Source organism: Rhinolophus ferrumequinum, chromosome 9 (assembly GCF_004115265.2).
Source record: "Rhinolophus ferrumequinum isolate MPI-CBG mRhiFer1 chromosome 9, mRhiFer1_v1.p, whole genome shotgun sequence".
NCBI lineage: Eukaryota > Metazoa > Chordata > Mammalia > Chiroptera > Rhinolophidae > Rhinolophus > Rhinolophus ferrumequinum.
This window is the reverse complement of record NC_046292.1, coordinates 24,698,157-24,770,245: the sequence shown is the minus strand read 5'-3', so window position 1 is coordinate 24,770,245 and position 72,089 is coordinate 24,698,157. Positions and strand designations below refer to the sequence as shown.

Below are 72,089 nucleotides of genomic sequence, written 5' to 3'. Positions count from 1 at the left end.
GTCAGTATCATCATAGTGAGACAAATGGACATCCCCTTCCTGATGTGAAGCCCTGAGGGTACACCACTCTGCCAAAGAGGCAGAAGACAAGAAAGGCAGAACAGGGAGGGAAACAATCAGACAAACATGAATTCAGAGTCAGGCTAGGAAATAGTGGCTGGGGCTCTTTAGAAATACCAGTGTCATTAAAGAAGAAGCTACTCTTCCAGATTAAAGGGGCTGAAGAGACAATACAACCAAATGCAATGCACAATTCTGGATCAGACACTGGATTGGAAAAAAATTTCTGTGAAGAAATTGAGACATTTGGCAAAATGTGAATATGAATTGTATTATAGACGTTTTATTGTATCTATCTTAAACTTCCTGAATATGATCATCATATTACGGTGAGGGGACAGAGTCCCAGAGAGCAGTTTCCAGGCTCTCAGCCTCACGTGGAAAGATGCTGGCTGGGGTAGTAGATGGCCATCAGCTGTGACTGGTTGGCCAATTAGCCACTGATATAATTGTAACTGTGTTGGTTGGTTGGTTGGTTGGTTGGTTGGTAGGCAGAAAAGTGGACGGCGGATTGCAGATCGTGTGGCTACTACTTCTTGTGTGTGTCTCGCCCAGCCACCAGCGAGACTGGGGTGCAGTACCCTTGTTGGGGTACTGGCGGATGTTTGCTCCCTGTGTCTCCAACCCAGGTGCCAGCAAGAATATAGTGGTATGACTCCCCTATCTATGGCTCCATGGGTGTTCCTTTTTGGCCTCACCATGTCCTGCATTCTTATGGGGGGAGCGGGACCAGAGACCCTGCATGACATCCTGCGTGACATATGGTTATATAGAAATCTCCTTGTATTGGGGAAATATATGTGGAAATGTTTAGGGGTAAAAGATCATCATATTTGCGACTTAGCCTCGGATGGTTCAGAGAACAAATATGGCAAAATATTAGCAATTGGTGAATTAAGTGAGAAATTTAGGGATGTTCATTGAATTACTTTTCCATAGGTTTAAAATTTTTCAAAATAGAAAGTTGAAAAAAGAAAAAAAATATTATGGCTTTTTAAAAGCATGATAATGCTATCTATTATAACTATGATTTTGAAAGTCCTTATCTTTTAGAGACACTTGCTATATACTGTGTTTTCCCCAAAATAACACTGGGTTTTATATTAATCTTTGCTCTAAAAGACACATTAGGGCTTATGTTCAGGGGATGTCATCCTGAAAAATCATGCCATGGCTTATTTTCTGGTTAGGTCTTATTTTTGGGGAAACGCGGTATATAAAACATTTTCAGGTGAAATAAAATGACCTGTATTATTTGCTTAAATATAATACAGGAGAAGGGAAATAGTTTGGGGTTTAGGTTGGCCGTCCGTTGATAACTGAAGTTGTGTGATGAGAATATTCTCTTATATTTAAATTTTCTATAATAAAAAAAAAAGTATTGTTGTTTTTAAGAAAAGCAATTACAAGAAATGTGATGAGTGTCAGGAGAGAAGTATGGGTCTAGCAGGGGAACACAATCCAGTGGAGGGGTTTGGAGCAGGCTTTCTGGAAGAGAGTCTTTAACCAAAGACAGAGTGAGTGGGGCCAAAGCGGGTTGAGTAGGGGTGAGGTGGGAAAGCGCTCTCCAGGCCAATGGGCCAACAGGTACAAGAGTGAGATAGCCTGGTGGGGTTTGTAGGACCTTAAAGTAAAGTGGAGAGGAGAGGCCAGGTGCAGAATGGAGAGGGATGGAGCTAGAGAGGACCTTGCATGCCAGGTATGGGTTTGGGGATTTTATCCTGAGGGCAATAGAGAGTTTTAAGCAGGGAAAAGCCATCTGACGGGATCAGATTTGCATCTGAGAAAGCCACTCTGGTGCTTTGTGGGCTAATTGGAAGATGCAAGGCTAGGGACAGTTAGAAGCTTCAGTCCTGTGAGGTGGATCTGAATCGCTTCTCTTCCCCAAGGCTTCCTGACCGTGCTGCCTCCCTTCCCAACTAAGGAAGGAGCTTGGGTACCTGATTTCTAACATGAGACCAATCCACCCCCAAAGCTCCAATGGCTGTCATTCCATCTCCAATTCCCTTTGCCTCTATCATCACAGGGAAGCAATATGGCTGGCGATTAAGAGTTTTGGACTCTGACGCCAGGCTGCCTGGATTTAGTTTCGTCCTCTGCCCCTTAATAGCTGATGACCTTGGACCAATTTCTTTACTTTAACATCCTCATCTATAAAATAGGGATGACAATAATATTATTTATTTCACAGGGAAGTTGTGAGGATTAAATGCATTGATATGTATCAGGTACTTAGAACAGTGTGTGGCCCATAATAAAGACTATCGACCAGCAGAAAATAACTCTGCAGAAAATCCACCAAAAGAACAGTTTATTCGGAAAAAGAAAAAGAAACAAAACCCCCAAGGAGTGTGTATATGCACACTCGCTGGTGGGTGTCCCAACCAGCCACCCACGTGGAAAAAAGAGGGCCAAGACCAACAGGGCTTCCCCCTTTATTTGTATCCTTCCCCAAGAAGTTCAACAGGAAGTCAAGACTAGAGAGTTAACAAGGGGTCCAGCTCCACCCATAGTCCTCCCAGCTCTATGGTTAAGCATTTTAAGATGCCAGTTCACTTTTATCAGGACTTAGTAAGTCTACTCTGTACCAAGTACTGTCCTGGAAGGATTCCAATAAATGGAAAGGGAAGAGAAGACAGGTTCTTCATCCTCAAAGATCTCAGCTGTACTGGACAGATGGAACACATGTCAAAAAAAAAGAGCAACATCAAAGCACTGTATTATTACATTATTTACAATATTAAATGCATCTGGAAACAACCAAACGTCCATTAATAGGAGAATGGCTAAGGAAATTGTTACATGCAGTAATGTTTACAAAGAGGTTGAGAAAATTCCCATTTTATCATATTAGGGGGAAAAGCCAGAAGCAAAACTTCAAATGTCACATCACTTCAATAATATTTTTGAAAGAATAGAGGGCAAAAAATTCAAAGGAAACACCCTGAAATATTTATAGTGGTTACCTCTAGATGGTGCTATGTGGGTGTGGTTTAACTTTTTAAAATCTGTTTCCAAAATATCTAATAATATGCATGAATTACTTTTATAGTGGGAACATTTCAATTTTACTTTGTTTTAAAAAAGTGTCTTTTGGTTGCAAATGAATAATGGTAAGCATCATTAGCCATCAAGAAAATGCAAACCAAACCACAAAGTTACCACTTCATACCCACAAGGATGGCTATAACCAAAACAACAGATGATAAGTATTGGTGAGGATGTAGAGAGATTGGAACACTCACCACCTGCTGGTGGGAATATAAAATGATGCAGTTGGGAAAACAATCTAGCAATTCTTCAAAAGGTTAAACGTACAGTTAACACAATTCCACAACCCAGCAATTTCACTCCTAGTACATATATACCCAAGAACATTGAAAACATATATTCACACAAAAACTTGTGCATGGTGAGTGTTCATAGTAGCCAAAAGTGGAAACAACCCAAATGTCCATCAAATGATGAATGGATAAACAAAATGTCGTATGGTATATCCATATACTGAAATATTGCTTAGCAATAATAAACAAATGAAGTACTGATGCATTTTTATTTATTATATTACATTACATATTATATTGTGAAAATAATAAGGATACTAACTACAACTTTGAAAAAGTAGGGTTGTGTGGGATTATAAATGGCTGGTGGTGACTCCATAATTATTGGGTAAGAGGGCCTTGGGATAGCAATCTGATGGAATGGAGTGGATCTTAAAGTTGCATTTCCATTGCACTTTACATACTAAGAAAATCAAAGAATGAGGGGGAGATTATGGTGGAGGGAGAGGGGCTAAAGAGACCAGGGATGCCTTTTCTCTAATACAAGAACTCTTAGCATGCTGGTGTATTTTGTTCTAGAATGTTTTCCCCGATCATACTTTTTACATAGTTGCAATCGTAATGCATAAGCATGACAAATCCTAATATTTTGATTTAACATTGCAATAATCACTTTCCACACTGTTACATAGACTTTTTGACCATTATTTTAAATGATTTTATAATGTTACATAGAACAACCTACACTTTACTTAACTCATTCTCTACTGTAAGGTATTTAAGTTGCTTCCATTTTTTAAAACTATAATTAATAATGCTATAATTAACATCTTTGTTCATATTTTTCCACATATTTCAAATTATTTGTTTGGGGTAGATTCTCAGAGCTGCAATTCCTGCATCAAAGGATCTTTATGGTTCTTGAGAAATATTGTAAAGTCATTTTCCAAAGACATCCTTGCAAATTTAATAAATACCAAATCAATTATTAGATATAATTGAATACATAACAATTAACAAAATACACTATATCTTGTTATATATAATATTACAATTAACTCTACATATTATTGAAACCGTTATTTTAATTTCCTTCCTTCCTTTTTTCTTTCCTTCTTTCTTTTCCTCTTGATTTCCAGTGAGGTTAAATATTTCTCTCTCTTTTTAAACAATATCCAAATCCACCTTTCATTTAGCACTATTCTGTGCTATTTCCACTGAACCTGTTGGAAGGTCGTTGAAGTACAGTGCCATAACAAGGTCGTGAGGGCCTGAACCAGGTCAGTGGTGGTGGAAAGGAAGAGATGGGGATGAATTCAAGAGACTTTAGGCAAAATTGAATGCCCTCTATGGGACGAGGTATTAGTTGGATGTAGGGTAAAGTAGAGGGAAGATAACTGACTTGACTTGACAAGCCTATGAATTTGGTCATAACACTAGAGAAGCCAGAAAAGTTCAGTCTGGGGCATATTGAGTTTGAGGTACCCAAGGACATCCACGTGATACCTGGTGTCGTGGATGCCGTGGTATATCACCCAGCTCCCTATTTCAGGGCCAAAACACTCATTCCCCATTTCTGGAAGACTTCGTGGCTGAGTGTTCTCAGCTGAGTCCCTCTCTGTGTTTACCCTCAGGGAAGGATAGCCCCTGGCCCACTGTGATACTGCCTTTGTAGAAAGCTAACATCCAGTGACTGACCCCCGTGGGGATATAAAGGCTGGGCACCCTTGCTCAAGGCAGGACACATCTGAAGGCCATCCAGATTCCAGAGCTCATTATGGGATTGCTTGTGGCTTTGGTTTTGACTGCCCCATTCCTTCATCTGCCCAACTCGACTTCCTTCCCTCCACCACTGATGTTGATTGACCTCAAGAGCACAGCCCAGTAAACTTTCTGCCTACAGATCTCCATCTCAGAGTGTTTTCCAGGGAATCAACTGCAGACAGTTGGAAACACATATCTGGGCTTGGGAGGAGAGTTTGTTCGAGAAATAGGAATTTGGGGACCATTTGTCATAACAAGGATGGGGGAAGTGGGATAGTGGGTGAGATGATGGGAGGTGAGGGGTCAGAGCACAGGGACTGTATCTTAGGGAATGGAGACCTACATTGAGGGGGTGGGAAGAGGAAGAATAGACAGAGAACGGAGCAGAGGCATGACAATGCAGGATTGAGAACATTGTTTCAGGAGGGACAGCCAGTCAGTGACTCTCGGAGGTTGACAGAGTCTAGACCACTTCTGCTTATTTAAGGGTTAAAGGTACATTTAAAAAATGTCTAATACCCAAACAGTGTGCTTTAGATGTGGTATAATTTAAACGCTTTCATTAATAAATTAATTATTTTAATAATGACACAAAAGTACAAAAAAATCTATGTCTGATCTCATTGGAAATCAAATTAAAAGTACAAAGTTTAGGCTCTTCATGCATAGGAAGCCTGGGCCAAAAGTCTTTCCTGGTCACTGACTGTCCCCCCTCCCCCTGCACCAGGTCCTGCAGTCAGCAGAGGCTGACCTGGTCAGAATTTGGAAAACAAAAACAGAAAATAGCAAGTGTTGGCAAGGATGTGTAGAAATTGGAACGCCTTGTGCATTGCTGGCAGGAATGTAAAATGGTACAGCTGCTGTGGAAAACAATATGGCAATTCCTCAAAAAAATTAAACATAGAGTGACCATACGATCCAGAAATTTCACCTCTGGGTAAATGCCCAAAAGGATTGAAAGCAGGGACTCAAACATGTTCATAGCAGCATTATTCATAGTAACCAAAAGATGGAAGCAGTCCAAGTGTTCGTCAGTTATGGCTATGTAAGCAGAATGTGGTATACACATATAATGGCATATTATTCAGCCTTAAAAAGGAGGGAAATTCTGACACATGCTGCAACATGGAGGAAACTTGAGGACATTATGCAAAGTGAAATAAGCCAATCAGAAAAGGACGACTACTGTATGATTCCACCTATATAAGGTACATAGAATAGTCAAATTCAGAGAGACAGAAAGCAGAATGGTGGTTGCCAGGGGTTGGGAGGAGGGAGGAATAAGGAGTTATTGTTTAACGGGTACAGAGTTTCAGTTTTGCAAGATAAAAAGAGAGAGTTCTAGAGATGGTGATGGCTGCACAACAGTGTGAATTTACTTAATGCCACAGAACTGGACACTTAAAAATGGTTAAGATGGTAAATTTTGTTATGTATATTTTACCACATGCAGAAAAATTGATTGCCACAAGCTCCACCCTTGTGAGAGTGCATCCATCACGGACTTGCCTGGACCAACTAGACCTAAGTGATGTCATACAGTCCACACTCATCATAAGCAAATAGCACTCAAGTTACACCAGCCATCAGAGCTTAGGAACTAAACTAACTCTGTAGGTGATATGGCATTTTATAGGTTATAATTAAAAAATGAATTATTTGTGGTGGGTGACTGAAAAAATAACTAGCTTATACCCACTGGAAAAACCAAAAATTGTCTACAAGTAAGGAGCGTGGACAGTTTGAATCAGGTGTTGCAGAATAATTCAAGTTCTGTTTTTGGAAGGATTCACATCTTCAACTTGGGTAATCTGTGCCTTTTGGAAGAAAGAGAACTTGAACTCATGTCAGTGGGCTTGACAGCCAGTGGTGACTGGAAGGAAGTCCAAAGATGGTTATATTATCATCATGGTCTGTGTGAATGGCACCCTAGAAATATACTGTCTACAACCTGCACAATCACACGGAACAACCTGAGTGGCAGGCAGTGGGTTAGAGGAACATGTAAACACTTTCCAGAATCTTCAGAAATACATGGGAGAGGTGGTGGACTGTGGTCACCCAAGATGGGGGTTGGGATTATTGTTATTTGAAAAAAGCCTCCAAGGCACATTAGAGAGTCTCCAGTTTACGTGTGGGCAGATGTGTGTTTACTGGACACAGAGGTCACCCTCCCCTCGGGCAGGTGAGAGCAGAGCGAAGGGCTTTCTACCTAGTGCCAAGGGCTTGGTGTGATGCCCTTGATGATTAGAATGGTGTTAGTACAACTCCCATAGATGTAGGTCCTCTTCCAGAACAGATGTGAATTGTTGTGGGCTGTGAGGGCTGAAATCGGATCCTGAGGTGCTGACTTGAGAGACAGACCAGCCCTTCCTGGCCCAGTGGTTTAGCTCGGCACCATTCCCATTGTCCTCATTCTAGGGTCAGAGAAGGAGGACCCAGCGCAGAAGTTAAGGGCTCTGAGCTTAGGGAGTGTCATGGGTTCCTGTGACTCTAGTGTGTTGGGTGGGGGGAGGAGGCACTGAGGAGCCTTCCCAGAATGCACTTAGGCATCTTTGAGGGGCTGAGCTGGGGTTCCAGAGGCTTGGAGTTCTGGCCAAGTGTCTGCTCCAGTGCTGGGCAACCAGTCAGCCTCCCAGCCTTGTTCTTGGTTCTCTAACCCTTCCCCACCCCACCCCTAGTTCACCAGAGATGTGGCTGCTGGTTTTCTCCAGGCAGGTGCATAGACTGGCAAAGCCCAGGGGAGAAAGCAGTCCCATTCCTTCCCCAGGACCGTCTTTGCCTCTCTTTACAACCTCTTTCCCAGGAGGTCTTTTGAGGAAATGGAGTGAGAGCCAGAGCAGAGTTAAGCCTCTGGCTCTTTATTAAAGATGTGTGTGTGTGTGTGTGTGTGTGTGTGTGTGTGTGTGTGTGTGTGTGTGTGAGAGAGAGAGAGAGAGAGAGAGAGAGAGAGAAAGAGAGAGAGAGAAGTGTGCTGAAAAATGAATGTGTCCCTTTTCCAATTTCCCCACAGCTTTCACCTCCCAGACCTGCTCATCTGTGCAGGTGGACCCCGGGCTTGTCATTAAGTCTCTGGCTCTGACACCTCTGCAGCTTCCCTGCCTGGGGCACCTCTGCTTCTCCCTCTTCCTCCCCCTCTCCCTCCCACTCTCGGCTTCAGCTTCCCACTGCCATCCCGCGTCCCTGAAGTTGCTGCCTCCCTTTCCAGTGCCCCACCGCAATGCCAGCCCCTCAGCTGCTCTCCAACAGCACTGACTCCTAGATAATTGGAGGAAGAGACAGAGGAAGGAAAGAGGAGGAATGCAGAGAATATAACAGAGTCTAGAAAGATCAAGTTTAGGGAAGAGTCAGTCAGTCTAGTTATTTTATGCTCATCTATTCACTTAACCATATGCCCACCGGCCTGTCTTTCTCCCCTACTCTCTCTCTTTCTGTGTTTTCCTTCGATCTCTCTCTCTCTCTCTCTCTCTCCCCCTGATCAAGTCCCAGTCAAATAGAACTACAAAGCAATTTACATGTAACAAATAATTTCCAAGCTCTCCTTTTAGAAATGTTTACTTTTACCTAACACTCCCACTTTGCTTCCACTCTCTGCCCAAGGATGATTTGTACCTATCCTCCTCTCTCTCTCACTCTTTTTTTTTTTTTTTTTAAATTTTAAATTTAAAGAGGCGGGGGCCAGGTCACAAGCCGGGGCGCCCCGCAGCCTCCAGCTTCCCTGGGTGAGCGTCCCTCTCTCTCATTCTTTCCACTTACTCCACGCAGGTGCACCTGTGCCTCTCCATCTTCTCATTGGCATCCAAATTCCCTCCCCCTTGACCTCCTGCAATACCTGCCTAACATCCATTCCAGGCTGGCCCACTGAGGTTTGTGGGAGGGATTCCCATGGCCTTTCTTCCCTCAAGGTGTACTCATTGATGCCCCTCTCTATCTCCACAGCATCCCCTGAGCATCCTCTATGCTCAGACCCCCCCTGCTCTCCTTGCCCAGGCCCCTACCTGTTCTCATCCCTCAACCAGGGCCAAGCTACTGACTGCCTAACCATGGATGTGAACCCCCTCAATTTGTCCCCTCTGCCCCAACTCAAATGACTTCTGTGTTCTCCTTATCCTTCTTTCCCTCTGGATTCTGATTTCTCCTTCTGAGAAAGCCCAATAACAACCTTTTTTAAAATTGAGATATAATTAACATATAACATATTAGTTTCAGGTGTACAGAATAATGATTTGATATTTGCATACACTGTTAAATGATCACCACAATATGTCTAGTTACCATCCATCACCATACATAGTTTCAATTTTTTTTCTTGTGATTAGAAGTTTTAAGATTTACTCTCTTAGCAACTTTCAAATAAGCAATACAGTATTATTGGCTATAGTCACCATGCTGTACATTACATCCCCTTGACTTATTTATTTTATAACTGGAATTTTGTACCTTTTGGTCCCCTTCACCCATTTTGCCTATGCCCCATCCTCCCTCCCCTCTGTTTTGAACAGTTTGTTCTCTGTATCTATGAGCTTGTTTTTTGTTTTGTTTGTTTTGTTTAGATTTCACATATAAGAGAGATCATGTAGTATTTGTCTTTCTCTGTCTGACTTCTTTCATTTAGCATAATGCCCTCAAGGTCCATGCCTGTTGTCACAAATGGCAAGATTACATTCTTTTTCATGGCTGAGTAATATTCCAGTGTGTGTGTGTGTGTGTGTGTGTGTGTGTGTGTGTGTGTGTGTGTCGGGAGGTGTGATATCTTCTTTATTTGTTCATCCATCGAAGGACACTTAGGCTGTTTCCACATTTTGACTATTGTAAAGAATGCTGCAGAGAACGGGGGATGCACTAACCCATAACGGTTTGGGTTAGTGTTTTCTCTGGATAAATACTCAGAAGTGGAATTGTTGGATCATGCGGTAGTTCTATTTCTATTTTGGGGGATACCTCCATACTGCTTTCCATAGTGGCTGTACCAATTTGCACTCCCATCAACAGTGCATAAGGGTTCCCTTTTCCCTATATCCTAGCCAACATTTGTTATTTCTTGTCTTTTTGATAATAGCCATCCTAACAGGTGTGAAGTGATATCTCATTGTGGACAACGTTGGGTTTAATCTGAGCTTTCTCTAGCCTTCGTGGGACACCTTTCTTTCCTGTCTCTTCTGCCTGCACTGTTTCCTTCCTTCAGCCCACAAACATCTTCCCCTCCACACCTTGTGTCACTACAAGCTCAGTCTTCTCTCCGCAAAGTCCCACTTCGGGTGAAGGATCTCCTATCTCCTTCTCTCCATCACCTCCCTTTCACTTTTTAATTCACTACAATTAGCCTTCCCCCACTACTCCATGAAACAACTATCACCAGTGTAACAAATGACCTCCATGACTTCAAACTTAATGGTATCCATTAGAGAATGGATACCATTTATTTAACTTGTCCACAATGCAGTTTTATATAATACACTTTCTTGCATCATTTTTCTCTATTGTCTTCGGGAAAATCATTGTCTCCATGTTCTTATCATGACTTTGCTATAATTTCTTCCTAGCATTTCTACTTAAAATATCAGACTGAGTTGCTATTCTGATCCAAACACATAGAAATGTGGGTTAGAAGGTTTTAGGGTTTTTCCTTCCAATTAAAAAAAATGTGTAGCTGAGCTTGAAATCAACAAAGGCAAACTTTCAAATGCCAAAACAACACTGAATTCCTCCAGTGGTGAGTGGGAACCAAAGCCATGTAGCCCATGAAAGTGTTGAAATCTAAGTCAAAAGTACAGTTTATGACTACATGTTTATCAACAGTTATTTTAATGTAAATGGATTAAATGTTCCAAACAAAAGACATAGGGTGGCTGAATGGAAAAGAAAACAAGGCCCCTACATGTGTTGCCTACAAGAGACTCACTTCAGATCAAAAGACACACACAAGACTGAAGATAAAGGGATAGAAAAAGATATTTCATGAAAATGAAAACAAACAAAAAAAGCTGGGGTAGCAACACTTATACTAGACTAAATAGACTTTAAAACAAAGGCTATATCAAGTGACAAAGAAGGATCCAGTAATTCTACTTCTGGGTATTTATCTGTAAAAACCCAAAACACTAATTAAAAAAGACATATGGATCTATATGTTCATTGCAGCATTATTTGCAATAGCCCAGACATGGAAGCAACCTAAATGTCCATCAATAGATGAATAGATAAAGAAGAAGGGGCATATACATATATACAATGGAATATTACTCAGCCATAAAAAATAAAATCTTGCCATCTGCAACAACATGGATGGACTTAGAAGGTATTATACTAACTGAAATAAGTCAGACAGAGAAAGACAAATACCATATGATTTCACTTATATGTGGAATCTAACGAACAAAAAAAAATGAACAAACAAAACATAAACAGACCCATAGATACAGAGAACATTTTTTTATTCATTATATTATTTTTTACTTGTATCAGTATGTTTTAAATATTTTATAATTAAAAACCAACTTTCTTATTCTGATGTTTACATTAATCTACTTAAACTGTGAAAAAATATTCTCACAAGTGAATGTAGTTTTTCACTGTTGGATATATGCAGTTATCTTTCTTCCTTTCAAAAATATTTCATTGGCTTTGTGGTATTTATTTAATCAAATTGCCATCAAAGTACATTGTAGAAGTATTTTACTCAAATTAGCTTTTCCCTTTTCTGAAAAATGGAAAAAGACAAAGATTGTGTTTATATTCTTATTCTGAGATTCTGAGTTGTTTTGGCTTTTTAGTTATTTTATATGATAGAAGATTCAAGTTAAAATATTTTCATGAGCTCTTACACTATTTAGATGCCTTAAGATACTCAGCTATTTTTTTTAACATTTTTTTATTAGTTTCAGGTGCACAAAACAATGTAAGTTAGACATTTATCATTTATATCCCTCACACAATGACAATCCCCCTCCCCCCCAAAGAACATTTTGATGGTTTCCAGATGGGAGAGAGGTTGGGGGATGGGTAAAAAAGGAGAAGGGATTAAGGAGTACAAATTGGTAGTTAAAAAATAGTCATGAGAATGTAAAGTATAGAATAGGGAATATAGCCAATACTATTGTAATAATTACGTATGGTGTCAGGTGGTTACTAAGTTTGCAAACTTGTTGCAATGATGTTGCTAACCTTTTTTGATATCAGAGGGGTTATTCATTATGAATTTGTACAAACTGGACACACAGTTAACCAAGTTTACTATTTAGAAGTGCTGAAAAGGCTGCGTGAGTGAAAAAGTTAGATGACCTGAACTTTTTGCCAACAATTCATGGCTCTTGCATCATGACAATGTACCAGCTCACGTGGCACTGCCTGTGAGGGAGTTTTTAGCCAGTAAACAAATAATTGTATTAGAACACCCTCTCTACTCACCTGAAGATAACGGAAATATTGAAAGGAAGACATTTTGATGACATTCAGGACATCAAGGGTAATATGATGACAAAACTCTGATGGCCGTCCCAGAAAAAGAGTTCCAAAATTGCTTTGAAGGGTGGACTAGGCGCTGGCGTCGGGGCATAGCTTCCCAAGGGGAGTACTTCGAAGGTGACCATAGTGATATTCAGCAATGAGGTATGTGGTACTTTTTCTAGGATGAGTTCGCTAACTTAATTGTCAGACCTCATAAGTTTTATAAATGTCTAACCATTACGTTGTACATCTGAAACTATAATAATATTGTATGTCAACTGTAATTGAAAAATAAAAATATTGAAAAATAAAAAATTATTTTAAAAAGAAAAAAACAATGAATAATGTTTCCAAATATTTAAAGAAATGGTCTGTCTCCTTTATAGGCTTCTCCTTCTCTAATCATCCTAAATATTGATGTTCCTTTGAATGCTGTCCTCTTTTATTTTTCTGACTCTACTTGTGAAATCATATCCATACGAATGCTTTCAACTATCATCTAGAAATTGATGCTTCAAAATTCTCTATCTTCATTCTTGCCTTTGGGCCCATAAATGCAACTGTCTGATGGACATCCCCCTTTGAATGTCCCATAGATTCCTCAAAGCATCATGCTCAAACTAAATTCACCACCTTCCTTAAGCCCAGTCCTCCTGCAGATTCCCTCTCACAGTAGATGGCACCAGTAACCACTCAGGGGCCCAAGCTACAGACCTGGACATCATGCTCAACTCGGTGTCCCTGAATCCAATCAGGTACTGACTTCTAAACTTTCTTAAATCCACCTGTCCTTTCCCAAGTCATTGCCTTGATTCAGGCCACCCTCATCCCTAGCCTTGCCTGTAAAGGCAAGTAAGCTTTTACTTGTAAGCATTGACTTAAATGAGGCCAAACAATCGGCACGATGTCTGGAAGAAATTAACTAAATAAATGATAGGCATTTAGTTTTTTAAAAATTAGATGATCATAAACACTTTGTGAAGTAGGTTCTACTCTTATTCCTATTTTGGAGTTGAAAAACTGATGCTTACAGAAACTAATGTCACTTACCCAAAGTCACATAGCTTTCTGATTGAAGACCTCAAGCTCTTAACCACTGTACTACACTGCTTCACTTACCACATGATGTTTTTACTCTATGTGCTGCCGAAGCGAGCACGACCACATGATGTTTTAATCATAGACAGATGTGTTCTATGTCCTTCAACATATCAGAAGCTGGTCAAGGTCAGGGACTAGATTGAATTTGTTTCTGTGTTATTAATAAATATTTGCTGAATTGAATCTGATTGAGAGCTTTGATGAAGGAGTTGACATTGGATGGATGCCCACAATGATTAATGGTAGAGTTAGTCAAGAGATTAGCAGGAGGGGGGTTGATTGTGGGCAAGAGGTACCTTTGGGGGCACATGGAAAGAGGGGCTTGAGGAGTGGAGCACCTGAAGGACATTGCCTGGGAGTTGGAGCCTCTGGCCCTATAGCTATTCCTCCTTGATGGTCTTTCTGGCTTTATTTGGGGAGGAAGGGTAGGAATGAAGGGGGCGTATGCTGGTACTGAAGGGGTCACATTGCAAGCATCCAAACTCTTCGTTGATCCTCTGGATGGAAAAGAAAGAAATATCGGGCTCATCTCCCAGGAAAAAAATGTGCCTGATTCAAAACCAGCTATAGAATGTCAGTTTCTTAGTTTTGGCAAATGTACCATGGCACTATGAAATGTTAACAATGGGGAAATTGAGTGAGGGGTATACAGGAACTCTCTGTACTATCTTTGGAAATTTTCTATAAATCTACAATTATTCCAAAATAAAAACTTTATTAAAAACAGAAAAAGAAGGTACAGCTGAACCTATGGCTGGACTCCCAGAAGAGCGCAGCCTCTGAACAGAGAAAGGAAAACTATTGGCCTTATACAAGCTAGTTTGCTGCTCCAAACTTCAGTTTGTTCATCTGTGCAATGGTGAAATGTCCTTTTGCAGTGAGCATGCTAGGGATACGGTGATAACAAAATGAGCAAAGGAACAGGAAAGAGGGCAGGATCTCTACAGAGCAGTGAGGTTCAGGACTAGCGTACAGGTTCAGCAGGGAAGCAAACCCAAGCCCTGGGCAGAGGCAATGGTGAGGCTGGGTTCAGTTCATTCCAATATACCGGATACTGAGGCCAGCTAATTCAAGACCTCTGTCCTGGCAATAAGGCAGGGGTCTGCTTGATGGGGCAAGGGCAGGCAGAGACTACCATTTCCTCAGAGATGATGTCCCCAAACCCTGGACACTGGATGCCTTAACTCTGGCTCCTCCTATCCTCCTGGATCTCCTGGGAGAGGTGGACAGTTCAGAGGAGGTAGAGGGGGCCAGAGCCCAGTAAAGGTAATAGCCCAGGTTCTGGCGCCAGAGGACGGGTCCTCCCAACCCCCATCCATGGAGGCAGCCAGGCAGGTAGCAGCTCATGGCCAGAGGGACAAAGTGGCAACTTTGGACTAGGGGCAATGAGTGAAGCTGGGTTGTGGCGGGTAGAAGCTAGGCATTCCTGCACGCCTGGGCCCTCCTTTGCATTAATTACCAGCTGACACGGTTTGTGCACTGTTCTCCCTTTGTGCTATTTTAATTAACAGATCTCCTCTGAGCAAACCAGCTGCTGTGTAAGTTGTCAAACTGTCAGCACACATAGGATGGGCGCCATGGGGACATTAAGTGTGGGAATCATCAAGGGGCTCCCCATCTCCTTGGCATATTTGAACCTTTCTCTAAACTCTCTGCAGTAGTAATAATGGGCAGAAGAATATCAAGATCAAGAACTTGGCTTTGGGACAAGGGCCAAGTTAAAACAAGGGAATCCCACCTCCCCACGGGAAGGAGTGGTCAGCAAGGACAGCAGGGATGCCCCTGGGGACACCTGTGACACCTCTCCTAAATCTTGAGTATTTCACACCCTCATTTGAATAAAATCCCAAGCCTCTTTGTTCTTTGGTACAGTTGCTCTTCTTCTGGGCCAACCCACTCTCTCGCCATCTTGAGAGTGTGTTATAATATTCCCTTTCTTTTGATAAATCCACTGCTTGTTTGGCTTTGTTTGCGTTGCTTATTCTGTATGTCCTGGAATTCCTTCTTGCAATGATACAAGAACACTTTTCCTCCAATAACATCCCCATAAAAGACCTGGTTCCTTAGAGGCAGACGTTGGGAGCCCCAGAACACAGCCCACCATCACCCTTGACAAGGGAACTCAGCAGAAGCTTAATTCCACACTGGGTAGCTGCAGAGGTGTTGTGGCATAGGAGTACTACATGAGCAACTGGAGACCTGATTATTTAGCAGCATGCCATCTTCATCCATGACCGTTTAGGGGTGTCTGAAAATCTCCCAGGATTTGCTTTAGGATTGGAATGATTTTTTTTTTTTTTTTTTAAAAGGAACTTGGCCTTGGGTTCAGATAGACTTAGGTTTGAACTTTGACTCTGTCACTCATTTGCTGTGAGAATTTGGGAAAATCACTTAACCTTTCTGAATCTTGTTTTCCTCATCTGAAAAGTAGAAACAGTAATGCTTATCTTTAAATCTGTTTTCCTGGTCAGTATAGGGTTCCTACAGGCCCTTTATAAGTTCATTATGGCCAGAGAAGAACCTTTAACTAAAACATGTATGGGAGAAATTCCTAGAGTTCTCATTATTGAATTTCCATTTTCTCTGTACTCTCAGCCTATGTTCAGTGAATCCCTGTTTCCCCAGTACCTTTGCCTCCTGACAAATCACTGGGACCCTCCAGTCCTCTTCCCCCAGGTTCATCCCTTCCTTAGCAGGTCCAGGGATGGACTGAGCATTCTCCTTGAGGTTCTTAAAGTTTACATGCAACTAGCTTCACTGAATAGCTGGACAAATAAATAAATGGATGGGAGGGGCTTTAAGGAGGAGCCGATGGCTGAGTTGAGCTCTGAAGGATCAATTATTTAGGTAAAAGGAGGGATTGAGGGTAGGAGAGGGTGTTCTAGGCAGAGATAACACTATGTTCAAATGCCCTAAGGCAAGAGATAGCATGGTATATTTGAGGAGCTGAGAAGGGTTTAGTTGAACTGAAAAGGCATGTAGAAGGCAAAGGAGGTAGGGTGAGAGATGAGCCTACAGAGGAACGTGGGGTCTGAACATGGAGGGCATCGTTAAGTCCTTTTTCAGAGTTTGAATTTTATCCTATAGGCAATGAGAGGTCAATGAGGGATGCAGCAAAAGGATGCAGTCAGATTTGTGGTGTAAAAGGATTACTTAGATGAGGTACAGAGAATAAATTAGAAAAGGCAGGAGTGGATCCAGGGCACCCAGTTAGCAGGGTGTTGTTTGAATTCAAGTTAAAGCTGAGAGTCTCAGTTGGGATGAAGAGAACTAGACTTCTTTACCTTTAGAAGATCTTTAGGAGATAAAAGCTACAGAATTAATATTCACTGGACACGGGAAGTTGAAGAATAGGGCAGAAGCAGAAGAAGCCAATAAGGGGTGGCCAGAGAGATAAGACAAGAGAGAGTCAAAACTTGCCAAGACAGGAGACAGCCTGACAATTTGCTGGAAGGTGAAATCATTTGCTAACTGACATGTCCTCCCTGGCTCCTGGATGTTGAGTCAACTCAGTCGTCTTTGGACTGGAAGACTCTCAGCTTAATTTTGTGCGGGCACGTGAGCCTCAGTGTGTGTGTGTGTGTGTGTGTGGGTGTGTGTGTGTGTGTGTGTGTGTGTGTGTTAGCCTGACATATTTCTGTAGGTCTACAGGGGAGTGTGTGAGCATATCTTAGTGGAGTCATGGACCCATGTGAACATATATACCCCAGCCAAACAGTGTGTGCTTTTGTGTGAATCTGTGTTTGTAAGATTGATACATGAGAGCCTCTACGTGTGTTCATGGGCTTATGTGTGTGGGAGACTGTCAATAATAATAAAAATAATACATAATATTTGTATCATTCATATTTTACAGAGCATTTAGATATGCTTATCATTTGATCCCCACTACCTACTGAAGAATATGGGATGGAATATTCAATAAAAATTCCACGTACATTAAAGATGTCTACTATGTGGCAGGTAGTGTGTTGGAAAGGGTATATGTGGGTGCAGGGGGTAGGAGTGAGAGTATATGTGGTTAGTCTCAGTGTTGACACACCCACATCTGCCCATGTCAAAGGGCAGAGTCCCTTCTTATCAGCACAGGCAGAGTCTGAATTGATCTGGCTCTTTGATGGCACACAGAGGGAGGACAGGGATGTTCAAAAGGAGTGGACATCTCTGACCCTTGGTCAACCCTTCACGCTTCTGTGCCTTCAGCCTGTATCTTCACCTTTCTCCTGATCTACTGCTCCTTCTTTAGCCTATAAACTTGCTTAGGTCTTCTTCATTTCAAAATGGGCATTTCTCTCCTCAAGTTATCATTTAAATCCCCGTCTTCCTTTCACTACCAAAATTCTTGGAAGAATAATTGTGATCAATGGATTTTCTTCCTTCTTTTCTATTATTTCCTCAACACACTGAAGTTTGGCTTCCAGCCCATCACTCTTGACAGAACTACCAATAAGTACAAAGGCCAATCCCAATAGCCTTTCTCACCATCTGTCTGAAACATTTGACCCTGGGCACCCTTGCCTTTCTCCTGAGACCCTCTTCTCCTTAGCATCTGTGACAACACTCTATGCTCCTCGTCTTCCTACTTTGTGATACCTCAGTGCTCCTCTTCTAGCCTTTAAATGCTAGCGTGGACCAACCAACCCTCTTCTCTTTTTACCAGCATATCTCATCTATGCCCAAGTCATGTTCTTCCAATGTCTCACTTGCAATCCAGACACTTTTATCCTGTTCCTATTAGACACCCCCACCCCACCCTTTCTCATGTTTACATTATCGTGTATATTTACATTAAGTACATTCATATTGTCATGTAACCATCACCATAACCCAGCTCTAGAACTCTTTATCTTGCAAAAAAACCCCTCTGTACCCCATTAAACACTAATTCCCCATTCCCTTCTGCCTCCAGCCCCTAACAACCACCATTCTACATTCTTTTCCTGTGGATTTGACTACTCTAGGTACCTCATATAAGTGGAATCATACAGTATTTGTCCTTTTGTGACTGGCACTTAGCATAATGCCCTCAAGTTTCATTCATGTTATAACATGTGTCAAAATCTCCTTTTTATGCCATAAAAATCTTCCTTTTTATGGCTGACTAATAATATTCTATTGTGTGGATATAGCACATGCAGTTTATATTTTACATTCTTACTTTATCTGTGCAATTCTGTATTGTAGAGATTGTTGTCCTCATTTTCCAAATGAGGAAACTGAAACTTCAAAGGGAATTGGCTTGCCCTAAAGGCAGAACCAGGGCTGGAACCCACGTCTCATCCTGTTTCTCTTCTTAGTCCTTATTTCATTATAAGGCCCCCAGACACAAGCCTCATACTCACCTGTGACTGAAATACTCAGACAGCTCAGGGTTGGAGGTCTGTCCCTTGTCCTCTCAACATGCAAGTCGCCACAAGCTAGACTTTGACATAGGAGACAAGACTGAGACTGGAACTCAGACCCCACATAGACCTCCAGGGAGAGAATAGGGAGAGCCTGCAGCGACAGGTGAGGAGGGGGCTTGTTAGGCAGAGTCATTGGCTCTGGCAGAAGTAAGACCAGGCTCTGATCTTAAGGATGGGATCCTTCAATAGAGGAGGGATTTCTGGCATGGAATAGCAAGGAAAGAGGGTTTTATAGGACTGGGACAGGAGGTTCCCTAGACATTTGCCAGACAGTCTAGCAAGATGCTCAGATACATTCCTATGAAGCAAACTGTTCCAGATGGAGCTTCAAAGCTGGGTGGGAGTGGGAGGAGGGAAACATACAGAGTAGAGTCCCATCACTGAGGTTGGCACAGTTAGGTGCAGGCGTGTGCAAGGGTGGACTCAGGTATGAACTACATGTTAGAAAATGCCATGCCATGTGCAGGATCATGCTCAAATGTAGAGAAGGCCGTCTCATGCACTGGGCAAGGACTGTCTGAGTCCAAACCCACCCTGATCCCGGGCCCTGTGGAAGGAAGGCATCAAGAGGACAGATCACATCACGTCAGAATCTGGCTTGGTCTGGCCTGTAGCATCTTTCAGCTTGTGTTGCCCTGGTGCAGGCTGTCACAGAAGCCCCTTGGATGTTGCCTGGTGCCTCATTAATGGCCTTGCCAAGCTCGTTAAGTTGATCTTTCTCCTCTCCTTAGCTTCCAAGCTCTGAGCTGTCACCTCAGTCCCTTCCAGTCTGGGGCTGGGTTAACCTTTGGTGGCTTCAGCACAGAGGGTGCTGCAGAAGTGGCTATCAGTCCCATGACACAGATTCAGAAAAACTGACCAGAGCTCCCTCTGGGGGTAGATTAGTTTGCTAAGCCTACTCTAACAAAGTACCACCAGCTAAGCGGCTTCAACAACAAAATATTCTCTCACAGTTCGGGAGGTTAGAAGTGTGAGTTCAAGGTGTCAGCAGGGTGGATTCCTTCTGAGAGTTGGCAGGGAGAATTTGGTCCACACCTCTCCCCTAGCTTCTGGTGCTTTGCTGGTACTTTTTGGTGTGCCTTGGTGCCTTGGCTTATGGAAACATCTCCCCCATCTCTGCCTTTATTTTCACATGGCATCCTCCCAGTATGTCTGTGTCCAAATTTCCCGTTTTTACAAGGACACCAGTCATATCCAATTAGGAACTACCTTAATGACCTCATTCTGACTTGATTACTTTTGTAAAGATCCTATCTCGAGATAGGTCATGTTCTGAGGTACTAGTGGTTAGGACTCCAACATCGTCTTTTCTGGGGGGACAAAATTCAGCCCATAATGGGACAATTCTTTGCTTTTCACAACCTCCCCCTCTGAACACCATGTGTCTTTAGGAAACACCTAAGCCTTTGCATTCAGAATTATAACTTCCTAATAAGACATGGTGATAGACATATCTATAGCCAGGGAGAGGAGACAGGAGAGGAGGAAAGGGAGAGAAAAGAGGAGGTAGTGGAGAAAGGGAGGGATTGAAGGAGGAAAGTCACATCCAAACTCATTTTCAGGACAATGCTGCTGAGAAAGGAAACCATGGCAAACTCTCTCTAAGGACTTGGGTTAAATGTCTCAGCTGGGCCCAAACCAAAGTCTTGGCCAGGAAATATGATTTATATTAAAGAACCTTTCCTATCACAGACCAAATGTTGAGTGAAAGTAGCCACATGTAAAAGAGGACATGCCATGTAACTCCACTTGTATAAAAGTAAAGACTAGACAAACAAATCTGTGGTGATGGAAGTCACAAATGGTCGCCTTTGGGAGGTGTTGATGAGGAGAGGGTATAAGAGAGTCTCTAGGGCATGTTGTTCTGGGTGGGTGACACCACCAAGCTTTATACTTAAGATGATCTTACTTTACTATAACTAAATTATGCCATAGATAAATAAGTAGACTAATCCATTCGTTACTTTTCTTCTCACCACTGATCACCCCAGGCCACTCAGGCTGTTCCCACACTCTTCGTGCTCACTAATGCTCACAAATGGGAAATAATATAAATGTTTAGCATGATGTCCAGCACACAATAGGTACTCACAAAATGCAAATCCACGTCATGCTCCTGTGCACATCATGTTCTGGGAGTACATAAGGGGCAGTGTCCAGAGATGATCCTTGCCTCCCACCCATGCAGCATGGCACTGAACCGTAGGAGTAGAAGGTCTTGGAGGAGATCTAGTGAAAAATCATGTCCCCTATCCCCAGGAACAGAACACAGCCCAGCAGAAACCCCAAATCATAATTAAAAGATGCCCTGCAACTCTCTTGGCAGCATAAATTTTGAAGATGAAAGTAAATGATTAAAATAATTAAACACTTCAAGCTGACAAGCTGGAGTAGAATCTTGCCAGCGGACGTTTGTCAGTAATTAGCTAATTAATCCTGGCGCAGATTATAAGCCATAACAAACCAGTCAGGCTGAACAGAACCGGCTGCTCAGAATTAGACTTTTAAAAAAGAGGAGTAGGGTTAGCGGGGAGGATTGGGTGAATGAGGGAAGGAGGGAAAATAAGAAAAAGACAGCATTTGGGGCCACCTGTCCTTACCCTAGCAGACAGTGTAGGCCCAGCCTGTAGGGGGCTTCCTAGAGAGTTCTGGGCCTGTGTCTAGGCCGGAGACCCAGCATCTTTTCGGACTTTAAGCAGAATGGAGTCTAGGGAAGAGAAGAGGGAGTGCTCTGGCCCCCAAACCAGAAGGGACAGTGGGAAGGAGTCTAGGTAGGAGGTGAGGTCCACATTAAGTGGATATAGCATTATTCCATTCATTATTCCATTCAGCAAGGAACTCCAACGGTGACAAGGGTTCCATTTCTGTGGAAAGGAATGACAAGATCCAAGCAGGAGATCAGGGCCCAGCCAAGTAGTCTGAGATCAGGACAGGCTGCAGACTGTAAACATAATGTGAGCCACAAATGTAATTAAGTGAAATACAAAGAAACAGATGGAATTAATTTTAATAATATACAGAGGTGCCAAAAAAATGTATACACATTTTAAGAAAGGAAAACACTGTATTAACATTGTAATACTCAATATACACCGATATCAAAAGATGAATACAAGTGACGTGTATACATTTTTTGGTCACCGCTGATATTTTATTTAACCCAATATATCCAAAAGGCTATTGTTTCAGCATATATTAATAGTAAAACATTTTTTTCATGAGATATTTTACATTCTTTTTTGTTACTAAGTTTTTAAATTCTGTTATGTAGTTTATACTTATAGCCCATCTCACTTCGGACTAGTCATATTTCAAGTGCTCAATAGCCACACACAGCAATGCTCCCATGTTGGACAACATAGCTATAGACATAACAGGAAAAGGGGGATGGGGGAGGGATCCTAAGCCTGGGACGATCTGTAGCAGGATGGAGGCAGACCAGAGTGACATGACCACCTCATTGTCTATCTTTCTCTCCTTGGCCATTCTCCCACGTAGCTTCTGCTGGCTACTTCCAGCCAAGTCAGCCTCAGCTTCAAGGGTCTCCAAGACGAAGGGTCTGGGAAGGACAGAGGAGAATCCAGAGGGACGGGATTTCTGCCCTGGTGCATACACAGGGGCAGGGCAATATCACCGCTGCACAGAGTTGTGCCCTGCAGTCCTGGAGTGTGAGTGTAACCTGTGTGTTTCAGAGGTGCCCCAGGACCTGAGCACTGACCTTCAAAGAACGTCCTGAAGCTGCAGCCATTGGTTAAAGCTCAGTTTTCCTTCATAATAATCACATTGGTCAGAGACAAGAAATGGCACATTTCTCTAGTAGAATGTTCTGTAAAGACTGTCAGATGGAATCTGTCTGTTGGAAAATAATCAGGATGCTTTCCCTTTTTCCATTTTTTTTATTATGGTAAAATATACATAACATAAAATTTACCATCTTAACCATTTTTTAATGTACAGTGCAGTGGTATTAAGGATATTCATATTGTTGTACAATAATCACTGCCATCCATCTCCAGAACTTTTTCATCTTGCAAAACTGAAACTCGGTACCCATTAGTCAGTAACTCCCCATTCCCCACCCCCAACCCCCAGTGCCCAGCAACCGTCATTTTACTTTCTGTCTCTATGGATTTGACTAATCTAGGTACTTCAAATAAATAGAATCATGGAGTATTTGTCTTTTTGTGACTAGCTTACTTCATTTATGTGTATACCAAGCCCTGCTTATCCATTCATCACTGATGGACACTTGGGTTGCTTTCACATTTTAACTATTGTGAATAATCAGTATCTTTCTACGGCAGAGATCTACTGCTTCCAGCCAGAGGACAGTCTATTTTCCACCGCTATCTTGGCTTAAGCTCTGTTTTCCACCACCATCTTGACTTAAGATATGAATTGAATCTCTCAGAACCCACATCAGAGCTCCAGTAAGAGTGAAGGAGTAAAAGGACACAGCCTCTGGACCAGTGGCACAGACTTGTCGGTGCAGCCATGCCACTGCCCCCATCACTCAGAGGAGGGGCTAGAGAAGGCATAGGAGGCAGGAGGGAGAAGATGGGCTTCAAGGGCCACAGTCACAGCTCAAAATGCAGAGCAACAGAAACCACTTTGACTCCTAAACTTACCACCAAAGAAACAAAACACCCTTTCCCCTGTCCCAGAACCTCATCCTTGATTAGCTAAGCCCATGTCTCCTGCCTGTAGGAAGAAGGAGGAAGGTTCTCCTCTTGTACACTGAAAGAGCCACATTTGATTATACATCTCAGCCAGTAGTTCTGTGCCCACAATAGAGTAAAGCAGCACTGTTTAGGGCCAAGGGAGATACACAGAGAATCCTGTGGTGGCTCAGGGCTCAGGAACATCCCACTTAGCTGAGTTGAGCAGGGAAAGCCCCATGGAGGAGGTAAGCTTGAGTTGTACCTTGAGATGGGAGGAATCAGAGAGCAGAGAGGAGGAAGGAGGGCACTTCAGTAGGGGAATTTAACATAGACCTTCTCATTCACATGGCTCTGTAGAGCTTACAAAGTATGTTCACATGTGTAATCTCATTTCATCCTCACTGGGCTGTAGGATCCCAGAGGTACTGTCTCATTTGAGAGGCAATATAGCATAGTAATTAAGAGTGCAGTCTTTGGATTTCTGGTTAAATGCAGCAGATGGAGTGCGTGCATTTATATCTTCTCCCTCAACAAACCTCACTAAAATAAAAGTAAAGGAATAAAAAAGGCAATGGTGGACCACAGATGTCAACACATTTTTAGAAGATGTCAAGTGAATGGAGGAGTTGGCAGAGCTGGGATAGCTGCATACCAAGTGTTACAGCAAAGGATGCCAAAGAGGAGCCAGCCAATTGGAGACCCAGGACCAGGGGAAGAACGGATATTGGAGACAACAGTTACCACAGAAGGTGGGAGAGAGGCTTGGGGCTAAGAACAAGGGAAAGTCTGCATAAGAAGTAGGTCCCTTCCCTATCACATGCAGACAGCTGACTACATCTTTCATACCCTGGCAGGGAACGGAGGTTTTATTCTGTTGAAAAAAGTGAACCAGAAAGGCTCCAGCCAGGAATACTGGGCACAGCGAAAATCAGGGTAGAATGTCATAATGAAAGAAAGGACATTAAGGGATAATCCGAGAAGTGATATTCTAGGGTCCATGGGACTTGTTTTCTAGAATGCTTGTGGTCAGGTGAAGGAAAGATCTTTAGATATTGAGAGATTAAACTAGAGATTAGAAGAGAGATTCACAGATAATGGAACAAAATTTCTCAGAGCTAAAAGACATATGTTTCCAGAGTGAAAAAGCCCACTAAAGATGTGATGAATATAATAAATGAAAATAAGCCAATACCAAGTCTCATTAGCATAAACATTTAGATGGTCAAGGATACAGATAAAATCTTTTTCCAAACAGAAAGGACAGGATACATGAAAAGGATAATCTAGAATCAGGAATGGCAATGGACTCTCATTGTATGGACCAATGTTTTCAAAATACTAAAAAATTTCTATACCAGTTAAGCTATAAATCAACTGTGAGGGTAGAATAATGAATTTTCTGAAAGTCAACATTTCAAAAATTTTGCTTCTCATATATTCTTTCAGAAAGCTACTAAAGGATGTATTCCATCAAAATCAAGAATTAAACCAAGAGAGAAAGATGTGGGTCCAGGAAAAGGGGATCCATCCTAGAACAATTACAAAAGGAAGCCATTGAACAACTACTGTTCAGAAGGCCCAGAGAGTAAGTACACAGTGAGCCAGGAGAAGGAAAGCTGCAGGAGGGACACCTTATGTGAAAAATAAGTGAATTACTAGATTACCTGATGTGTTTCATCCTGTGGAAATTAGCATTTAGAAGGCTTTTACATTCTGTTAAAGAGTTTGGGAAGAATTCACGATAAGGATATGCAAAACAAACAAAAGGAGAGGAAGAAAAAAAGGCCATTAAAACAAGGGAAGACAAAAAAAATCTGTACGAGAAAGTTAATGCAATATTAGTTGCAGCAGTGAATCATGTGTACAAAATCAATAAGGCAAACCCTAAATATTGACTTAACTAAAAATTGTGATATAATTTTATTAGAAGGCTGCAAGGGATGTGAGTTGTGGGGATTGAGTGCTATAAGAATATTAACTTATCATCTTTCATGATAAATTAAGAACTGGCATACAGGCATGCTGTTCAAAGGTAAATATCAGTAGACACAGCTAAAGTGATTTTAAGTGGTTGCTTTGAGAAGTGAGACTTGGGGGGCGGGGTATTGACTGCTGTTTTTTTGTGTGTGATAAGACTTGAATTAGTTAACTTTTTAAAACCATGTACATGTATTGATTTGTTTATTTTAAAAAAAGAAACATAAGTGGAACATTATTCAGCCTTTAAAAAGAAGAAAACTCTGGCAATGCTACAACATGGATGAAACTCATTACGCTAAATGAAATAAGCCAGTTACAAAATAGACAAACACTGTATGATTCCACTTATATGAAGTACCTAGAGCAGTCAAGTTCAGAGAGACAGAAAATAGAATGGTGGCTGCCAGGGGCTGCAGGCTTGGGGGAATGGGGAGTTATTGTTTAATGGGTATGGAGTTTTAGTTTTGCAAGATGAGGAGAGTTCTAGAGATGGATGGTAGTGAAAAATTTGTAAGTACTTAATGTCACTGAATGACAAACTTAAAAATGATTAAGATGGTAAATTGTATGTTATGTTTATTTTTACCACAATATAAAAAATATAAATAATTCCTCAGCTATAAAAAAAAATGAAATCTTAGAATTTGCGACAGCCTGGATAGACCTAGACGGTTTTATGCTGAGTGAAATGGGTCAGACAGAGAGAGACAGATAACATATGATCTCACTTCTATGGCATAAAGAACAAAATCAACAGAAAAGTTTAGAAATTAGTTAATATGGTAAATTTTGTCATGTGTATTTTACCACAATTAGTTCTTTTTCCATTAGAAGAAAAGAATGCAGCCTATGATTCAGATTTTTCAGGAGATTAAATGTAGGATTAGAATGTAGGGATTAAATGTAAACTCCAAGAGGGCAGAGAGTTTTGCTGTCTGCTCACTGCTATATTCCTGGAGTATAGTAGTCGCTCAATAAACAAATGTAGTGAGCACTCAGTAAATGCTATCTATTACTATTCTTTGTATTTGTCTTTCGGGTATGTCCCTTTATGCTGGAGCACCAGCATTGCTTCCCATCATGCTAATGCACACGTGTGTACCCATGCACACAAGTATGCAGGTAAGCAGGTAAGCCTTAGGGAATATTCCTTCAAGTACTTGCTGAACAGGTTAAGAATGACTCTTCAAGGCAGGCTTTATTACCCCCATTTTTCAGATGAAGAAAGTGAGGCCATCTGGTCCATAAATAGGATAATCAGCATTTCCAATCTTGGCCTTCAGATTCCAAATCTGTCCCTCAGCAGTGGACAGCTGAAGAGTTGTAGAAGCATAGAGTTGAGAATGACCTATATTTAATGGGCATGACAAATGGACTTGCTTGGTTGAGAGAGAATAAGGTTCGTGCAGGGGAGGAGTGGGGGATGACTCAGAGATGTGCATGCTTGTCAGACAGTGAGGGAGGGCCTCGAATGTCAAGCAAAAGACCTGGAAATTATTCAAAAGCAATGTAGAGCCATTGAAAGTCTTCATGTGAAAGAGGCTTTTTAGGAAGCTTCATTTGGCAGCAGAATGCAGTGTGTGCTAGAGTGGGAGGCTAGAGTATAAAGGCCTCTTAGGAGGCTGCCACAATAAAATGATCATGTTCTAAACTTGGCACAATGGAGGCAGTGGCAGGAATAATGAAAAATCAGTGAAATTTATAAACCTCTAGTCAGACTAATCAGGGAAAATGGAGAGAAGGTACACATTACCGACATCAATATCAGGAACCAGAGAGAATATCACTGTAGATCCTACAAAAATTAAAAGGATAATAAGGGGATACCAAGAATAACTTTACACGAATAAATTTGACAACTTGGATAAAAATACAATTTCCTTGAATTACTCAAGAAGAAATAGATAACTTGAATAACCCTATATTTGGTAAAGAAATCATATCTTGTTGTAAGGTAAAGAATGAGCCTATAACTTCCCAGTGCTCTCTACCTCAAGTCTCCACATTCAGAGCCACTGAAGGGTCTATCTCACTCATCTGGCTCATCCAAAGACTAGCTTAGGCTAGTTTGAGGTAAGTTTTCATTTCTAGGAGTCAGAGAAATCTTGAGTAACCCCAGGGTCTTAAAGACGGTGAACTCCAGGGATAACAAAGACTGTGGTGTCTGTCCATGGTGCTGACTCTGCGCCTCTTTCACTGCTTCAGCGTGGAGTCAGAGCCACTAAATGCATTCTTACCCCCAGGAAGCCTGTACCCCGTGGATTCTGTCCATGGTCCTGACCGCAATTCTCATTTGCCACTACAGCCCTAGGGGTCACTATCAGAGCTTATAACTCTTAGTGACACTCCCCATGTTTGGAGACTCAGGAGGAAGCTCCCATCTGTCTGTAACATTAGAGACCTTTGATGGTTTTGCAGTGCCCAACTCAGGCAAGGCTGAGGCCAACCTCTGTGACAGAAGGCCTAAACAACATGGGGTGTAAGACCATCCATCAGTAGACAAGTAGACAAGTCCAGGCCCCTGTGGAGAAGTTTGACAAGGTCAAGGCAGGGAATCAAGATCACTATCAACTGGGCAGAGCTCTGGACTTGGAGGGACAGGAAAGAAAATCAGTGGAGGAAGCCTGCCATGTCGACTAAATACAACTACAAGTAATGGAAGAGATAGAGCCTGTAAAGCACAAAAATGTCCAGGGCATCCCTAGATACCAGGTGGCAAGATTAAGATAGAACCCTTCACTCCAGATGGACTTTGGGGGTCTGATGAATCTGAGCCCATCTGGTTCCCTTGCTGGGAATTGACAGTTCAGTCCCCAAAGGCAACCCATTACTATGGGCTGAGCTTCCTTAGAGATAGAGCTTCTCCAGGTCAGGGAACATGCTGAGGCTCTTGATGTCATTTGCACATGACACTCAAATGATGGAAACACAGATAGAAGAGGGGTCAATGAGAGAGGCTTCCCAGAGTGGGTGTCTCTTGAGGAGAGTGGAGAATTAATTTCCAACTAACAGTTTTAGTTCTAACTGTGTGCCAGGGACTGTAAAAATACTTTCACTTTCACTCACACACACTTCCTTATTTAATCCAAACAATCCAGTGGGGAAGCTATTTTTAATCCTATACTGTATTAATCAGGATTCTCCAAAGAACAGAACCAATAAGATACACACACACACACACACACACACACACACACACACACACACGAGATTTATTGTAGTAATTGTTTGACATGGTTATGGAGGCTGAGAAGTACACTATGCCCCTGCAGGCTAGAGAATCAGGAAAGCTGGTGGTATAATTCAGCCTGAGTCTGAAGACCTGAGAACAAGGAGCTCTGATGTCCTAGGGCAGGAGAAAATGAATGTCCCAGTTCAAGAAGAGAGAGAGAGAGAGAGAGAGAGAGAGAGAGAGAGAGAGAGAGAGAGAGAGAGTTCATCTTTCTTCTGTATTTTGTTCTATTTGGGTCCATCAACAGATTGAATGATGCCCACCCACATTGTGAAGGTAGATCTTCTTTACTACTGATTCGAATGACATCCTCACAGACACACTCAGATATGTTTTACCAGCTATCTGGGTATCACTTAGCTCAGTCAAGTCGACACATAAAATTAACCATCACACATACACATAAGGGAACTGGAGCCCAGAGGGGCAAATAATTTGCCCAAGATCACATGGTCAATATGGGGCAAAGCCCTTGCTTTGTCCATTGCATCATGTAAGCTCCAAGCTGAACCCTGCACCTGCCCACTCACTCTGGACACTCCAATGAGATAGTGTCTTTTGGAAAGGCCATCTGTCCTTCTACCAGCTGCACCTAGCACGGCCCAGTGAGGTGGGTACCAGCTATGCCCTCCTCTTTTGGTCAAGAGCAGCTAGAGGAGCTTTGAGCACCCATTAGGCCTAGGAGTTGGAGGAGGTTTGGAGACTTCAGCCGGCAGGGAGGGGAAAGAAACCTCTGTGGAGGGAGGGAGCTGGTGGGGATGGAGGTGGGAGAGGACTGGCTCCCTGCTGCTCTCAGAACGATTCTCACCTGCCAATCAATGGCCAAGGCTGATGGCTAGAGACTCACGCAAGTGCTAATCAGCTCCATTGACACATGCAGGCTAGGGCTACAATCCATTTTCACATGGAATGGCAGATCGATTCCTCATTCTCTGCAGTCCCCAACCAGCCTCATCAGGCCATCCATTTTTGAGGGGCTGAGAAGCTGGTTAATTCTCTGCACCTCCAGACACCTGCAAGCTTTGGCCTTCTCTATATTCTCCCCAGATACAATGTGGCTCCCCAAACCATGCCAGGCAAAGCAGTACAGTGGAACTCTGGTCCTAGGAGTCCAACAGGCTTAGGTTCCAGTCTCAGATCACCATTTAACTTTGTGAACTTGGACAAGTCACTTCAACTCTTCTAACCTCAACTTTCTCATCTGTGTAATGGGGATAAAAATCTCAGCCTGCAAGGTCTCTGTGAGGAGCCCAGTTATATCTAGTGAATGCAAAGTTGGGAAATGCTGCAAAATATAGCTAATATAAAGCACAGAGTGCTGCTCCTAGAAGAATAGGCTCTTTCCCCAAACCTGGTCCTCCCCTTTCACCTTAAGCCCTGTCCTTGAGGTCTAATAATATTGGGAGGGAAGTTCTCTTGACATAGGCCTAGGAGAGATTTTTCTCCTCTCTCCACTTATGTTAAGTAGCCAAAAACAGCTCTCCTGACATGATCAGACCTTTTGGTGAAGGCCTCTGTGTTCTGGAAACTGAGCTTAGAAGCAGCAGAAACTGGGCAGGCAGGAGAGGACTCAGCCGAGGTCAGGTGGAGTGCCTGGGAAAAGGATGTTTCTAGGGCTCTGGGTAAATTTCCAGGCTTATCTCCTTCTCTTAAAAATGAAATCTCACCCATGTTGACGGATACTTTTACTTATCAGTTTTATTTAATTTCATGAAAGAGGACCATGTTCTAGAGAGGCCCTTTATATTCTTCCCCACGGATGTCCCCTTCCAAAAGGAGGAGTACTCTGTATCCCTCCATCCTCTCCCCTGATCACAGATGATTAGATGGGAGTAAGGAACATTTGCCCTTAGCTGGGCCGACCAGATTTTTCCTAACTTCACGTCTATTGGGGCAGCCATAATAGAGTATGTGGGCACAGAGGAAGCCAGTTCACTAAAAGAAGAATGGAGCAGACATGCAGAGAAATTAAGAGGCAAGAAATTATGGGGTCCTAAGAGACAGTAATGGGGGGAGTTGCTGCCTGATGATTTTCTAGTTCAAGATCATATCAAGTACTTGTTGAGTGGAGTTCAGTGAGTTTCTCAAGTCCTTCCAATATAAACAAACTTTCATTAGATTGGGTATATTTCTGTTCCTTGCTGCCAAATAGCCCTCTACCTAGAACAGACCTTAGTGCACAATGACTGCTTTAACTTTTTTTTTTTTAAACAAAACATGTAGTAGTAATATTCATGTGTTAAATGGAACAATTACCAAACACTGAATTAGAAGCTGTTTGTCTGTGGAATAGGTCTTCCAAAGTGCTTCTGAATTAGCATCAGCACACTGCACATACCCCAGAGGTAGAGTATTTCTTATTAATTCATCTAAAAAGCATTTGGTAAATATCAAGTAATACTATGACCCAGATACCATACTCTGTACTGGGGATACAAAGAAGCAAAACAAACAAAGACTCTGCTCATAAGAGGCTTGCATTCTGCTGGGCTCACTTTTTCTCATACATAAAATGGAAATAATAGGAGTATTAAATAATTGAAACAGTTGATTGAATCACATTAATCAAATGATTTAGATACATAAATAAGAACTAATGTGTTCTGGGAGCTGTTATACATTCTCTTCATATAATAATTAACTCAATTATTCCATCATCTTTATGAGGCAGACTATCATTATTTCTGTTTTATAGATTAAGAAGTTGAGGCACAGAGAAGTTAAGTAACCTGCCCAAGTTTACACAGTTGTTAAGTGATAGAGCTGAGATTTGAACCCAGTCTGACCCATGCACTTAACCATTACGTCATACTGCCTCTCAGTTTAAATGAATAACATCCTAAGTAAGGGATGAATCTGCATAAGTTGCTCTGGTCTCACTTTGGTTCATTTCCACAAGTGAGGGCCAGAAAGCTAAGCAGATCTAAATAGTCACTAAGAATAAAGAGCCTCATCAACAACCTCTGGAGCTAGAGCAGCACACAGAACTAGGACCCAGGGTACTGGAAAAGAGCTCTGGCCACTGCCTGTCCCACCTCGGGCTCTGCACAGTCATGTGAACTCCCCCAGATCTGCCAGGCTCCTGAGCTCTCTAGGGGGATTACTGCCAGGTCACTCACATAGATAGCTGCTTAGCGAATGTTTCAAACAGAGGTTTGCCCAGCCTAGGGCCTGCATCTCCTGACTGTGCTGTCAGTTCCTTTTTTTCCAGAGCATTCGTAGCCAGCTGTCCTGGTTCAGAAGTTTTCTCACATCCATGCCCTCCTCATCAGCCCCTGTCCTGAGCGCACAATTTCCCACTGGATGACATTAACAGAATACATGCCTGACTATATCATGCTCTTGCTTTAAAAGCAAGGACTCCCTTTAAGATGTTACCATTAGGGGAAATTGAATGTAGGATATCTTGGAACTCTCAGCACTACTTTGCAACTTTTCTGTAAATCAAAAATTATTCCAAAATAAAAATTTTATTTAAAAAAAGTAAAGGCTTACCACACGCCTTACCCTGACATCCAAGGTACCCTGGTAAACCCCTGCTCCCCACTGCCTTCTCACTATTCCTTGAGGATGCCATCCTGTTGGACCCCTCAGTACCATTACACGGTTTGCTCTTCTTCACACCATTAACTTTCCAACCTGTCAGCTTGATGGGTTCCTAGCCAGTTGTTTGATTTATCAAACATTTAGGTAGTACTATGTTATGCTATGTGTGTAGTACTAGTGCTGTATTCTGAGCACTTTACAAATATTAACTCATGTAATCTTTACAGCAACCCCATAACGGAAGTACTGTTATTAATCCATTTTACAGATGGAGGAACTGAGGCACAGAGGAATTAAGTAGCATGCTCAAACCACACAGAGCTGGTATTCAAACCTAGGCACTCTGGGTCCAGACTCCATGCTCTTAACCAGTACACGGTGCTGCCTTTTCAGCTTTCAGAATTCAGCTCAAATGTCACCTTCCCTAGAAGGCTTCTTTGACTTCTTTCCAACACAGTTATTCTTTCCTCCCCTTTCAGATCCCATAGACCTTTGTCCATTTACTCATTCATTCATTCATTCATTCAGTATTCATTAAAATACATTTACTGAGCACTCATTATGGCTTATCATTTCCTAGGCACTGGGAATTTATCCATCTACAGCGATCTGTATAATGCTATATTGGAATTATGTGTTGATCCCTCTCTGTCCCTGTGGACTACTCCTTGAAGGTGTTAAACTTTGTAACTCCTTTAGAATCTTGCACAGAAACTGGCATGCACTTTGTCCTCTGTAAATGTGTTTTGCAGAAATAAATGAATAGTTATCAAGAATGGTGATGACAGTAATGATAATGTCAACCATTCGGATGAATCTGGTGTGCGACGGTGACAGTGTGGGCCAGGGGCCAGGTACATTGTCACAGTTAAGCCCCAGGCCAGCAAGCTCCTGGGGAGATGACAAGTACCTTCTGCATGTAGACCAAGCCGTTGTTGTCACTGCGATTATTTTTGTTATTAGTGTTGGTGTTATGCTACAGTGTGGCAGGTGCCAGCAGCAAGCTGGCCTGCCACACTTTCCCATGGCAGAAGAAGCATCAGGGAAGCAAATGCTCTCAGAGGATGAGCAGCAAGGAGGACCAGGCTCAGGATGGGCTTTCAGCCTGGAATCTCAGTATTCCAAAGATCATTTTGGAGTGGCTGGGTCAGAACACATTTGTGTCTTACTCTTGTCTCCACAGTCCAAAGCCACAGATATATTGGTGAGTGGGGATATAGAGGAGGAGTGTTATGGAGCGGGAACTTTCAGGTTAAAGGGCCCTAATCCAGAGGGCTCATCAACTTTCCTTGGATCCCTGAATGGGTGATGGGGTAGTTAAGGGTGGGCTCCAGGTGGAAGCTGGATTTGGAGTGGGAATGGAAGGGGGAGAAATAAGGCAGGGCTTAACATGGTCCTGAATTCCTTTATAGACCCAACCCCAGGGAGGAAGCACACCAGGCTTCCTGGCTTTGTAGAATCTCCTTGGAAACCATAAGTCAGATGGCAGAAATGACACTTCTGATGTTTGTGCAGAATAAGTCCTCTATGACTTTTCCTAAAGGACCCCAGAATCACTATCTTGAGTGATTATAGGTTTCTTGGGCCACTGGAATTCTCTAAGCATCATTAGGTCCATTCCCCTGCCTCTGGGCAAGAGGTTGAAACAATTATAGGTGTTAAATAGCAATTGGCTGCCAGGGATGTACTTGGTGCAGTCACTTTCAGACAGTACAAGGCAGCAACAGACCTATGATCATGGACCACTTCAATTCTACTGGGGCTGAGTCAGCCCCTGTGGGACCTATTGGCAGAGTTGTATTTTTGGCTATTAGCAGATGTGACTGCCCTGGTCCCTGGGGGTAATGCAAGGAGCAGGAAGGTGTCATTCGTTGGACAGCCTCTGGGATGCTAGAGCTAGCTACTGAAAACATGAGCCAGCCTGGTGTTTGTGTTTTAGGTCTACCACATACTCCTGGGATGACGGGGGTGGGAAAACTGGGAGATTTTCTAGGGGGAAGTTTTCCTTTCCAGGTGGAAAAGCTAAAACTTGGAGTACAAAACCCAGTCACAGAGTTTGCCCAATATCTAAGTCCTTGGTTTTCAATTTAACCTCTTTCCCCAGGACTGTCTTCATTCTAAAGCCTCTGACAGCCAAACTTCTTTTTCCCAGGTCAGAATGGGGAAGCAGGAGAGAGAACTTCAAATTTGAGAAGGTTCTTATCTGTCCTGGCTCTTTTTCTCTAAGAATCTGCTTCTATCATCTCATGGTAGATGGGCCAGGAAGGATATTGCCTTTAAGGGTATTCATTCTACATCTGCACAATTTACCTGTTTGTACTTTAATCTTTCTCTGGTTACCCCAAACACACCCTCATCCATTCCTGGCCTTCTTCCCTGCCCTGCCTCTCCAGTTGAGACTTTGATGGGCTGCTTTCCCCTTTTTTACACTTTGGTTTGGTGTCCTGTCTTCTGTCTAGCCCAACCTCTCCTGTAATAAACTTCCTTCTGGTACAGCCCTGACACATCCACCTTCCACAGTGGGTGGATGACTCTGATGGACAGTTCTTACTGGGCATTGATTGGTCCTTTACGTAAGTACTGGACAACTCTGGGCATTTGAAAATGGTGAATAAGATAATAATAATTTATTAAATGCATACTGTATGCCAGACACCAAGCTAAGCACTTGGTTTTATCTCATTTCATCCTCACAACAACTATACAAGGTAAATACTATCATGTTTATTTCCCCATTTTATAGAAAATGAAACAATAAAAAAGAACATCTTGGTCAAGATCTCCCAATTGGTAAGTAGTAGAGCCAAGATTTCAACTCAGGCCTGTTTTATTTCCAAATATAAGCTTTTAGTTTTTTTTTTCCTTGTCTGATTGCTGTTTGTGGCTAGCACTTCCAATACTATGTTGAATAGAAGTGGTGATGGTGGGCATCTTTGTCTTGTTCCTGATCTTAGAGGAAAAGTTTTCAGCTTTTCATCACTGAGTATATATTAGTTGTGGGTTTGTCACATACAGGCTTTATTATATTGAGGTATATTCCTTCCATACCCACTTTGTTGAGAGTTTTTCTGATGCTGAATTTTGTCAAGTGCTTTTTCTGCATCTACTGAAATGATCATGTGATTTTTATCCTTTATTTTGTTAATGTAATGTATCATGTTGATTGCTTTATGGATATTGACCCATCCTTGCATCTCTGTGGTTAATCCCACTTGGTATGGTGTATAATCCTTTTAATGTATTGTTAAATCTGGTTTGCTAATCTTTTGCTGAGAATTTTTGCATTTAAGTTCTTTAAGGATGCTGACCTTTAAGTTTCTTTTTTTGTAATATCTTTATCTGGTTTTGGTATCATGGCAATGCTGGCTTCAAAGAATGAGTTTAGAAGCACTCCTTCCTCTTCAACTTTTTGAAATAATTTAAGAAAGATAGGTATTAATTCTTTATTAAATGTTTGGTAGAATTCACCTGTGAAATTGTCTGATCCTGTACTTTTATGGTTGGGAGTTTTTTTTATTAACGCTTCAATTTCATTGCTGGTAATAGATCTGTTAGACATTCTATTTCTTCATGGTTCAGTCTTGGAAGGTTATATGCTTTTTATTAATTTCTTCTTGAATTTGTTGGCATGTAAATTGTTTGTAGTATTCTTTAATGATTCTTTGTAGTTCTGTGATGTTGGTTGTAACTTCTCTTTGATTTATGATTTTATTTACTTGGGCTCTCTCTTTTTTTATTGATGAGTTTGGTTAATGGTTTATTAATTAAGTTTATCTTTTCAAAGAAACAGCTCTTAGTTTTATTGATCTTTTCTATTTTATTTTTTATTTCTATGTTGTTTATTTCCACTCTGATCTTACTTATTTCCTTCCCTCTGTTTACTTTGGGTTTTGTTTGTTCTCTCTTTTCTAGTTTCTTTAGGTTTAGAGTTAGATTGTTTATTTGGGACTTTTCTTGTTTCTTGAGGTATATGACTTTTCTTGTTTCTTGTATAGCTATGAACTTCCCTCTTAGAAATGCTTCTGCAGCATCCTATAACTAGGATCACTTCCGGTACCAATTATTTTAGATTGAATTTCCTTGAAGGAGAACCAAAATGAGAATGCTTTTTCAAGTCATTTACCAAAGCAGTGCTTCCAACAATTTATAATAGGAGAAAAAGAGTAACACAAGCAAGATTGGGCAGGGGAGGGGCAACCGGTTAACTGGTTAGAGTGTGGTGCTCTTAACAACAAGGTCGCCTGTTGGATCCCCACATAGGCCACTGTGAGCTGCGCCCTCCACAACTAGACTAAAACAACTATTTGACTTGGAGCTGATGGGTCCTGGAAAAACACACTTAAATAAATAAAAAGTTAAAAAAAAATGATTGGGCAGGGGGAAAAAGCTAAGCAAGAATGTGGCCTTGGCTGGACACTAGTTTTAGACTGACAAAAGAGACAGTTGTGAGTTACGGACCAACATGTATAGTAGCTGGGGGATAGCAGCTAGCTACCACAGGTAGGTAAAAGGGATATGGGCAGGGTATCAACAGTATCCAATACTTTAATATTCTTAAATATTTAGGGGTGAGCCTCTGATCTTTAGTCTAACACTGTCACAACCCTATTGTCTAACTCACAGGGTCTTTTGAGTGCAGGCTGTAGTGGTGCTTCTACGTCAAGCTGGGGCTTGGGAGTCTTGGCCAGGCTGGTAGCCTCCCACAATGGCCATTTCCCTAGATACACTAGGGAATAACTCCCTAGGGTTCATAAAGAATCAGGATATGGTTTCAAACTCCCTAGGGTTCATGAAGGATTAGGACATGGTTTCTTATACTCATGGAATCAACCAAGCCAGCATCCCTTTCCCAACTCAAGAGAAATACAAAGCAAATCTCTCTTCTGAATGTCTCTTTTATAAATAAGGAAATTAAGGCTTAATGAATTTTCCATTAAGATTGGAAAGGTAGAGCTGGGATCGGAGTTAGGTGTTGATTTACAGGCCTCCTATTACATTAGAGGCCAGCAAACTATGACCCATGGACCAAACCTATCTCTCCCCTCCCCCCTCACCTGCTTTTGTTTTATTGGAAGGTAGGCATGGTCACTTGCTTATGATTGGCTATGACTGCTTTTGTACTGTAATGACATCATTGAGTAGTTGTGACAGACTCTGTATAGCCTGCAAAACCAAAAATATTTACTATCTAGCCCTTTACAGAAAAAGTTGGCTACAACATGCTGTTTCTGGAACCTCCACAGACACTTTTGCTAATTCTAAGACTCAGTTAGTCTAAGACTTTAAGTGAAGGAGAAATTGTCCCTGACTCCTAGTGAGATAGCACAAGTTGGATCTTGGAAATTCACATTCTTCTATATTAATAAGAAGTCAAGAGAATTTCTGGTGTGACTCAGCTAGAGGGGATTTCAAATGAGTCCTAGAGAAGAAGAGCGACGGGCCAGCTTAAAAGATCCTTGAGTCCTTTTTAAAAAGATTGTGGATCTTCCAATTCAGAACTCTGCAGCATTTGTGAATGAATGAATGAATGAATATTGGTATACATGAAGGAAAAAGGTCTGGAAGGATACAGATACCTGGTGGATAGTTAGTTACCTTTGGTGGAGGGAGAGGTGTTTAACTCTTTACTTTTTCTGTAGTGTGTGTGTGTGTGTGTGTGTGTGTGTGTGTGTTTGTGTAGTATAACTATGTCGTTTTTGCAATTAAAAACATAAGTACACACAATGACAGAGAAAGAGGGAGAAAAAGAAAGAAAGGCTTGAGAAAGGCTTCCCAGTGATGTTTAAGAAAAGGATTTCTAGGATGATGGATGCATCTGTGTTCATAGTGGGATGGTTGACTTAATGACCTCCTTGCCCGGGGCATCCATCCCATGATAGATGGGCTGCCCCAAACTCCTCAGGGTCTATGTTCCTTCATGGGCAGAGAGCTGGAAGAAACATTCAGAACAGAATAAGGACTACAAATTTCTGCAGAAGCAAACTAAGTGCATAGTTGTGTTTGAGATATAATTGCAACTGTGTTTCTATTTCTCAGAAAGCTAGTATGGCTGGTATGAAGACTGAATTGTGTATATCAGAAACTAATCATGGAGTATTTCAGCTTTTTCCAGAATGGCTGCAAGATATAAACAGATAGCTGTACTTTTTCCTATTTAGAAGAAATTAGTAAGGGGTGCTGCTTAGCTCAGTTGGTTAGATCATAGTGCTGATCATAACCAAGGTTGCCGGTTCCATCCCTGCATGGGCCACTGCGAGCTGCGCCCTCCCTAAAAAAAAAAAAAAAAGAAAGAAAGAAATGAGTAATACACGTGCATTGTGAAATATTCAAACAATACAGATGTGTATAAAATAAAAAGTGAAAGACCTCCCTTCCAATGACTCTTACCAGAGGTAACAACTACATATAATTTGAGGATGGAACATCTGTAAATATATCTTTTTCCATTCATATTCATATATATATATATATATGCATATATATACCGTGTTTCCCCGAAAATAAGACCTAGCCAGACCATCAGCTCTAATGCGTCTTTTGGAGCCAAAATTAATATAAGACTTGGTCTTATTTTGTAATATAATACCGGGTCTTATATTAATTTTGGCTCCAAAAGACACATTAGAGCTGATGGTCTGGCTAGGTCTTATTTTCGGGGAAACATGGTATATATATGTGTGTATATATATATATACATATATGTATATACGTGTATATATATATACACACATGTATGTATATATATATATATATATATATATATAGTTTTTATTTTTATTGGGGAAGGGGAACAGGACTTTATTGGGGTACAGTGTGTACTTCCAGGACTTTTTTTTTTTCCCAAGTCAAGTTGTCCTTTCAGTCTTAGTTGTGGAGGGCACAGCTCAGCTCCAGGTCCAGTTGCCGTTGCTAGTTGCAGGGGGCGCAGCCCACCATCCCTTGCGGGAGTCGAACCCACAACCTTGTGGTTGAGAGCCCACTGGCCCATGTGGGAATCGAACCAGTAGCCTTCGGAGTTAGGAGCATGGAGCTCCAACCGCCTGAGCCACCAGGCCGGCCCACACATGTGTGTGTATATATATATAGTTTTTAAGAACAAAACAAAATGGCATCATGCTACACATAGGAATGCATTTTTACTTTTACTTATCTGGGCCACATGAAATATATAGGCACATTTAGATTCTTTTTATTCTTTGTAATGGCTGCATAATATTCCACTGCCTGAGTGTATCATAATTTATATAACAATTTCTCTACTTATGAACATTTCAGTTTGTCCCCCCTCCCCTTTCTTCTTTTTTGCTGTTGCAGTGCTACAATGAATATCTGTGCATACAAATATTTGGGTATTTGTACATGTAATTGTTTAGGACACATATAAAGAATTATGTACATTTAAATTTTAATAAATATTCATTTGTCCTCTATAAAAAGGTCATGACAATTTATAATCTTTCCAACAATTTATAATTTCTCAGTGTTTCTTATTTCTCATTTTCCTAAGCACTGTTGAGGTTGTGGATCTTTTCATGTTTATTGGCTATTTGTGTTGGTTCTTTTCTGAATCGCATGTTCTTAACCTTTGGCCATTTAAAAATCATGTTGTCTTTCCCCCATTGATTTGTAAAAATAAATGCCTTTTAAGTTACAGATATTAACTATTTCATATATTGAAACGCATTCTCAATTTATACAGAGGGTGCCCCAAAAAATGTATACACATTTTAAGAAAGGAAAAAACCGTATTAAAATTGTAATACTCAATATATACCAACAACAAAAGATGAATACACGTCATGTGTTGTGGGAACAGAGCCAGGAGTACAGTTTCCAGGCTCTCGCCCTCACATGGAAAGGTGTTGGCTCGGGTAGTAAATGGCCATCAACTGTGATCAGATGGCCATCAGCTGTGGTTAGTTGGCTGTCAGCTGTAACCAGTGAGCCATTGGCCACTAATATAACTGCCATGGCAATTTGCATGGCAGATTGAAGCCCAAGCAGTCTGGCTGTGCCCAGAAGGACTGGTGGTGCCCTGAGAAACCGTGGCTGTGCCCAGAGAGCCTGGCTGTGTCCAAGATATTCGAATTGCAGTTAGCAAAGGGTTGGTGGGTTGGTTGGCTGGCAGAGAAGCAGACGGTGGATTGCGCATCATGTGGATCCTGCTTTCTGTGTCTCCAACCCAGCCGCCAGCGAGACTGTAGTGGTGTGACTCCCCTCTCTATGGCTCCATGAGTGTTCCCTTTTGGCCTCACCATGTCCTGCGTTCTTATGCCGGGAGTGGGACCAGAGACCCCCGTATGACACCCTGCATGACATTGTGTATACCTTTTTTTTGGCACCCCCGGTATTTATGTTTGAACATTATGATGACTTTTACCAGATAGTTTATGGAGCCAAATTGTCAATCTTTTCCTACACTGTTTCTGGATTCCCTGTCCATGCTTAGAAGAAAACATATCCCTTCCAAAGATTATCAAATTATTCTTTTTTCTCCCATTGTTTTTTGTGATTTTAGTCTTTATGCTTATGTCTTTAACTCAACCATATTTTATTTTTGTGAAACATGTAAATAGGGCTCCTGTTAAGTTTAGTTTTCTTCAATATGGCTTGTTGGGGAAGAGTTCACGGAGATATTTTATGGAACAACACCCACCTATGAACACACGCCTTTTAAATACTCATATGTGCTAGGCACTTTACATATAGTGCATGATTTCACCCTCAAAGGAGTTTTAAACTCTTCATTTATAACTAAAGAAACTGGGCGTTACATAACGTAAGTGACCTGTAACACCGACATCGCAACAGACTTGACAGGCCAAGAAATGAACGGAGATTAATAGCCCGACGCCACTCCCCCTTTCCAACGTCTCGCGACAGTTGTACGTCATCCGAGAGCGCCGGTGGCCCGGGCAGTCGCGCGGCTCGCGTCGAGCGGAACTGCGGTCCGTGGTGCTGTCTCACGGGTGAGGCCGAGAAGCCGGGAGTCGCGTTGTGTGTGGAACCTGCAGTCCCCGGCGTCCCGCCAGCATGGAGTACCTCATCGGCATCCAGGGCCCCGACTATGTCCTTGTTGCCTCCGACCGGGTGGCCGCTAGCAATATTGTCCAGATGAAGGACGGTGAGAGGAAGCCGGCGAGGCCCGGCCAGGCCTGGGTATCGGGGCAGCCGGGAAGAAGTTCGGGGAAGCGGGGGAATGAAGACCAGGGAGGTCTGGGAGGTGGAACCCCGCCTGCCCTGATTTGTACTTGCTTATTTTTCTAAAATTAGGAGACAGGCACACAAGCCCGGGGCCTTAACATTTGCTCCTCCCAGCACTTCCAGGTCAGCGCTCTCCTCTGGCCTTCGCTGAAAGCTTGCTAGGCGACAGTTGCCTAAGGGAATTCAGTTTTTAAGTGTTTAAGCGCCTACCGGTCCCAGGCTCCTTAGACCTCAGAATCTCTGATGAATTTCTTGTTGCTGCTAATGAGGTTAGATTGCTGGCAGCATAAGGTGAAATTCTGGGGAGAGTGAGACTTGTGTGACTAGAAACTTGTCATTTCTCTTCCGCTGCCTGTATCCTCCCGTGTCTCAATTCTGATCCTCCTTTTCCAGTTTTGCAGGGCACTGGCTGTCATGTTTTTTATTATATTAAAGTAGTTAGGGGAGTTCTGAGACTACAACCCTGTCACTTATTTGCTTTATGACTTTGTACAAACTGTTTTGCAGTGTCCCAATTTCCTCATCTGTTAAATCAGGTTAGTAATACTAACCTCACAAGCTTGTTGGGAGGATTGAATGAAAAAGTTTTGTGCAAATGCTTAGCACAATGGCAGATAGTTAACAATAATAATACTAAACACTTATGTATCAAGTGCTGTTTTAAGCGATTTACATTAATTCATTTAACCTTTTGAGATAGGCACTACTGTGTTTCCCCCAAAATGAGGCCTAACCGGACAATCAGCTCTAATGCATGTTTTGGAGCAAAAATTAATATAAGACCCTGTCTTATTTTACTATGATATTATAATAAAATGATATCATAGTAAAATATTTAGTAATATTATAGTAAAATATTATAGTAAAATAAGACTGGGTCTTATATTAATTTTTGCTCCAAAAGACGCATTAGAGCTGATTGTCCGGTTAGGCCTCATTTTGGGGGAAACACGGTATAATATCGCCACTTTACAGATGTTAGTTTTGAGGTGTAAAAGTTAAGAAATTTGCCCAATGTCACAAGTAGCAGAACCCAGGTTCGAATCTATGCAGTTTGACTCCATATCTTTTACCCATAACTACTATATATACTGTCTCCCTGTAGTCAGTATTCAATAAATACTTGTTTAAAGATTTTTGGTTGTTGATCTGCAGAATCTAAGAGTATGTTTTCATGATTGACCATAGACTTGTTATTGTTGAAAAATTATCATGCTTTGGCTCAGATGACTTAATGTTCACTTGACAAATAGGTTTTGGGCACCGATGTGCCCTTTACAGTGCTAGTGCTGATGGGATGCAAAGAAGAATAAGATGTGGCCTGTATCTTAAAAGAAGTTACAGCTTAACAAGGGACTCAGATGTGTATACAAATCATTATAGCACAAGCTGAAAAATTACACTGCATGTGAAAAGTACAATCAAACTTCTCAGGTAGTGCAAAGGAAGAAGAGACTGTTTTTAGGTAATCCAGATGAAGAAGAGATTTTTTCTAGTTTTAGAGATTAGGGAAAGCTTTGAGGGGCAGGTAATAGTTCATCTTGGGTTTAAGGAAAGAAAAATGATTAAATCTGGGGTTTCTTGAGGTATGGGAACAAAGGGAAAAAGTGTCCACCACTGGTTGTGTGACATTCACCTCTCAGGTTTTCATCACTTGGGGAGATGTAAAGAACTCTGAGGGACTTTGCTTGAGTTCTGTTATTTCTGAAGAAGAAAAAGAGAACTGAAAGTGGTTTGTTAAACATTTATGTGGTGTGGATTGTTCTGTAAGTCAAATTACTGTATGAAATTCCATGATTAGTTTGTAGAAGTTCTATTTATAAACCATGCTTTCCAAAGGATTAAATTTGTTTTTAGAATAAATCTGTCCGTTATTTTGAATACTAAGACCTTTGAGACCTTTGGCAAGTGATTTTAGCATGAAGCAGTTTCTAAGTAGAGCAATAACCAAGTCAGTACCTTTACAGGTGTTCCATGTCATCATATATGATGTATGTTAAATCACTTCAAAAAGTAGAATGTACTTTAAGCCTGTTTATGTACACAGTACTTCTAGGTGTTATAGGGGATGTGACGTATTAGGTATAATCCGTAGAGTGGATTCAGAAATTAAGAAAACAAGGCAATAAATGCTACAAGATGATTTTATGTGATAAAAGAAGTATCAATAGTAAATATTAGGTTAGTTTTTAAATTGACGATTTCAGGAGTAAGTCCTAAGGGTATTCAGAGAAAAGAAAGATCACTGTGATGTGGAAGAAAGATGAATTTGAGTTAGTCTTGAAAATGGTTGGAAATAATTGCACTCAACTTAGTCTCTAATTTACTCTATAATCTTTTCTGGTATAAAAAGTTTTGTAATAGGAGCTTTGAAATTGTATGAGAACTTTTTCCTACCTGTCATTTCGTGAAGGAACTTGTGTAGAGTAGGCAAGGATGCTGAAAATGAGTAACTATTTGGGATTCATTTTCTCCAAGTATAAAATGAGAATGATACTTCCAATCAATGTTTTTGGTTTGTCACTTTGTAAGATATTTCAATACTATAGAGAAGATATTTCCCAGAGATTGCTTGCTTATTAAAGTGGCACAACTCTTCAATTTGGTTATATGACACATTTCGTATCTCTTGTTTCCTGGCCTACATAGAATTGTTCAGAGTACTCCAACCCACGCAGAATGCTTTTTTCCCCTGAATTCCTGTAGCATGTATAATCTGAACTACATTGTCTAACACTGAGTCTAATAATATTGTACATGCACAGTTTTCCCCACCTATGAATTAGGTAGCGGTAAGTCATACATACATACATAGTAGTACCATTTTACACTGGGGCTTGGAGAGGGCAAACAGTTTAACCAGATTCAGTGCTGAGCACAGATTATAACTAAGGTCTTCTGAGTTCTAGCCCAGTTGACTCTCCACAGAATGGTACACTGATGTCCATTTGTTTCATGTATGTGGATATTTTAAGTTCTTTGTCAAGGATCAGAAATTCCCTAGAGCTACATAGGCTGTTTCCTACACAACCCAGGGAGTTGTTAACATCTACCACTTTTGGTTTTTATATCCCCCCTTTACTACTCACTGGACATGCAGTAGATGTTTTAAAAACACTTTTGGCCTTGTATTAAGGTCAACAGCTTTTTTCTCATTATGAAATAGTGCAGACTTATTAAGTAATGTTTTCTTACAAAAAATGATGCATATTAACTATAGATATTTTAGGAATTACTGATAAGCAAAAAGAAGGAAAGAAAATTGCCTCTGCTCTTGCCACTGGCAAGAACACAGGTGCCAGTGGCATCTAATACTCTTCTGGTCCTTTTTCTTGGCATAGATAATATAGCCATAAATCAATTTTTTTCTTTTTTAAACAAATTTTCAAACTAACAGTCTTTAAATCTCCTTTAGTCTTTAAGAAATAAAAGTTGTTTAGGAGTTTCAAGGCAATTTGATTCTATACACACATTTTGTGTGTGTGTGTGTGTGTTTTCAAATTAAGCCACATTACTGGTATCTACAACTCTCAAACATTTGTAAAGTATTTGACTGTAGCATTTTGTTCTTTAAATCCTATTAAGGGATTTTGATATTTCAGAAGCTTTCAAACAGGAAACATGTCTCCCAGGGAAGATTATTCAGCACTATTTGAAAAATGAAAAGTGAAAGTGAGAGTAAGAGGAAGATTTAGGCTTTTTCTGAAGTTGCAGCCTGAATGTAGAGTTTTCTTCCTTAGGCAGTAATTGCTATCTGAATATTTATTCATCTATCTAATCTGAATGAGTCTGGTTCAGCTAGAGAAGATTAGAGTACTAGGATTTTTGAGGTGTTTTTAAATAGCTTAGTGTTAAAATATTTGTTAGAATTTTTGCTTTGGCATTCACTTTAATTTTCTCTTTGCTCTGGAAATGGAGGTAGTTTATTTTTTAAAGGTGATTTATATTCTCAGTTGATTTCTTTCTTGAGATGGCTCCTTAATTTTAATTGTAGCACTAGTCCTTTTGTATGTGTAGAAATATAATAATTATTAATATTTGTACTTGTAGAGACATTTCATGGCTTTGTAATCATGAGCCTAAAGATAATGGCTCTTGGCTTGATTCCTTCTTTGTATTTCAAATACCTTTAAATGTTTTTAGTTGTATTTTCAATTGTCAATTTTCATATATACTCTCCAGCTGAAGGTGACATTAATAAAATATGCTGATGGTTTAAACAGGGAGAGTAAAGAGAGTAATTAATACCATTGCCTATTAAAGTCTTTTAAAAACAGTGATTTGTCAAATTATTCAATGTAGTAATTGATAAATCTGTTTATGGTTGCCTATTTTATAGGATATGTCTGATAAGCTAATTTCTAACACTTTTTTTCTTTGAGCAGATCATGACAAGATGTTTAAGATGAGTGAAAAAATCTTACTCCTATGTGTTGGAGAGGCTGGCGACACTGTACAGTTTGCAGAATATATTCAGAAAAATGTGCAACTTTATAAGATGAGAAATGGTGGGTAATACTTACAGTAGCTTTGGTTGGTTTGTCTTTAACTTTGAACTGAAGGAGAGATTCTCTACTTGGTAGTTCTACACGTGAACAAGCCAGTGTGGTCATATTTTTTTTTTGAGTCTTCCTATTTTTGAAACTTTATCTAGACCCTCCTTCTGATCCTAAAGATTTTCTACAAAAATCCCAGAGCAGAAAAGACAACCATCATAACACGGATACTTGGGGGGGGGAACTAACACCATCTTCGAGATATGCATGGTAATATCAGGCTTTTTAAGTGTCAGGTATTTCAGAGGATGTGATTTGAGCTAAAGTGTATCTGAATCTAGGAGCTAAAAGACCTGCTAAACTTGGTTTTACTCCTTTTTATTTGACAAGTCACTTATCCTCTCTGGGCCTTTTCTTTTCCTTATCTCTAAAATGGAATTATAATAATATTAATGAATAATATATATGAATATATATGAAACTGCTTTGTAAATTTAAAGCTCTGTGTAATTGTAGGAGATTTACTGTGTCATAAAAGGGTTCTGCCATGCCTCTCTGGTAGACTTTTGTCTAGGAAGATAATTATGTTTTTGTGAGGTATTTTATGAGTTCTCTCTGGGGCTAATGAACTTTTATCCACTGGGAAAGCCCCCCCCAATCAAATAATATTAGCCACTAGTCCTCTGATCCAGAAACGTTTATAGTGATTCTCTAGCAGAAAGAATCTTCCTTTTAGTTACTTCCAGTTTAATACTGTTACAGCACTGGTATAATGTGGAGCTGTGAAGGAACTAATTTGAACACAATTACATATGAAACATGACTAGGTCTGATCCATTTGTATAGTTTTTTAGCCTCATGCATTTAATTCCATAAATATTTTTGAGGGCTTCCTCTGTGTTAAGCACTCTGCCTCATACCATAGAGAGGTCAAAGATGAACACGGCTCAGTCGCCACCAGTCAGGAACCTGAAGTGCATGTGCTTAGGTTTAAGCACGCTTAGAATATTTCAAGAATTATTTTTGAGTGGTTCTTCTTTTTGCCTGCATGGCAGGTGAAGGGTACCAATCATGCTTCTGTAGTTTAGTAGTAGGTACAGCAGTACTTCACTGTCCTGTTCTGGGAGAGGGAGGAAGAGTAACTAAGAGTGGAGAGAGTTGCTTGTTACATGGGTGTTAGGGTCTAAAGTCCGTGCATAAAACAAAAACCATTAAATTTAAGGGTTAAAATTGCCCTTAAAACCCCTTAAATAACTTAAGTATAGTTTTGTGTATGTAACCTTATACAGTAATTCTTACGCGTATTAGAGTTTAGGAACTGAGCTAAAATAAGGGAAAGAAAGAAAAATCTACTTGCTGATGGCATCAGACTTTTCTGCTTTTAAGATAACTTCAAATCCTTAATTGTGTGTGAGGGCTTAGGTGGAGAATTGGAAAGTATTCCTGCTTGTCCAGAATTGCTTCCATTATGATTTAATATGTGCTCGTAGACTTGTGGAATGAAATTCATTAATATATATGAAAGCAGGTAGCATAGGCCCTGAAACATAGTAGCTGTTTGGTAAGTATTTGTTAGAATTTTAATCTACATCTTGTCTGATATGACACTGGTATTTAAAATGTTATAGGGAATAACTTAACCACGTGCTGTCTTTCCATACTGGCATTTTCTGTGTGGGTCTGTTGAGTTGTGGGTTATTCTTGTGTCTTTTGGTCCTGGTCCTGTCTCCCACCATTTTACTGGGGGTTACATTCCTAAGTGTGTGCACTGCTAAATGCACACCTGATGCCATTCCTTTGGGCTGTACTTTTGTTGGCATTACAGCCTTTTTTAGAGGTTTTACGCTTGAAATATTATTTTAAAAGATGTTGTAGATAGTGATGGAAACAATTTTTTTGGTGGCTTGTCCTTTTGAAAATTATGCTTCTTAATAAAGTCTCTCTCTCTCTTTTTTTTTAAAGAAAACCTTACACAGTATAACTCTGAGGCTATCCTAACCGCCAGCCTCTTTTCTCAGTATCTTTTAGAATAAACTTAAAAGATTGGCATTTCAAGACCTCTTTCTTTTTTTTTCAACACCTGTGTATTTGTACCCCTTTCCTTATATGGAGGAAACCAGTCTGGCTTAAGCAAGGCTGTGAATTTAATCTCACCACAAAAATAGTTAGATCCACCTTGGTTCTGTTTTGTGGCTAGGAATTGCTGTCAGTACTAACCAGCTATTTCACAACTGTTATATGGGGAAAGGGACAAGAAGTAAGATTGTACTCCTTGTTCTGTGTACTTTAAATACTCCTGAGTGTACAGAGGGTGGTATGCTGTACAGAGGTGGTATGCTGTACGAACAGGAGTAGTGGAATGATTCGGGGTACTGTTATTCCTTCTGCTTCACTTACGTATGACTGTTCATCTCTTGTGCCAGGTTATGAATTGTCTCCCACAGCAGCAGCTAATTTCACACGCCGAAACCTGGCTGACTGTCTTCGGAGCCGGGTAAGCAGTATAACAGGCAGCCTTAGATAAGAGCAAAAAAATCTTCTATGCTTCTTTTATATTCCCTTACTCATGAATAGTATTTTTACCCTTTTTTGGCCTTTCTGAGCCCTTCCTCTTTCTACTTATACATTCTTCAGTTTCTTTGGATTTGTTTTCTCTTTCTGCATAGTTGCTAATTAAAGCCAAGAGGGCAAGTATACGTTCCCAGAGAATTTGGCTGGGGTACACCATCATGAAGGCCAGTAACAGCCTTTTAAAATTATATTCAAAGCAAACCATATTTCTTAATTCCTGTGGTTGAAGGTCGCTACATGTTACTGGAGGTAAAATATTGAAAATAGTAATAATGCACGTTTCATCTTGAGATTATCTGTGTCTTTCTATGACTTTCTATGATTGTTCTTGCCCCAAAGCATACAGAACTGTTCCCCCTCACTTCTTCTGGATTTGTTGCTATTTTAGAGCTCTCTTTATTCTATTGATAGCATGTTAAAAGATGTAACATTAAGTTAAGGGTTGAATAGTAAAGATTGTGTAGGATGTGCCAAGAAAGTTCATATGATTGCTAAAGTTATGTATTAATTCCCTTCCCATGGGGACTAAGTAAATGGAGGCTTACCATGTGACCTTACCACCCCCACCCCCCGCCTCTTTACTCATCTATGAAATCGGGATAACTTCTTAACCCCACAGGAGTGCTAGGAAAATGAATGCTTGTAAATCATAATATTTAACATGACTTTTGCCCAGAGTATTTAGCCTAATAATTTAATCTATTCACTATTCTACTGAGATACCTAGTAGTTGATTTTATGTCACTGATATGGAATGAGTGGCATAAAGTGGCAAAAGGACTAGCCCCAGGTCACATAGCAGGTCAGGCAAAGCTACATTAATGGTGCCATAATTACTTGACTCTTCTGCCTTACATCAGCTCCTTGGTTTTTCAGTAGTGTTTCTAGAATATTGGTGCTGTTTGTAGTTTTTATTATGATTTTAACTTCATCTGCACTTGCTTAAGCTGAGTTAAGACAGAAATTTAAACAAGTATAGGTGGTTTTTAAAAAGTTACTTATTACAGACCTTTAAAGCAGTTTATTTTTTAGTGCCTAATAATACTGGATTGAGAATTTAATAAATAGAATCTCTTTCTCAGAGCTGGCTTTGACCAATGGGCTTGTGCAATATGAAGGATCATGAAGTTTGAACAGAAGCCAGAGACATGATGGATTGGGAAGAGTCAAATTTACATACTTTGTTTTGATCTAGGTAAAGGTCAATGGCCTTTCCTTTCTGTCTGGGAGAGAGGAAAATGGGTCAGATGTGCTACCCAGAAGTTCCTGTGGAATTCAATAAAAAAGAGTATGCTATAGCTTGCTGTGTACAATGTGTCTCTGGACTTGTCAGGCAGAACTGGAATAAGAATTTCAGCTTTGGGCACAATAAACATTTTGTCATAAAAGCTGCACATTAAATGAATTAAGCTCATTTTAGAATTAAGAGTGACAGCGTGCTTCATGCAAATGTAGTGAATCCAGTTAATCTCCTAGCAGAAATGTTTGATGTCTTAACAAATAAATATCCCATATAGATAGTGATATGGGGCTCCAATAAATATTGACTACCTATGCCTTGTGCTTCTAGGTCCAATCCCTGCTCCCCCACCCTTTTATCAAAATAGGTTATTTGTGCTAAAATATGAGTTTATATTTTAGTCCTTTTATTCTGGGGAGAAAGCTGATCGTTTTTTCAGTCTTCCTAATAGGTGCAGTCACTAGATTTGGTACACTTACACAGTCATACCAGTTAGGACATGAGACTTATTTGGGGTTAGCTTGCATAACGTTGTGTCTGTAGCTCAAATAGTTTGATTTCCAACTTGCCGCATTTGTGTGTGTGTGTGTGTGTGTGTGTGTGTGTGTGTGTGTGTTTGGCAGTGGTATTTGGTTGGGAGGACATTTAGTATAGAGTACACAATCTTACTGCGTAAACTGATTCTTTAAGATGCAGGCAGCTTAGCATGGTGGTTAAGCAGTCTCTGGAATTAGACTGTCTGGACTTAAATCTGCCCACGGACTTGCTACCTGGGTGTCTTTGGACAAATTCTAAGCTTAATTTCCCTACTTATAAAGTAATAGCACCTACTTCACTGCATTACTCTAAAGATTAAATAATCTAATCGTGCAAAGCTGTTAGCACAGTGTATGGCACATACAACTAATTAATAAATCACTTTTGTTTTTATGCTGCTATTGCTGTTTGGATGAAGAAGCAGTTTAACAGCTGTAAGTTAGTTTCCTATGGGAGATTCTTTGTTGTGCTATTTTAGTTTAATCTGCTAGTAAAGGGGGGATATAAAGAAATTACTGATATTGACAGGGAAAATAGAAGTAAACCAATATCAAGCATCTATTATGTGCTAGGCTTTGTTCTAGATCAGCACAGTTTAGTATAGTAGCCACTAGTCATATGTGGCTATTTAAATTTAAAATAATTAAAATGAAATAAAATTTAAAATTCAGTTCCTGGGTAAAAGTCTGCCGGACTTAGAATGAGAAATAAACTTTTGTTTCTATGAAACGTTTTGGTTCCTCAGTTACGTTAGCCACTTTTCAAGTGCTTAATAGCCACATGTGGCTAATGGGTACCATATTGGACATTGAAGATACAGAACATTTTTATCATCATAGAGAGTTCTCTTGGGTAGTGCTATGCTAGGTAGTTATATACGAGTATGTGACCTTATTTAATGCTTATTATGACACCATAAAATGAGTGTTATCCCCATTTTACCTACAAGGATACTAAGGCTGGTTAATAGAGAGCTTAAGTATTTCTCTTGTCCAAGTATTTCAAAAACACACATATAGCTTGTAAAAGGCTGAAGTAAGATTCTAACTTCAAAAACCATTCTCTTTCTTACTTTCTCCTTTATTAGTTACTGGACTAATGTACAAGTATGTTTGTGCATTTGGGAAAGCATAAAATGTTCAGTTCTATTAAAATGCTAAGCTATCCACATAGGATTATATAAAGTATATGTACCCATTGTAAGTGTTCAGTAAATATTTGCTGAATAAATGTCATCCAGTTAGGCCCACATAGACCACTGAAAATGTTATTGTGCATTTATACACTAGAAGGGAATTTTATTACAGTATTCTTAATGGATGTTACTTCTCCACGTGAAAAATGTATGAGATCAGCAGGAAGAGATGAAAAAAGACACAGAGTGGGGGGAAAAAAGCAAGAGCCTTCATCTGAGTTTTTATTTAAATGCATGTGTACCTTTAAGTTGGTCTGCTCCTGGTTAGACCCCAAGGCAGAAAAGGGGCTTATTAGGCTTTTGCTGTGGGTGTGACTCTGCAATTTTGAATATTTATGAGGCTTTTTTGAGCATGGGTTTTGGAGTCAAATATACTAGAGTTTCAATCTCTTCTCTGATATGTACTAGTTTGTATGATCTTGAATCAGTTACTTATGTTTATTGAGCCTCAGTTTCTTCATCTGTTAAGAGAGAAGCAGTGATCAAATGTGGCAAATTATGAGAATGAAAATTAACCATTGGTTTAATAAAATATATTTTAAATGAGTGAATGATACTTCCCTGGAAAATATATTTAATAAGTGACTCCCTTATTTAAGAACTATTATTTGGATTTTTAACAGGATTATTTTGAAAATTTTGTGATGACTTATAGGCATAGTTTACATGATGGTGGTTTAAATTCTCCTTACGATTTGATTACTGGGCTATAGAAGGGAGAGCGATATACAATGAGGGCTATTTCTTGCTTGAAATGAATTATGTGGCACGTTTGGTGTGGCACATTTGGTGTATCCCATCTGAATGCCCTAAATTTTTCTGTTATTATCTGCCAAGATCTCTATTTCTATATTTGGAATCTAAGCCAAATCTGATACCCTTGCAGGTGTGGAGTTTGTAGCAAGACTTAGAGCAGAATGCTGGCCTCCATGGTGTGTAACCTTCAGGGCTTAACTACTACTCCACACTGGCCAAAGTGTTTTCACAGAACCTTTTCTGAAGTGCTTGGTGAGCCTTTGGTGGTTTTTCTATAGGACTATACTTGTAAATGCTTAGCAAATAAACAATAGAAATAATGAGTTGGGAAATTATAATCCAGCCTGGTGTAGTAGTTTTCAAATTTTAGTCCATGAAGCTACCTTAGGAAACTCAATGAGGAAGGCCCATGTGGCAAAACTTTAGATCTGTTTTATATAGATCAACTCAACTTTTATCTACTTTATGTATTGGGTTTCCATGTATGATTTCAGTTGAAAAAGTGGCTTCACTGTCCTATTTTACCCAAGTTTGAAAGTGGTGTAGTTGAAAAAGCCCTGTTCATGGAGGTTAGCACTAGCTCTCTGTGGGCTAGTTGAGAAATCTTGGGAGGAAGAGAGAATTTGACTAATTTTTTATGGTTTCTTCCTCCTCCCCAAAGAGTATGATTTAAAAATCTGATGTCGAGACCATAATCAGACTTGAATTTATTTGTTTCAGTGAAAGGGAAGGAATATGTATGAAAGAATTTCCAGAAGTTACCAGGACCTGTTCTAGCACATGTTTGAGCACGTATAGTATGCGCCTGTCCTGGAAGAATCCTGTTACTTTGAGCCTTCCACTCTGACCCCTAGAGTTACTGTCCTCTTGCCTTGATGGCTGGCACAAAGACATCATCTGTTTATTGGTATTAATGAGGTCATGTGACTTTATGAACAGATGGCCCAGGTGAAACCTTGACTTTGCAGGTCTTGTCCCCTAAACACAACCAACCATTTGTTACATGTGATTAAAATATCACTAACAAGGGTAATTTCACATGCTTTTTGGCAAATGTGGTTAGCAGGATGTGACATGACACAGCACTGCCTTCTTCCTCCATGTGCCATCTCCCTTGAGGCCTCATCTCCGCTGCTCGCCCCTGTCTCACCCATGCCCAGGCTTGCCATCCATCTCACCTGCTCCAGATGGGCGGCACAGTGGGAGGACACTGGCAAAGGCAGATGTGTTTATTTTCCGGAGACAAAATGTGCTGCCGCAGATGGCAATGCCTTGGAGCAAGTGACAGCCTTTGACTCTGCTGCTACACAGCCTGGGCATCTTGACAGAGCTGGCTTACTTTGGTAATGGGGAAATTGAGAAAAAAAAAAATCAAGATATTCATCATAAAACTCATGGAACTTAGTCAAGCAGCAGTTCTTTTAGACCTGGAGAGCAGTTTTCTTTCCCACCAGACCTGAGTTAGCTAGTCAGCTAACTGTATTTTCACAATGGACCAAGAGTTATATGTCTTAATTATTTTTGTCTCCCAGCCTTACTAGGACATAAAGTGAAAACTGAAAACACATGGCTACACTTAAGTGGATATTCAATGGTATTGCAAAACCATTGTGCGTCCCAGGTCACATCTCATAGGAGTCTCTTAGGATTGGGGGTGGGCCATGTCTGTCCCACTGGAGATACTGCTGTTCTATTTTTAGTGGTCATTTTGATTATCCAAAGGCCCAGGGACAGATGTGCCTTGAAATTGAGATGCCTTAATTAATATGACAATACTTTGTGCTTATAATGTTTTTCTCCCAAGAAGAGTAAGAATTCTGACAGCTGCCCGTTTAAGCAGTTTGCTTATACAGTCATTAGAGCTTGACTAAGTCCATTAAGAAGACAAAGACTTCCATGTTGAATCATTATACTTACTAGTCTCCTAAGAAAAAATGGCTTAAGAAGATTCTTCTTTGAAAGTTACTGGCTTCATCAGGAAACCTTTTATTTCCTTCTTTTTAAAAAATATGTGCTGTTTTTCCCAGCCCTAGTGCTGATAGAGTTAGGAGTTTGCAGGTGTAAAGTCCTCCCCCCTCCCCTTCCCCATCTCTCTCCAGGGGGTTGTATGTGAGAAGGTGTTGCTTTCTCACTCAGAGAGCATATATGTGCTACTCTGTTGGATGCCTGCTGCGAGCAGAGAGAACCCCTGTTCTGGTTGAATGGAATGAGCCTCTTGGGTGGCTGATACTGTGCAACCTCATAATGCCAACTTTTCACTTAAAGCGTCTTTCCTACCCACAATCAGGTGAAGCAATATAGGTAATTAGTCTAAATTTGTATCGTTTTGAAACTTCTGTCTTGAAAATTATGTGGTTTCCTATCAAGGTTTGGTTTAAGCCAGGAGCAGCAGAGTTCTGTGTCTGCTCAGTAAAAACATGCTTTTATTTTGAAAATGTTACCATTAGAAGTGCCAGTTTACCCCAATTTTTACAATAGCTTTAATCCAGTGCCCTGGCCTGTGTGGGCATGCCCTCACACACACTCACAGGTACAAATACACATATACCCTGGCATTTTGGTGCCCCTCTATCTGCCCTGGCACAGGATCATGCAGGAATATGAATCCAGGGGCTGATCCCAAAATGTCCATGAGATGTTCTTTATTCTCTCCTAAAAATCAGTTATCTAAAATGGAGGACATTGGTTGGAGAAGTGGTTGACTGTTCTGTTTCTTGACCTGGGAAGTAGTTACATGTGTCTTCACTTTATTCATTAAGCTGCATGTGTATATTTTATGCACTTTTATATGTATGTGTTAATTTCACACAAAAAATTTAGGAAACTAAAAGGGAAGGGTAAGAAGGCAGGAAAGCACAACATGTTTGTTTTGAAAAGATAAAAATGAAAAAAATAAGTTCAGATTTACTATCACTTTGAGTATAAACAGTAGACTAAGTAGGATTAACTAGATTGGAAAGAAAAAAGGAAGAGAGAGGAAATAATAATAATCTCTGAATCTTTATAAAACTGAAATAACCCACCAGAATTCTACATTTCCTTTTCTAATGTCTCCTAATGTGTGTGTTTTCCTGTAGCTAAGACGTTCCAGAGGTGCTCATATTCATTCAGGAAATCTACAGCCTGCATTGTACTTGGGGCCGAGAAAACAGGTGCAAAGCTCAGTGTGTGACTTCAGATGGACAAATGCACTGCAGAGTGGCAAGTGCTGCAGTAGTCATACAGATAGGTCGTAGGTGCTCTGGGAACAGCCTAATCTGAGCCTTGTAGGACCATTAAGGCAAAGATGAAACAAAAGGGAGAGCTGGAAGTGCAGACCAAAGAGGTGTGTGAGACTGTATGTTAGGTTAGGCACAGTGGTTTTCTAATGATGTTCGGGGCAGGGACAGATAGTTCTGTGAGCCTCCTATTCCTGATTTTTTTGTCTGTTTTAACTAGCAGGGTATTGTATACAAACTAGGGCTCTATTGTTTGAAAAACAAATATAAATATATAGTTTTTACTACATGTAAAAAACCCACAATCTAAACTAGTTTGTTAAATACAGGTGAGCTTTTTAGGGGAATAGTAAGAGATTGAAACTAGAGAGGTAGTCCACATTATGAACACTTTAATGAAAAAACTTGGTGCTAAAAGCATTGGGGCGCTCTGGCTGCCTGTTGGCTAAGAGGGGATTAAAATGATTAGATGAGATTTGGTCAGACCATTGGCTGCTCATGGATGGAGCATTTAGGCAAAGGAGCAGGGAGACCAATGAGGAGCTTCCGTGTCCATTGAAGAAGTAGGAGTAACTTGTGTTAGACCTAGGCTGCTAGTGGGGAGCCTTGTGTTCTAATAGAAGGGCTCCTAAATAGTCGTCTCCCCAGGGTTTCCTTAGTACCCTTTCTGTAGTTGCTATGGACATCTGAAAACATACACAATCATATGTGGTCCTAAATAGTCTTTTCCAGCAGCCTTCTTTATTAACTCAGGGAGATGAATCAGCTATGGTGTTCAACATTAATATACTCATGGGCAAGCTTAGGATGTACAACTTAATATGTGCCTTGTGTACAGAGCATGGCTTCTGCACTCGAGTTTTTGAAAATTGACCTAAAGGTACATGGAGTCTTAAAATTTTCCCTAGAAACTGCCAGCTAATTAAAAAAAGAATTCAAGTGGCCTTGTTGCAGACATGGTGTTGTTGGTTTTACCATTGCACAATCAGCAATTTTATTTTGATGTTATTTGAGAGAAAGCAGTATTTTTGATTAGCAAGTAAAATTAATGTAGAAAACAAATACTGTGTTAACTAGTTGGTATAATAAGGCATCTGTGCCATGTTGCATTTCAACTCATTAAATTTCTAAACTTCTAATTACGATAAGATTACAACTTTAATAGGAGAACTGTTCAAACTTGGGATTAGTGATGATTTTAGAGAAGTAAAATTTACAGAAATTTTGGGATTACTGAAGGGGAACTTTAAAATTTAGCTTTGCTAAAAATTGAAATACACACAATATTTAAATTTTTTCCTCCTAAAATTCAGATTCAGTTGACATTTATTGGGCATCTACTACTTACTAGGCCTTCTTCCAGGAACTTTAACACAGTGAGCACTTTTCATTCCTCACAGCTGTCAGGCAAGCGGCACTGTCCCTTACATTCAAATGGGGTACTTGAGGCTCCAAGACCAAGTGACTGTCTCAGGTAACAAATATAAAGTGATAAAGCCACACTTGATCACAGGTCTTTATTGCTTTTTTCCACAAAAACACGTGCCTGTCTTAAGACTTACAGCACTTAAAATCAGTTTGTTCAAATAATTTTCTTTTCAATTATAGTTGACATTCAATATTATTTTATATTAGTTTCAGGTGTACAGCATAGTGGTTACATATTTATATAATTTATGACATGATCTTCCCAATAAATCTAGTACCCACCTGGCACGATACGTGCTTATCACAATACTGTTAACTATATTCCCTATACTGTACATCCCAGTGACTATTTTGTAACTGTAACTACTAATCTGTACTTCTTAATCCCTTTATCTTTTTTACCCAAATAATTCAAAAGTGTTTTGATTTTAAAGTTTAAAATGTTGGTTGTAAATTTAGCAGTAACATTCCTGAGCTTAAGTTCAAGAACTCAGCCATTATAAGACTTTTTACCCGTGTGTTAAGCAAAAACATTTGGACATGAGCTGATCATTATTAAAGAAAAATGAAGACAATTTTTATATTACGATTTTGTGTCTGCCAACATCAAACACGTACACCACACACACTTTCAGAGAATGACCTAAGACAGAGAAAAGAAAAGGGAAGTCTTGTTTAGACAGTCTCATTTTCAGAGTAATGTTTCTTTTATTTTGTCGTGGGCATCTGAAAATCAGAGGTTTGCTTCATTTGAGCCACACTTGCTTCCTTATTTCTTAGTTTAGTGCGAGAATTTATAAATACGGGTCAGTTTGGTTTTTATTACCACAAAAGATAAATGCATCTGAAACAGGAGAGACCAAGAAAAGTCAGGCAGTCAGTTTTGCCTCCTTGTTGGTGAAGCTCAGTATAGTATTCTGATTCTGATTAGTGTAAACTCAGACTTTTTTTAGTCACAGGATTAAGAGGAAACTTTACCTTTCAACTTCACAACTCCTTTTCCCCTCTGTATGGCAACAGTAGGTAACAGGACTGGTCCCTGCTTGTGATCACAAAAGAGAAAAATGTCCAGTTTTTTCTTAGCTCTCCAGAACTGCTCTCTTAAACTTCTAAGTTCACAGCCGTAGAGATTAGACTCTCTGCTTCATCTCTCTTCTTTCACTTCTTTCTCTGCTCTGTCTCTTACCCTTTTCTCACTCACATTCTCCTCTTTATACCGAATCACCTGCACTTTCCCTAACTTGCTGTGGTTCTCTCTTGTATCTCTGCCTGTACACACTCCACCACTTTGCTGTTTATTCTCCCCTGATGTACTTCCACGTCTCCAATTGGCTAACTCTTTTTAATTGCCGGTTAAGACTCAGTTCAGCATTCTCTGGGAAACTCTCTACTTCCCCATGCACATATGTCAGCCTCAACTTTTTTTTTCTATAAATTTTATTGGGGAATATTGGGGAACAGTGTGCTTCTCCAGGGCCCATGAGCTCCAAGTCGTCCTTCAATCTAGTAGTGCTTTCAATCTAATTAAGCCTCCACCATTTATTAGCTCTGTGCCTTAGAGTAGGTTACTTTTCCTCTTTTTTTTATTAGGGAATGTGGGGGAACAGTGTATTCTTCCAGGGCCCATCAGCTCCAAGTCAAGTCGTTGTCCTTCAATCTAGTTGTGGAAGGTGCAGCTCAGCTCCAAGTCCAGTCGCTGTTTTCAATCTTTAGTTGCAGGGGGGTGCAGCCCACCATCCCCTGTGGGAATAGAACCAGCAACCTTGTTGAGAGCTAGCGCTCTAACCAACTGAGCCATCCAGCCACCCCTCTGGAGGCTCAGTGGCAGCTTGTTGTCTTCAATCTAGTCGTGGAGGGCACAGCTCACTGACCCATGTGGGAATTGAACCTGCAACCCTATTGTTCAGAACTCATGCTCTAACCAACTGAGCCATCCGGCTGCCCGTCACCCTGAACTTCTTTGTGCTCTTATGGCAACCCAGTTATATCTCTGCCATAGTGTCCCGTTGGAATTGTTTTCTTCACTGTCTTCCACATGTAAGCATAGGAATGTGTGTTTGTGTAAATAAAGCCTCCTAACTGGCTGGCTCTTCATTCATGATCTCAGTTGTGTACCATTTTTTCTTTCCAGTTGCCTCTGGACAGCTTAACTTAAGCTCATGGAGTCCCCATTGAGTCTTTTACATTTGCTCTACCACCTTTCCCCTCATTGAGATTCCTCTTAACAACTCTTTCTCCATCATCTTCTAGTCTGCTAGTTACTAATTCCTGTCAGTTCTACCTTCAAAATACATCTCTTGTTCCATATCTTCCCTTCTATTCCTACTGCTTCTGCAATGTTCTGAGACATGAAAACGGCTTGGATTGGCAGGAGAGTGGGGTGGTTTTCACTGGCTCCTCCATGATTTATATACTAAAGTTCATATTCTTGAGGAAGCCGATGACAGTATTGTCCTGGTTTCGATCACCCCACTTCCTCCTTTCTCCTTCCTGCTTAAATCACCTTATTCATGAGGTGTACATATCCTGTTATCACCAGTACCCAGACATTCTATGTTCCTCTGTGTTTATTTGCCTTCACATATGCTGTTTCTTTTATCCGGAATCCTTCCTACCCATCAACCTTGTGAGCGCCTTCCAAATTCAGGCTTCCATCTTCGTCACCTGACATAATACTTCTCATAGAGTAAAGCTTAAGTAACAATTATTGAGTTTATAATATATTCACATTCTACATGCAAAAGTGAAATTGATTGGGGCATCTGCCCGTGTCATAATTATCCGTGTTGTAGTCTCAGAGAACTCTCGCAGGACTTAGTTGAAACCTTTTATAAACTGTACATTTATACTTAAGGCATAGTCACCATTGTTAATAAAAAAGCGATTGATGGATTTCCTTAAAAAGGACTGTGTCAAAGAGAATTAAAATCAGGATACAAATTATTTTATACTGCTTATACATTAGGCATAGGTTCTTTCCCCGCCCCATCCATAGAACCATAATCTTTTAGAGCAGGGAAACGTACTCAGATCATGAGTTGCTGAAATCTTTGATATATTTTTTGTTTGAAATAGTGAGCATTGCAAGTTATAAAACCAAACCCACCCAAAGCAGATAGCTAGTAAAGTCTGTTGGTTATTGGAAACAAGCTCTTTTTTTTTTCTTTTTAGTGAATGTTTTCCACTTGGTTTCTGAATTTCATTTTCTGTGAACAAGCTCTTGATTCAAAGTTCAGAGCACCAGTTTAAGAAAGTAATATTTGACCCATTTTATTTGTTAATAAATTTGAAAAGTTGGGCATTAGCAAAGTAATTAAGGTATTGGTATCAATTTATCATTATGTATTTATTGAGCACCTACTACACATCTTACATAGTTTTAGACCCTTTAGAGGAGTCATGATGGTCTGATGTTAAACCTGCCCTTTTAAAACTTAAAATATTATTGGTCATATAAGATGTGATACATGAAATAGAGAACAATAGATGCTGGTATGCAAAATAGTACTTTCTGAAATATTTGAGTGTGAAACTGACATTTACATATTGAATCATATTTTCACACTAATTTCCATTTTGTGGAGGCAGCATGGTTTCTTAGAAAAGCACACAAGACTTGGAATCAGGAAGCCTGGATTCTGGTCCTGACTCTAAATGCTAATTAGCTATGTGGTTTAGGGCAAATCACTTACTGTCTCCTCTTTGAACTTGAGTCCCCACGTTTGGAAAAGGGATGTTGGATAAACTAATTGAGCTTTTAGATCCCTCCTTACTCTATAAATTGCATTTTTCTGAAATACTCAATGCTAAAAATGGAATTTTAGGCAACTTTTACAATTGGCTGGACTAAAAGAAAGAGCAAGCACTGTTCCCTTCAAAGCCCAGGCTCTGTTTAGTGTATTAGAAGTTTATTAAAACGCTGTCATCACTAGACAAACTCCTTTGTCCCACTGGTGGTTCTGCATCTCCTTCCAAATTACTGCCCCTCCAGGAACAGAAGTATGCTTCACACACTGCCTATGTTCCGTGGTGCAGCACCTCGCGACAGAAACTGCACCATTTTCCAAGGTATCTCCCTCATAGCGACGTCGTCCTATTCAATTAGAGGTGGCAAAGGCTGGCCTGGCTCCAAAGGAAGACTGTCAGTTCCTCTTTTTCTGTGTCCATGCTCTGCAGGATGCTTCCTCACGCTCACCTCTCTCCCCCTTGCTGTGACTTTGGCTTCCGCCAGATGTCACACCGCTGCTTGTCACCGCCCAGACACTTGGCACTGATTTTGTTGTTTCATGTATTTATCACAACTGTTCTCTTTAGCTGTAAAATTTATGGAATTTCGCACTCTTCTTAATCACTACAGTGTTTCGTTTTCATGAGAGGAAATATACAAAGAGTTGTAAGCGAAAGAGTTGGAGGGGAGGGAACCATTCCATCTGACTCAAGGGAAGTTTGCATCTGTGTGCCATGCACACCTCCCACCCCCGAACATATACGGGAACTGAGCTCGAATGCACAAAGTAGAACTGAGTTCAGTTCTGCAGGGCTCAGAGGTCCTTAGGAAATCCATTTCAATCCCAGGGAGAAGTACGTAAAAGGTGTGCTTATTGGCTAATTCCCCTTGCTTAACTTTTGTCCCTTTTAGCAATCAAAAAGGTGGATCATTTTATCGGCTGTCTGTGGTTCATCTTCTGGATCATCTTATTATCTAGTCAGATCTGTTAAATAATGTAAGATCCTAAAAATGATGGTGGTGGTAGTGATGATGGTGGTAATAAGTAATCTATTATTACTGTGTAACAGGAATTACATCGAGGACTTCACATTTGTTTATTTAAACCTCGCCACAACCCTATAACGATGTGCACTGTTATTATCTCTGTTGTATAGATAAGGAAATGTCAAAATGACTTAAAGCTCTCCACTTTAAAAAGAATCCTATATCATGCATTTTTTAAGGAAGGAAAAGATAATACATTTGTCTAAGGTTCCCCCCCACCCGCCTTGTAAAGAGGCAAAATTTTGATGGTATCTTATTTTAGAAGCTAAAATTCTTTTTGAGTTTCCAGGATGGGTCCTTCAAATTTTTTTCTTTGTATATCAATTAGCTACAACTTTAAAACTAAGCACTTTGGTATTTGCAGTGCAAAGCACTGATGGCCATCCTCAAGGCCATTTTGGCCGAGTGTCTCAACTAAATGTTTGCATTCATTTACTGGTTATTTGGATGTTTAGGTTCGTTCAAAATGATAAATAATATTCAGTCCTGGCCTCTGCTGTAGAAGATACCGAGGCATATAAGATACAATTCCTCCCCATGGGGACCTCATGACTTTGTTTTATTATCTAGATTTGCTACCTAAACAATTAGAATAGTGGACACCGGCAAAGAATCAATTATATCATGCACAGAATAAGGATGACTTTGTAAAAGATAAAGGATTCCTGGAAATTCAGTCACGATTGATTAGTGTTCCTATTAGAATAATTGGAAAATGCTCACATGTGATACTGATCATGGGGAAGAAGGGAACCGATGAAAAAGTAGCTAGAAAGTGAGGCTTAGCACTCAGAATGGACATACCTGTCAGGGCGGAAACAGCATGAAAGCACTTAGTAAATGGTAATTTGCTCTCAAATCAGGATGTAGGATTTGTTTTTCATTTTGTTTTTTTCAAGCTGCTGGAAATCTCTGACTCTATGCCTATGTCAATCGCAAGATAGGTTAAAGTAGGTTGACTATAAACCAGATATGCTCTAAGTATTAATGTTTGTGAATGTTTTTGACAATAAACACGGTCACCTTAGGGCCCCTGAAAAGAGTCTGGGAAGAACAGAGGAGGAAACTTGTTTACTGCATTTTATCATATGTCAGGCAGCATGGTGGGCACTTTTTATAAACATCTCTCCATGTCCCTTTATGAAGACATATGAGAAATTTCACTTGTATTTCAGTGCCAGGAGTAATGGACTTCTTTTGAGTACTTGCCCTGTTTATTTCATAGACACTGACTTTCAAAGATGATTGTGTTTTCCTAGTAATAATTTTAGTATTTTTTGAGACTTTACTATGTCTTAGGCACCCTGCTTATCATTTATATGCATTATCTCTGTGGATCTTCACTGAAGCCCTTTTGTAGTAGGTATCATTCCATGTTTTCAATGAGAACACTGAAATTGAGAGCGGTTAGGTGACTAACTTTTCTAAAGCCACACATCTGGTAATAGAGCCAAATTTCAAACTCGGGTCTAACTCTGCAGTGTAGCCCAGCTGTTTCTTCCTGAGATGTTTGTTTATTTATGCTCTTGTTCTCCCCTTTATTTAATTCTAAACGCCTGACCTGTATCCTAACTTTTTCCTTACTTAGCAACCAGTGTCTTAAGGAAGGTAGAAAGAGAAGAACCCAGGAGTCTAGCAAAAAACAACATGTGTACATTCAGACAGAGGCTTGCAGTGGATTTGAACTTGAGCCAGTTCTCAAAAGTAGGACATTTGTTTAGTGATTTTCTGAATCTTTCTTCTTGTGATACTAGGCATTAGCCACATATATTAAAACATATGTAATGCATTCTAGTATGATTATTATTCAACAGATTTTTATTGAGCACATACTATATGCTTGTATATCATTAAACAACCCAGACATAGTCCTGCCTTCATGGAACTTATAATTGGTATAAATATTTGAATAGGTGGGTTGTGTCTTACACATTCCAAGTATTTCCCTAACTACACCACAAGCAGTCACACATGTATATGCTGTAAGACTAGCACAGAATTGAATGGCTTGGGATTTGTCTCATTCCAAGAAAACACTAATGAATCAAGAATACGTAGAATGAAGAAATGTAACAGTTAAGAAACCCATAACTATGGTTTTGTCATTTTGAATGCCATGACTTGTAGAAGAGCACGAGAGTGACAGTACAGAAGACTATTTAAAATTATAAAGAACTAGTGTGAGCCAGAGATCTTTGATGGAGCATTGTCAGAAGAATTTCAGAAACTACAAGTTGTTACACAGATGTATTGATTTAATTAGTCTAGATAACACCATTTATTTATGCTTAAGCATCTCGCACATGCAAAAGTTGGTAATTTGAAGTCACACAATAATTTGTGAGTTATCTTCTGTACCACGTGTTGTAGCTTCTGAATACCAACTTTGACAAGTGTGTGTGTCAGATGCCTAAGCATAAATAAATGATATTATATAGACCAATTAAGCAATACACTTTGCTTTTGGAATTCTGTTGACATAGTTGCATGTAAAATCTTTTGGTGGTGGCTTTTAAGATCACATTAATTGTTTTAAGTACAGTTTAATCTTATATTATGGGCAAGATCTTCATTGGAGCAGAACATATCTGGGTTCTGCTGGTTAGATCTCTTTGGATATCTGGGTGGATTCTTAATATACCATTGCAACTTGATAAAATTGTTTTGGTTAACTATACAGTGGGTGTTTTGGCTCGTGAATGTGAAGACAAGTACACATATCTTCTTAGCAAAAAGATGAACTTATTTTTGTGATAGGTAAGAGACTGTATGATTAAATCTCTTGGGGAGGGAAACCAATTAGAATCCTCACTCTCTCACACACCCACCCCCACTTTCACCCCTTTTGCTCTTCTGATTTTAGCTGTAAGAACACAAGGTATTTTATGTTTGCCTGATTTTACAGTACTGTTTTCACACTTCAAAAAATGTTATTAGTTATACTATATATTTTTTTTATCTTTAGCTAATTTAAACAGTTTCATTGTTGTTTAAAGTGGAAGCTGTCAAAAGGAGACTGGAGTGTAGCTAATATTCTAGGAATTTAGGGAGCATCTTTTCTTCCAGAGTTTGAGATGCCTCACCTCTATTGTTTTTTCTCACTATACTCCCTAGAAGATAGAAAGGGGAAGGATTAATTAACCCAGTTTTACACATAAGGAAACAGAAGCTCACAGGGGTTAAGTGTCTTGCCTGAGGTCACAGGATGCAGCAGTGAATTCCAGAGCCTGGCAGAGTGTAGCACACTACCCACTGGGAAATGTGATAGGCAGGTAATTATTTTCTCAGAAGACTGGACTACTGCTGGTCAGTTCTTACTCCTCTGAGACCATCCGCCTTCTTATCCCTAAGGCAGAAATTTGTTTGCAGGTTAGAGCTACTCTGTAATCTTTAGCACAGCTGGCTTAGAATTCCAAGTAAGTATATAATATTTTCATGTATTCTTCTAACATGAGTTTCTTCAGGCTGCCAAGTGCCCATGTTAATCAATGTTCCAAGAATGTAAGATGTCACTTTTAGGCCACTAGCTATTATTAGTCTATGCTTTATAATAGGGGGCATAAAGGTACTCAGTTTCATTTAATGTGCACTCAATTGAATACATAAGTTTAGGGATGGACACATAACCTTGGGCAAGGCCTGCTCACTACCTGCTCACTGAGGCAAATGGAAGAGGAAAACCACGTTTTGCAGAGAAAAAGGAAGCCATGCAAAATGGGAGTCTCACTGCTGATGCCTGGGGGCATAGACAGACTGAATTTAACATGGAAAATGGCCCAGCTGGTGTAAAAAAAAAAAAATCATCCATTTGGAGATGAAGAACAAGGCAGGCTTAGTCAGGGTTCTCTGTAGGAGCTCGTGTTTTCAGACTTACAGGTAAAACAAAGAAAAGACACCTATAAATCCACGTTACAGTTACTTTTTATTTGTTTCATTGATAAAAATTACTTCTTAGTTATCTTAGGGGAATCTTGTCATGTTAGGAAAATGCTAGCATTTCACCTAAATCTATAGTTCTTCTGGGTTTTTTTATATTCATGAACTTCCAGTATTATTGTCTGCATTAAAAGTTCAGTGATTTGACTTAAATGTTTGAGACCTACTATCCTTCACCTCCCTAAGAGTTACTTCTTTAATAGTGGGACATACAGCTAACCACGTAAGATTTTGCTGGAGGTGCTCAGACAGCCTGTTTATTTTGGAGGATGCGGTGGGAGCTGCTGCTTTCTTTAAGTCTGTGGCTTGACACTATCAGAATTGTGTTTGTTGGTTTCAGCAATTAGGAGAGACACAAGAGCGCCCATGCTTTGCCTTTGAAATGCTTTTGTAACAGGTTCTGCTCCATAGGCTTTAAGAAGAAAGCTTTTTCATGTACCTTAAAGTGCTCCAAGTGCTCTTCTGTTCAAAGAGAACAAGCTGACCACCCTTTACTTCTTACCACACTCTCGGTCCTTTAGGTTTCTCTAAATTTTTACTTTCATCATGATTTACTTAGCGCTGCTATGTTCTTATTCATTAAGAGTTGGAATTTGCCATGGGAAGAGATGCTGGTGATACTGCTTTGACGATCGCTCCGCCATGTCTTTCTTTGGCAGACCCCGTATCATGTCAACCTGCTTCTGGCTGGCTACGACGAGCATGAGGGTCCAGCGCTTTACTACATGGACTACCTGGCAGCCTTGGCCAAGGCCCCTTTTGCAGCCCACGGCTATGGTGCCTTCCTGACTCTCAGTATCCTGGACCGATACTACACACCAAGTAAGTTCCAGCAGTCTGAGTGGGGAGTGGTAGGAGAGCCCCGCCTCTGCTGCTTCCGTTTGTGCACCACCCCTTGGAGTTGGGTGGCCAGGGCTTAAATAAAGGATGGATCCTAAGAAGCACATGCCGGTGTCCTCTCCTGTCGGTAGGGTTATTGAAAAGCTAGTAAAAATCCCTTTTTTGCCAAACAAAATGAGATACTGCATGGGTCCAGAGCTGGGTTTTGTTTTGTTTTAAAAGGGGTTGGAGTAGTGAGTAAAAGTAATTCTTCAGTTCAGTTTTTTGTTTGTTTTTGTTTTTCATTCGTTTTGCCCTGCCTGGATGCTTATTAGTATCTCAACTGTTGAAAATGAAGAAGTAAACCAAGTGGTTGGTGTTTTGAGCTTGTGAAGATGAACAGGTCCCCAGTGTGACAACTGAGGATTTCTTTGCTTAAATGTCAGAGCTTTTGAAGGCCACAAGTTGGGGCCCTTGGTTCTTACACTAATGGCTCCCTGCTCCTGCAAGATAAAGGTGGCTCTCTACTTGTCAGTAAACTGTCAGCTTGGCAAAGCTTCCGACACAGGGATGTTTTTGTGCTAAGTTCTATCTTCTGATCCCAATCCCACCCTCGACTTTAGCCACTGTGAGCAATAGGGGTTTGGGAGTCAGCTTTTTCAGGATATCAATGCAGCACAGATAACCACTTCTCTCCTTACATTCCATTCTTCCCTGTCAGTATAGTAAAAATCTGGCTTGTTTATTCCTTTTTTTTTGGTGCTGCCCTCTCTCTCAACCTCAGCCTTGCCAGAGCCCCAAGCCACATCCTGAAAAGAATTAGCATGGCCTCCCAGTGACTGTTTCTTGATTTGGCATCTGTCAGTAATACAGCTGATTTGCCCACCAAAATAACCACCAACCACTCCTGAAGCCTAACTGCATAATATGTCATCCCAGTTTGCCATGCCTATGGACAGTTCCTTTGGCTCCTCTTTTATAAGTCTTGGCCCCATCCTATGAATTCTCTTTCCATTGTTAAACTGAGACCCAGCTGGGAAAGTGAGGCTAAAACTCTGGCCCTGTCCTCCCTTTCCCTGATTTGCAGCTGGCTAGGGCAGATGGAACTGGTTTAAGCCCTGGTCTAAAGTGGGGGTAGGGGAGGTGAGGTGGGGGGTTGGGCTATAAAAAAGGCAGGCCTCTGGACTTCTCTAGAGGCAGGCCCTGGCCATGGGAGGCAGAATTCCGTCATGCTTACCCTTCTCTGTAGCAAATCAATTTGCAATGGCTGTGGCTGCCAGAGCATTGGGGGGAGCACCCTCAACTGCATGTGGAATAAGTTTGTTGTAAGCTAGAAGCCTAGGCATTTTTATTTTATTTTTCAAATTTTTTTTTGCCTTTGCCGTTTGTGTGACACGCAAGAAGTTTGAAACTAATCACAAGTTGCGGTGGAGAGTTGGATTTAACGGCTGCACCTTGAATGCTTGGCCTCTGTGTTCTCTTTCAGCCATCTCACGTGAGAAGGCAGTGGAGCTTCTTAGGAAATGTCTAGAGGAGGTGAGTAGCTCCCATGAGATCCTGAAAGGACTGAAAAAGTTTTGTCTCCTCTGTTTGCCAATATTGTTCTAGTTCCTCGGTTGCATTTTTTTCTGATCCTTGCCAGAGATGTAATAAATACCCACTAACCAGATGTGAAGGTGCTACCAGTGATAGAGTTTGGTGGATAACAAGCTTATTTTTTTCCTCTCACGAGTTACCTCCTCATCAATGTCAGTTTTACAGCTTAATTACTTTTCTTTTTGGTTCATCCAGACTAGTGGTTCTCAAATTTTAGCATGTATAAGAATCATCTGAGGAACTTGTTTTAAAAAAACAGATTCAACACCCCACCCCACCCCCAACCTCTTCCTGATTCAGTTGCCCTGGTGTAGAGCCTGAGAATATTTTAACGAGCAGTCCCAGGTGATTTTGCTGCAGGAGGTAACTGGGCCATATTTTAAGAACAGCTGCCCTAGACTTTATACCTGCTCAATTCTTGTGCCACCTGGAATTGCCATACTACCTGCTCCCTTAACAGTGCGTGAGTCCTGGAGAGAAAGCTTTCCCTGAGAATTCAGAACCCCATAGAAAGCAACTAGGAAGCTGCGGGCAGAAGAGGAGAGAAGCCTTTAGTTTATGAGGCCAGGAACATGGATCCCACTCATTCTAGTACTATTCCTAAGAGTCAGAGGCTTTTGGGTATGAATGGAGGGTGAGGAGGAAAAGAAAGCAGCTCCCTTAGGCTTTTCCATTCTTCTGCTGTTCTTGTGGCCTAAGGATTAACTTGAATTCATGGTGAGAGAGTAAGAGGATGAGAGCAGGAGGAGCCTTGGACGTAATGTCAGTTTGCCTCTTACACGTGTCCGTCATTTCCTGTCCACAGTACTTCTTCCTCTTGTTTGTGAATCCCCTTTCCAAAGCAGAAGCTGAGAATAAACTCATGTGCTTTTCTTAACCGTTCAGCTGAAAGGCCCTGTTAGTCTGGCAGTCCCAAGTGTTGCAAGGGGCTGCCAGGAAGAAGCCAGGAATATCAAATGCTTTGAGACTTTATTCCTCATAGAGCCTAAAGATGATCATTTTAGAAACCCATATTGCCTTATTGTCACCTTTTCTTGATCTTGGAGCTTGTTTCTGGACCTACGCGTCATCAGCCAGAGAGGACTCTGGACGTGAGTGGGTTGTTGCTGCCCAGTCCTTAGCAGTAAAGGAGTTAGGAAACATCAAGGAAGGGAGGGCTTAGGCCTGGGGAGGTGGACGTTTCTGGAATATTCTCCTAAGGGAACAGGTAGAGATCTTTGTGCCTTCTCTCTGGAGACTAAGTGAGGCATCCAGGAAGGGTAGCCACAGAAGCAGAGATTTCCTCCAGTTGTGTTCCTGGTAATCTCCAGCCAGGTCAGTGGGGCTGCCTGCTTCCAGGCATGTAGACCAGAGTTCTTTGGATCAGCCTCAAGCTGAAGCTGAGTCTTACGAGAATGCAGAGATGTTACTTTAATGACAGGTCAGCTTGTACTGGAGGAGATGGAAGCAGGGGTTGTTCCAAGAGCAGTTCTGCTGACATCCTTCCCAAGACCCCTCCACATGCAAACATACACACACCCAGACCTCACAGTGTGGGAGGGTGACTGGAACAAACTAAACTGTTGGTACCTAGGAATACCTTGCTTTGGTCCAAAGCTTGTTCCTAGGGCAGTCATCCTTAGTTGGCTTGCTACCTTGAGACATTTTAAAAGTGAAGTCTGTGCTTACCAGGCTGATTGGCAGCCGAGTGTGGGGATAGAGCATTGGATTGTCTCATTCTTTCATCAGCTGACTGACCAGAGATGAGCTCCCAGCTCCATCTCCCAGTTCTTGCTTTCTACCATCCTGTCAGCCTCCCGCTGCAGGTGGGGCTTTCCTCAGTGTCCTGGTACCGATGGCCCCCAATAGAATGTAAGCTCCACAAAAGCAGGGATTCTTATCTGCCTGTATGCCCAGTGCCTCGAACAGAGCCTGGCCCATAGTTAGTGCTCAATAAATATTTATTGACTAATTTCCTTCATGTCTCTCTGCAGCTCCAGAAACGCTTCATCCTGAATCTGCCAGCCTTCAGTGTTCGAATCATTGACAAAAATGGCATCCATGACCTGGCCAACATTTCCTTCCCTAAACAGGGCTCCTAACGTCATGCCCTATGTCCCATGTGCCAGGGAACTTTTTTTGATGGGCTCCTTTATTTTTTTCTACTCTTTGGATGTGCACTCTTGACATATGGCTAATTCAGAATAAAGCTAAGTATGGATAAATCGAGTTCTCTGGTTTGAGTCTCAATTCACCTGACATCACCCCAGGAAGGAAATGGACAGAGGATTATTTGCATTGGACTTATTGCCAGGACTTTCTTCCTTCCTGTCCCTTTCCCTTCATACTCTCACTGCCCTTGGGCAGCTGACAACCGCACATTCTATTCACTGCCCAGCTTGCTAGCTAATGTCTCGTTCCCTCTGAAGCACTGTTCTTTTTGCCCCTAAGCTTGAAAATTTTTAATTAATTAACACGAATAGGTCATACATGCACTTTTAAAAAATGCAAACAGTACAAAGATATAATAAGAAATGTTTCTCTTGCCCCTATAATTTGATCACCTGCTTTTCTTTCCAGAGGAAACTTCAGCTACTGATTTCTCATCTGTCCTTTAGGAGGTATGCTGTTCCTGTATAAAACGTGCAGCGTGTGTGTGTGTGTACACACACACACACACACACACACACACCCCTTTTAAAAATAAGGCTGCACTCACCCCCAGATTCCAACTAAGTAGGTTTGGAACATAGGAATATTTTTTAAAGCTTCCCCAGTAATTCTTCAGTAATGATAGAGCCACCGTACTGAAGCTCCTTGGCAGCACTGGTCCTCAAACTTGAGCTTGCATCCAGTCCCCTGCAGGGCTTATTGAAAGTGTGCCAGCTCCTACCCCTGTAGTTTCTGCATGTTTGGGGTGTGGCCTGAGATTTTGCATTTCTAACATTTCCAGTCGTACAAGTAAGATTAGCCCTACTTTATCCAAGTTCGTGCTACTCTTACCACCACATAAAGATAGGTTTTTGGTTTATATGAAGTGAAATATCTTAAGACACTACCTACAGATCACAACATTAATGTTAACAGTATTGAGTTAACATCAGATTTTAATGTGATACACTTTTTAACACACCAATGGTAAAAGCTTTATACCATAAGAACCTTGCTCATTGGATAAATGGGGAAAAGATGATGATATGGCTGCTCAACCTCCAGTGCCACTGCCAGTCTGCGTAGGTTTGGGCTTTTGGCTAGTTTCCCGAGTCTCTTTCTAAGACACCTGTTTTTTAAAGCCCCAAAGGTGCCTGTGATACCTGCCCCAGCTGAGTGCCACTAGTAAAGCACAGACAGTCCTGCTTCGTGATTTTCCCATCTGTAAAATGGTCCAAATCGTACGTTTCCCAGGGGGATGTTGATGAGGTTTGAGGGAAGGAAGATTTTCAAAGGCTGCCCTCATTCCTCCTGGAGCACTGTGGTCATTTAGAAGAAAACAGGAAAGTCTTTTCCATAAATGAATATAAACACCCGAAATTGTGATGCTTACCTAGTCAACACTCTCCATTTAACTTGCAGCTACTTGCTTTGCAAGAAGGAAGCCATGTAAACCATCCTTGTGTACTTTTTCTTTAATCGTCATTGACTTTTTGTTAGGACTAAACCCAGATAGAGGCTAAAACCCTATTTTGCTGTGGGGGGAGGAAATCTTACTGGGAAGAATCACACAGTGAGACCTTAGAAGCTTCATATGCCCCTTACAGTCTCCACGCTGTGCTGTTGCCTCTGCACTGTTACGATCTTGACCTGCTAGAGGAGCAGAGCCTTGGGGCCTGAAGGGATGGGAGGACCTGCTTCCCCTCGCTC

General features: G+C 40.7%; 1 protein-coding gene across 1 annotated transcript; it reads left to right on the top strand.

The window, feature by feature from the left end:
* Window positions 1–41,388: 41,388 nt before the first annotated feature.
* Window positions 41,389–70,457, top strand: PSMB2 (proteasome 20S subunit beta 2). Its single transcript, XM_033115507.1, has 6 exons — window positions 41,389–41,603; window positions 46,069–46,191; window positions 48,603–48,673; window positions 66,494–66,656; window positions 68,140–68,189; window positions 70,223–70,457. Exons 1-6 carry the CDS (start codon window positions 41,513–41,515, stop codon window positions 70,328–70,330), a joined length of 606 nt encoding a protein of 201 aa, XP_032971398.1. The 5' UTR covers window positions 41,389–41,512; the 3' UTR covers window positions 70,331–70,457.
* The last annotated feature ends 1,632 nt before the right edge of the window (window positions 70,458–72,089 follow it).

Bases quoted from the DNA above. Each gene is read 5' to 3' on its own strand.
- PSMB2 (XM_033115507.1), top strand. From the start codon at position 41,513: ATGGAGTACCTCATCGGCATCCAGGGCCCCGACTATGTCCTTGTTGCC. The intron at 48,674-66,493 runs GTAAGCAGTATA...TTTCTTTGGCAG, and splicing joins CTGACTGTCTTCGGAGCCGG to ACCCCGTATCATGTCAACCT. The intron at 68,190-70,222 runs GTGAGTAGCTCC...GTCTCTCTGCAG, and splicing joins TTAGGAAATGTCTAGAGGAG to CTCCAGAAACGCTTCATCCT.